Raw genomic sequence first — 70,426 nt, 5'->3', positions numbered from 1 at the left:
AAATCTTTCTCACCCACTCTCTCTCTCTTTCTCAATCCCCAGGGCGGAGAATGAGATGATTGGCCATCCTTGCGTTTTGTCGTACAAGAGGCAGGGCTGTCAGAGAAAGCTGTCCTTTTAGGGACATAATTGAGGCGGGCAGGACGGCATGTGTGGGCGTGATAGGTCGATTGTGTCAGAGAAAGCAAGATTGACAGGAGTGACAGCTCCATTTATTGGCTGCTAGAGTCTAGTCAGCAAAAGGGCATTCAGGGCCACTGGCTGGCTCTGCTGGCGGCCTGTGCAGTCGGCGCCTGGTGAGTAAGCATTTAGACAGCAGCCCTCAACGCTGCAATGCATGGGAGAAATATCTCTGTCAACACTGACTGTGATCTTTGACGCTGCCTCTAAAGAGGAAGGTCATACATATGAATGCAATCTCTGTCGCACTCTTTTTCAACGACACTCTCGCACATAAACACGCACACACAAAACCAAGCCTGACATAAATTGCACATAATGCCATGTTGTCAAACTCTCTTGGCACAAAGATTCAGCAGTAAAAACACCCTGGACTAAAGGTTCAGAGTCCTGACCCTGGAAACATTTCTCAGCAATGCGAATATTGAATGTTATCTTTGTGGGACGATTATAACTTTAACACATTGGCTGAATGCAGTTTCTAGTTCGGTGTTTGACATTCTTGCTGTATGTAAAGATTTAGGTTATCCTTAAAGGTAATGTGGATGTAATATGAGGTTTTTTTTAAGACAAAGGAAACTTCATGAAGACAGATTTTGAATGATGGTTTGATAAAGCGTGGTTGAAGTCTTGTAGTTTGACAGTATTATAGACTGACAAAGAAATCAGTTTAATATATATATAGAAATGCATATATCTGCATAGTATATGTTACTTTTCAACGATTGTGTTAAATGTTTTTTTAAATAGTCTCTTATGCTCACCAGGCTGCATTTTCATTTGATAAAATAGATTACAGTAAATACAGTGATTTTTTATTATTATTATTGCAATTTAGAATAACGGTTGTGTATTTGAATATATTATCAAATGTAATTTATTTCTATAATGACGACACTGAATTTTCAGCATCATTACTCCAATCTTCATTGTCACATGATACTTTAGAAATCATTCTGATAGGATGATTTGCTGCTCAAGAAACATTTCTTATTATCAATGTTGAAAACAGTTGTGCTGCTTCATATTTTTTTTTTTTTGAAAACCATAATACATTTGTCCAGGATAATTTGATGACCAGAATGTTAAAAAGAACAGCATAATCTTTGCTGAAAAAAGTATTAATTTCTTAAAAAAACGGCTTAAACTTTTAAACAGTATATTAAATTTATAGTAATCTATTTGTACACACACACACACACACACACACACACACACATATACAAACAATAATTCAATATAATATAATCTAATACATGTTAATTATTCTTAAATAGAGACATGGATCTGTGAAGTGAAGCACACTCCCTGAAGGCTTTATCTTATGAATCACTTTGAATTAATAGTTCCTATCAATCCAGTTTGACTTCCTGTAGGGTGTGGCCAGCCAATTAAAATTCTGGAGCCAATTGCTCAATTCTACATTGTGCCCAGTTCAATCATATAAATCATCACTTTGTCATCACACAAATCATCATCAAAAAATACAGTACAGAAAGGTGGTTTTCATTTTTATGAGTACAGTGTATTGCCATTACTGACAGCATAAGACTTGATTGAATCTTTTTTGGTTTCTCTTTGTCTATTTCCAGTAATGCATGAAGCCATGGAGTCATGGTAAACAGCATATCCCGTACAGGAATTTTATCCAACATGGAGGATGAAGAGATTTCTCCTGGAGAGTTCTGGGAACTCGGTGTATGTGATTTCTGATAAAATAATCCTGCAGTTGTAACTTTGGTCAAAAGTCCCCTGTAATTGTTGGACTTGGCTAATGAATGTCTATGACAATATTTAACTCACAATTTTGGCTTCTTTGCACACACATAATCATCCACACACAGGCACAGATATACACACATCAAACAAAAAATGTTCTTTTATATATGTTTGCATAACCTTTCCATCAAACAAAGGTGAAAGAAAATAAACACTATCCAGAGGAAATGTCCTCCTAAAGGAAACATGCTCACTTGGTGTTATAGCCTGCTTTGGTGCTAAAATATTTGGGTTTCAGTTTTTTTGGAAATGTTGTTGTCCAGAGGGTTTGCGACCTCAAAATGTTGAATCTAAAGTTGTAGAGATGCTTAGTGAAAACTGAAGAGAGACTGCGCCTAATGGAAAATGATGATAAGCGTTTTATTCCAACTGGCCGTATAGTCAATACTGTATAGGAAAGGTTTCACACCATCACACCAGGATTGAGCAGTGTCCTTCAGACTAATAAAAGCAGGCAATTCATGTACTTAGAAAAAGGCCACAGAAAGTACCACCTAATATCCTAAAGCTGTCATGCTCAGAGAATCACTTAATAAGGCACATAATCGTAAGAGGCGGCCAAGACCTCCGATGACACTAAATCAATTGGCAGACGGCAACTCCTCAGGCGGGCCGTGGTACCTAAGCTCTGAGTTATGACTTTCGGGGTGCCCCAGGGCTCAATACTCGGCCCACTCACACTTCTCTCCGTCCCAACTTTACCCTCTGGACTTAATTCATTTTTCCCTTGCTGGATCTGACAGGTTGCGTGTTACTTGGCGCCTTTCAAGTCGCCGGGCCAGCAGTATGATTAAGGGAGATGGAGGAGGATTAATGGAAAAATACAGGAACCGCAAGGATCGGTGTTGACCTAGAGGGAAGAACCTTACGTTAATTCCAAACATGCCGTTTGTTTCTGGCAGGGAAAGATAAAAGGTTAAATGTCTCAAGAAACCGTAAGTACGTCAGAAGTGTTTATTTGGTTTGTCCAGGCGTATATTGAAACAGTTGTTTGCGAAGGAAATTGAAATTATAGTTCTGCATGACCAAGCTATTTGCTGTGGAGGTCTTGCTTAATGATTTCCATATAGCTCATGTTGTCTTTGGTGTCAAATCCCATCTGCAGATGATACCACTAAAGGATGAATGGCAATCAGATGTTAGTTGTTTTTTGAACAGAGTGGGTTTTCGGTACAGTAATCATGAGAAAATGCTGTGCCCTGAATTGAATTCGCCACAAAGAACGCTCAATCCCTGTCACTTCTCCATCTTAACCAGCGTGCATCTTTTGTTTGCTTTGTGCTCATCCCGACAAGAAGACGTTAAACGACCAGTAGAAGTTTTCCAGGTTAGCTTCCCACATTCTCCTCACTAATCAAGAGCTGCCTCGCAATAACGATAAATCTCTCATTTTGACGTGCGGCATAAATAAAGCAAACAGGCCTTGGTTTGATTACCCAGACTCCCCGTGAACAGACGGGCATTTGAGTGGCTCTGCTATTTATCAACCTGGATCTCCCTTCCTCTCAATCTCTCCAGCACTCAAAAAACGCCGTCACTGATTGCGTTTAATGTCTAACACATGGCCTGGCCAAGCATTCCCACTGCTGCCCGGGGAGGTGTTTGGACTGATTAAGAGTACTGTGTTTGCGGCCAAAGACTTGGGTTGTGAAACCGAAAGGTTCTGGCAACGTGGCAGAATTTCGAGTGTAGCTCCAGGGATTCGAATGTGGTTGCCTCTGTGGTTAGCGGACAGAGTTTCTACTCTTGGAATCTTGCAGAAGCATCCAATTTGGAAAGAAATGGCATAGCAGCAATTACTTATTATCCTGAGGAGTGTTCCTCACTTCAGTGCTTTACCTCTATCTCTCTCTCTCTCACTCTTTCTTCTTCTCCTTCATCCATTCAGCACTTCTCCCTATTTGCCGGCTGCCTGGGGTCACATTTAACCTGGAAGTGCTCTGATTGAGCCGGGGGTCACTTCACGGGCCCCCAAATTGCCTGCACCCATCCGTCACTGTCAGGCCATTATTACTGCTATTATCATCAAAGTCACAGTCTGAATTATAGCGCATGCAAAAGCTGCGCCGCTCGGACTTAACGGCGACCTGAGCCAGGATGACAGCGAAAAGGGTTGAGACCTTGCTGATGACATCACTCTAATCCCTCAAAGGCAGAAATGGCTGATGCTGAACAGAACGGTGTTCTGGGAGAAAGTTTGCTGGTTGCGCAGCTTCATGTCATCTTGAAACTCTCAGATTCATGTTAACAGATGACCGTAGGCCAGATCTGGATCGGCTGGTGGGGAAAAGGTCTTGTTTCTTGAATTAGACGTTAGGTCATGAGAATCAACATTTGACACGTTGGAGTTTACTTATTTATCAGCAGGTGTTTTTATACAAAGAAACTTAAATGTGGGATGCTACAACATATGCGATTATTTCGTTAATGGTTTACATGCTTAACGGGATGAGAATTCTGTCATCGTTTACATTTACTCACCATCATGTCGTTCCAAACCTGTAAGAGTTTCTTTCTTCTGTGGAGCACAAAATACGATATTTTGAAGAATGTTGGTTACCAAAGAGTTTCGGTTTCCATTGACTTCCACTGTAATTTTTGTCCATGCAATAGAAATCAATGGGAACTGAAAAGGTTTGGTTATTTGTCCATTTTTCAAAATATCTTCTTTTATGTTCCACAGAAGAAAGTAAGTCATTTTGAATGACATGAATGTTAGTAAATGATGACAGAAGTTTAAATTTTGGGTTCACAAAATAGTTTTTAATTTGTGTTTTTAGTTTTACCAATTAGTTTGTCATTTTACCATCATGTGAAAGTATAGGTTAGTGATTCTGTAATATATCTGATTTAGGATAAAGAAACTAATTATGAAGAAACTACTCTATGTGCCTTGCATGGGATTGAAATTGACTTGTAAATGCTGGGCTTGAATGCTTGTTTCTTTAAAGGTGAAGTGTATAATTTCTCAACAAAAAAAATACTATTTAGGCATCAAAATGTACAAAAATGTTCACATTTCACCTCAAAAAAGAGAGAGAGAAGTAACCCTTAACCTGTTTTCTCCATCAAAGGCTTGTAAGACCTCTGCCCAGCACTCCTTCACATTCAGTGCTGCCCTGGACACCGAATGGCCTGCATTGTTTTGCACTCATGTGTCAGTCTATGTTGTCTCTCTGCGACAGATCTTAAGGCAGCACTGTTGTCCTTCTAAATTAAGCTTCTCCATATGCATGAGCAGAAATGGGGGAGAGAGCGTTGGCAACGAAGTGCCATGGTGGGGAGTCTAAACAAGTGACAGACTGCTGAGCGGCCTCAAAACACGAGCTGTCCATCAGCGATAGGTGAGTATAAGAAACAACAAGCTTCTACATGCACATACATAGGGAAATGTTAAGAGAAACAGACATTATAGTATTATAGTAGCACTGTATGTGTAATCATTCGTATCATCCTTTTTTGCCTGGGTGTCTGGCCTACTTTTCTCTTCATTAAATCATTTTCGGGCGCTCCCAAGGGTTGATGGGAGTAGGGTCAGAGATCAACTCCAACGCCCCCATATGGTCAATTAAATCCCACTCAGTGCGCAGGCAGGGCCTCTTTCTTTATGGCACTATTTACTCTCTTATATTTTCATTATGTACATAGAAGGAGAAGGCAGGAGAGAAGAAAGGCTTTGTCTTTTACCTGCACAAGCAGGTATTATTCACATTTAGAATCATATAAATTTTAAAAATTGTAGTTCTGTTCCTGATTTCCACTTAAAGGAGTAGTTCACTTTTAAAAAAAAACTTTGCTGATAATTTACTCACCCCCATGTCATCCAAGATATCCATGTCATCCTTTCTTCAGTCGAAAAGAAATTAAGGTTTTTGATGGAAACATTCCTGGATATTTCTCCATATAATGGACTTCATTGGGAACCAAACGGTTCAAGGTCCAAAAGACCGTTTCAGTGCAAATTGTTCAAAGGGCTTTAATGGTCGCCTTGCTCTGTTCTGTGATGCACGTTCCTGACTCTCCTATTCAAATTTATATATATAAACTTTGGTTTTTTTTTTTTAAATGAGCGATCGTAACGCTTGATAAGACCCTTATTCATCGTCTTGAATCGTTTAAAGCCCTTTGAACAGTTTGCAGTTTGCACTGAAACTGTCTTTTCAACCCGATCTCACGACCAAGTCGTACGAATTCGACGAATGATTAAAAAGTGGCTAATTCGTAACAATTCATACGACCTCACTCGTACGAATTAATACGATTTTGCTAAATCGTACATATTTTATGTACGTGGGTTTAGACAAATCGTACGAATTAGTACGAGTGAGGTCGTACGAATTAGTACGAATTAGCCACTTTTTAATCATGCGTCGAATTCGTACGAATTGGTCGTGAGATAGTGTTGGTCTTTTGGACCTTGAACTGTTTGGTTCCCATTATATGGAGAAAAATCCTGGAATGTTTTCATCAAAAACCTTAATTTCTTTTCAACTGTAAGAATGACATGGATATCTTGGATGACATGGGGGTTAGTAAATTATTAGCAAAAGTTGTTTTTTTTTTAAAGTAAACTACTCCTTTAATTGTAGTTCATTGAAATAATATGGGATGCAAGTATGTGCGAATTTGAGTGCACTAAAAATCCTACTGATCCAAAACTTTCAACTAATAATGTTTTTAAAAGAAGTCTCTTCTGCTCACCAAGGCTGCATAAAAAAAAACAGTTATATTGTGAAATATTTTTAAAATTTAAAACAGCTGTTTTGTGAATATATAGTAAAATTTAATTTATTCCTGTGATGTTAAAGCTGAATTTCAGCATCATTACAGTCTACAGTGTCACATGATCCTTCAGAAATCATTCTAATATCAAGAAGCATTTCTATTTATGATCAATATTGAAAACAGTTATTTACATTTTTATTTCAGGATTCAGGAATAGAAAGTTCAAAAGAACAGCATTCATCTGAAATAGAAAACTTAACATTAAAACACTACCGTTCAAACGTTTGGGATCCGTAAGAATCTTTATTTCATTTCTTGGGGGGGAAATAAATAAAAGAAATCAATAGATTTATTTCTTCATTGATGATTTAAATTGATCAAAAGTTACAGAGAGAAAGACATTTATAATGTTACAAAATATTATATTTCAAAGAATTGCTGTTCTTTTGAACTTTCCATTAATCAAAGTATCCTGAAACAAAATTTACACAACTGTTTTCAACATTGATAATAATACTGAATTATTGAGCATCAAATCGTCATATTAGAATGATTTCTGAAGAATAACGTGACACTGAAGACTGGAGTAATGATGCTGAAAATACAGCTTTGATCACAGGAATAAATTGCATTTTAAAATATATTAAAATAGAAAACAGTTATTTTAAAACGTAATAATATTTAACAATATATATTCTTTTTTGTATTTTTTAATCAAATAAATGCAGCCTTGGTGAGATTTCTTTTAAAAACACTAGAAATCTTACCAATCCAAAAGTTTTGACTGGTAGTGTGTGTATATATAATTTTATTTTTATTTATTTTTTTTAAATACTTATTAAGCACACACACATTTTTTTGTGTTCATGGTTAAATGGTTTAACTAGCTTTGTCAGTGAATTAATGCAGGAAACTTTGACAAAATTATTTTATACAATGTCCTGTCAAAATTGGCATCAGGAAAATCATTTCGTTCCATTTATTTTAAATAGCTGATTCCCAACCCCATGTTGCAGTTTTTTACTGACTTTAGATCAGCTCCTTTTGTTCAAATTCTGATGCAGGATAAGTCTGACAGTCACAAGGCAAACTTCAAAGCTGCTTCAGACTAAATGGGGAATGGCAGCTCGCGACCCAGAAAAGCAGCTTCATGCTGTACGCGCAATTGATTTGTTAGGAGAGAGGTGAAAGGCCTTATGGTTAAAGTAAATAAAATAGTGCATATCAATATATCATCAATACTCCTCTGTATGCCGTTCCGGAGCCTCTCAAGAGGCCTAAATGTTGGAAGGAGATCAATAACTCTGTCTGAGCAAGAGATGGTGGCTCTGCTGTCACATCGGACTGTAATAACATCTGCTGTGATGTAAGATGTGCTTTAGTCACAGATCTTTATGTTTGGTCTCTGCAGATTATGAATGTCACGGTGGATCCGGCAGGATGAGTAAGTCATTTTGTTCATGTAAGTTAGAATGAACCTCTCAGGCGGTCTGAACTGAAATGACTGGCCACCAGGATCAATGTAGTGTGGATTTCATGCTTGTCTAATCACTGTTATAAGAGAAGGTGCCAGTCTCTTAGTGTCCATAGAGAAGTAATTCTGTAGTTGATGCCATTTGTGTCTCCTAACAGTGAGTCTTTGTATTTTAAATTAAATAAACAAGCTGATAAAGAAATAGCTATGCATTTAAAATGAGTCAAAACTTACATGGACCTCATTTACTCCTTGTATTAACATCTGCTTGGGGTAATCACAAGTGGACAGCACTAATTGCTGGTGGGGTCCAAAACACACTGAATTGTGAATCTAATGAAATCTTTTTAAAATGCATGTGACCAGACCACATTTGAAGTATAAGCACTAATTGAATGTACCTAGAAAGCAGCAAAGAGCCGCTTTATATATACTCGCCTGTCAATCACTCATAATTTAATACAGGTTAACTGATTATATGCATTTGAGAAGCATTTTACTAACAGGTATTGATATAATCTGTCTCGCCCACGCACTTGATTGTATCAAACGGGGCTTTGTATTAACTGAGCCATATTCACAAACCAGAAGCAAGACAGTACTGGTGCAGATGGCACTATATATTTGATTGACCTTTTGTAATCCACAGACTGCTTTAATGAGTTCCAGGATCCACTTTGTTCCAGCCCAGATCTGCTTTCCTCCTCTCATTCCTGGAGAGACCTCTGTTTTACAACCTCAGGTGCTTCTGGATACACTTAGTGCTCACTGTACGTCACCTGGGACTGCATGGGATCAACCCTTACCTGACCTCTCACTGGTATCTGTGCTCACACAGACAAAGAAAGAAAGAAAAAGAGAATATTGGAAAGTGGCTAAAGTCTCTATAATGTGGAATACATTTCAATTCTTTAGACTTGGATAGATTTAGATACACATTTTGGTTTAAGACAGGTGCATTTATATGTCTTGTTAGGCTTGTAAATATTTTAATAATCAATATATTATTTTTTACACAGCATACAACATATTAAATCTCCTTATCCATTTAATGTTTCCATTTATTTGTATGGATTTAACATTTTCTTAAAATAATTTGATTATAATAGTTTAGCTTGACAAATATAATAAATGCTAAAAATAGCCTATAATAATAATAATTAAAAAAATAAGTATAGGCCTTACTTTTTGTTATGTTTTGGACAATAAAGTGTATTTAGTTAAAATGCTTTTTACTTTTTGTTTTTGACATTTATTATATTTTTAATGTTGATGTCTATGACAGTGATTATGATGATTTAAACTATTAGAGTTTAGCTAATTCATACCATGTACATTTTGTTCGATAATAGTTAATAACATAGGCTATTTAATAGGTGTTAACACAAAAACATGGGATCTGTTATGTTTTAAAAATGTCATGGATACCTTGAAGTGTACTGTATTTTGTGGAATGTGCAGTAAATCAAAGCTGCTATTGCTAAACAACAAGAAAACTACAATAGCAAGAGGTTATTATGATGATCATTACAAGTGGCTATATTAAATGAATACTAAAATAAATCACATGAAGGCTGTAGAATAAATAGCAGTTATGAACTTTACATTTTTTTTTAAATGCCTGATGTTACTTAGCCTGTAGACAACTATATGATGCTTTTTAAATCATACATTCAAGACATGTTTGCCACTGTCAAACTTTTAGAGTGTTTTATTATTATTTTATTTATTTATTACACATTTTACTCTTATTTAAGTGTTTCAAGACGCACTCGTGATGTTGACACGCCAGAGTGTCTACTTTAATGGAAATGCCACGAGCGTGAAAGTCATCAGGCTGTCACGGATCTGCGCGTGGCCATGACCGGCATGATAAAGAACCGGACGCTTTTTCAGCGAGGAAAACGGCTAATGGGCGAAAGATGAGGAGAAAAACAATAGCGAAGCGCATCCTGTACAATGGATACGAAGAGACACCCGAAGACACCGGTGCGAGGGCGAACCACGTCTTCAGTGTATGCAAACATCATCCTTTTGTTGCGTAAGTGTCCTTGTTTTGCAGACCCTTGATATAATGATGTGACTGTCTTTCAGCAAGAACCGGCGAAGAGGAGAAAATGGAGAGGACTAAATGGAGAGGATATCTCATCTTGTAATGCTGACTATATTAAGTTCAAAACAAAGGTCTGTTACTTTTTATTGGTGACTTATTATAATCAGTTGTGTTTTTTTGTTGATAAGGATTGCTAAGTAGACTATAACTGTTGCAGTGGCCATTCTTACCATTTATAATAACTTATATAATTGTAATTAGATATTATACATTATTACACTTACATGAAATTTTAAAATGATTTACTGTATCTAAGGGAGGTTTTAAATTATTTATGCGTTTATTTCATTATTGACTTGCTTATCTGCAGTTTAATGAGGGTTAATAGGATCACTTAGGCTACAGTAAATATGAAGACACTAGAGGCTTAATTTAGATTTCCACAGATTGTCACACTGGCAGAACCCTCTGGAGGACCTTTAGGCACCATTTCAAAAAAGGAAATCAGTTCTCTGAGGAACTTACATGATGAAACCTGCAAAAACTTCAAAGACTGTTCCATGAAATCCCATCATCATGATTCCTCATTAAACTGCAGATAAGCAAGTCAATAATTAAATAAACACATAATTTAAAAGCTCCCTTACACGTGGAAGATACAGTAAATCATTTTAATATTTCATGTATTATTTTATAATATACAAAACAAATCTTATAAGGTATTAGAAATGGTAAAAATGGCCATTATGAGGGAAACGTTTTAAGGCACTTTAAAGAATTACAGTTAGTAACAGGAGTACAGGATATCTGAGGCATCTTAAAATCGAGGATCTTCAGAGGGTTTTGTCAAAGTGATGAACCTCAAATATCTTTTTATTTTTAAATTGTTAGCAAACATCCTTTTTTTAAAGATACAAACCACACCAGAACCACTGTATTATTTCTGATTGCTCTCGAACAGGCCTTTGAGGTTGACAAACCCCTTGGAGATGCAACAAGGAATGCAGATTTCACTATGGAGGTAGTAACTGTATCAAAAATCTAATATTTCCTCACTGCATGAATTAAAGCTTCTTACTTTTAAACATCTAAGTGCTTTTTGGAGGTTTAGAGCCAAAAAAGTGAATTGCGCACTTCCACTCTTTTGGCTCCTAACACTTGCTTTAAACAGTCAAATGCAAAAACAGCATTTTTGGTCTATTGTTTATAGTTTGAACCCATGTGTCCATGTCACTATTAAAACGGGATGTGTATAATCTCCTCTCAGGTGCTTGGAAGCCTCCAGTCATGTTCAAGGGCGGAGCTTATCGCAATGGTGCTCAGTATGCAGAGGGAGATGGACGGCCTTCGAGAGCAAATCAGGAGCCTAACAGGTAAAGTGGTGGACTTCTGAAATGAGGAGGCAAAGTGCCCATGCTGGGTTTGTTTTTGGTTTTTTAGTGTGATGCATTTGCATTGGCAGGGAAAGATGTGCACCGAGCTGAAATCTTGCTAACAACTGACTCATTCACAGCCCATTTCATGTTTCAAGATCATTTCAGTTTGAGGAAAAGTTCAGCAAGTTCATGGGGAAACTTCATGTCGAGGAAAGATTTAGTATTACTGTGGTGTGCCATGTTACACAAGATGTTACCATTTGTGAGACGATTTCAGACTAAATTCATACTTTTTCTTTTACAGCTTGTGGGAAGTTAGCTCAGACACTTGAAGAGTTGATCGAGAGGAGTGATAGATGGCTGTGCGGAAGCCACGAAGCTGCAACTCCCAGCATTCCAAGGGAGGCCGAGAGAAGCAGGCCACCCAGTCACATTTCTCCTCCAACAGTGCTTAGTGGAAGAACAGATGCATGTGCAAGTTCAGAGCAGCAGGGGTGTGGTCAGTATGAGATCACACAAACAATGCAAACGCAAAGGAATGGAACGCTTCTGGAACATGAAGTAAGAGTTACATTTTATATATAATCAGTTTCAGAACTTGTCCAGAACATCAGAGAATCTTCATAGAATCCCATGTGTTTTATTGTTTTGAAACAAAAAGTGTTATCCTCAGTTGCTTTTTTCTTTTACTTTTTCATTGTAGGGCTTTAATTTAATAATAGATTAATCTGCTGGTTTATTTCTTTACGGTAAGGTTCTTTAAGGTTACGGTATTAAATGTTTAGAAAATTGATAGTTCAACGATGTTTATTTAGTGGGAAACATTAATAAACATTTTTTTAATAGAAGATCTTCACATAATCCCATGTCTTCAATTGTTTTTAAAAAAAGTTTTTAGCTTCAGTCATTTTTTTTTTGCTGCTGTTTCATTGTTCACAATTAATGACTATATTAAAGGGATACTTCAGGATTTAGCATTAGCTTTGTAGCAGTATAAAACCAGTAGTATTTTCGAATTACCATATTTTCCTCCCTCATATCCCCCTGAAACGAGATATTTATGTATTTTTTTTATCTGGAAAAAAAATTCTCAGATGACGCAAAAATCATCATTTTGCATCATCGGAGGATTGAGACTAGAGGCTAAAGACTACAGTCAGTAGTAGGGGCATATCCGCATGTTCCCAGCCCGCCCATAGAGGGTGGGATCTCACTCACAGAATGAACACATAGTGCATGGACACCTTCTGTTAATCTAACTGAATTCATTCTGATTGGTGAATCTGAATGTAGTGTTTACATGAACACTAAACAAGTGATCGGTTGATGTGCGTTTTAACATTGCTAAGAACATTTCTGCTGCTCTGGGAGAGATATGAGACCAGCGCGTCTCACGGATGTCGCTCATCGGTAATCACGCTACCGGCCTCACGTCATTCTCCCGCGGCCCCCAGTCTCATCCTGCTCACCACAGTAAACATAACGAATGGCGAATTTAGAATGCAAAAGCCTAATCCTGGACATTTTGGGCGATCACAAAATCCCGGGGCAGACTCATCACAGAGACTCACTAGTATCCTAGACTTGTTGTTTAACCGCTCTCTTACCGGTGGGCGTGGCTTGGGAGCAGTGTTGCCAGATTAGGAATGTCCAAGTGTCATAGCAGAAGCTCAAAATTATCGTAATTAGAAAAAAAATATCGTACATGAGTCAAACATACGGAATACAGCGTGTTGACCACGGACTTTTTGACACGACATGAAAATGACGTTGCTACATTTGTGGCTAAAACATCGACCTTAGTTTGGAAAATACTGACCCAAGCGCCGCGGAAGGAACGTTAACTTTTTATTATTTTTATTTTTTACTTTTCTTCTTGCAAAACATACAGAGATGACATGTGATAAACAACTTTGTATACAATATACAAAAAGAATATTAACTTGTGCTCATGAGAGTTATTCTCCACAGTAATTGGTGGATGGAAGACCCGCGTATCACCCCGTTCACGTTCTTCTCACGGTAGATGTAGAATCAACAGCTAGATCAATGAGTATAAAAGATTACAACGACCACACAGTGTCACACAATGCAGGTAGCTCTAGCCGTTCGCCAGTAAGGTAAACGTTTTTATGGTAACAGCGAGTTGGACGAATCAGCAGACGTTGCTACTACGCTTAGGATTGTGGGTAGTGTAGTTTTTTTTTCCATAAGATCGTGGATAAAGCATGTTTTTCTTAAAACCAGGTTGATTTCATATGAACTTATAGCTTCAGCAGGACCTTCGTTTCACAACCTCATAGCTCGTGGTCAGTCTATCTCGGATGGTTTAGACATTAGGGCTGATAATCGAAATCCTTATCGAGAAATACTGTTGACCCGAAGTTCATCCCCACTCCACGTTCCGGAAGGAGGAAGTGTGACATAGGCCTATATTTGATTAAGTTGCCTGCACAACCTTTGTGAAAGTCTAACAATGGCAAAAATATAATCACTGCATTAGACAGTGGAAATACTTCAATTATAAAATCAGTATCATGACATTAAATGTGTTTTTTAGGTCATTGAAATGCATTTTTTCATGCAAACATCTGACTAATTGATAATGAAATGTACTTCAGATTATCAGTTTGAGTTGCAGCCCTCATTCATTGGTTGGTGACTGCATATTTTGCAACTTTTTTTGTTCCTCAAGGTTATCAGTGCTGATCTTCTGGAGCGCTGCAACACAGGAACCACGGCTCAGAAACTCACCAATGACCTGCTGCGAGGCCTGTACGACAGAGACTGTCTGGCTTCTCACTCAATCTCAGGCATCGTTAACAGCAAGCGAGGGATGCCTAAGCCAGCTCTTCCGGCACATGAGATCCAGGCCATTCTGAGTACGTATAAGGGACAGTTTGTAACAAGTACTGAACTGTGGGCGTCCTTTAGTTAGTTTGAGAATTCATTCAGTTCCATTTCATTAACTGCAATCAGGCCATTGTGAAGTTTTTGATTAATTGTGGTCTCAAGTTTGCAGCTTTGATTACCAGTGAAACATTCTCCACAGGGACAGTGCAGCGGTTCTTCCCCGGAAAGACAGATTCAGAAATAAAGGGCTACGTTCGACAGAAGCTGCAGAATGAGGCCAAGAGACTTCGGAAAAGGCCACACCCTGCTGAGGATCCATTGGTGGGCTCTTTTAAGGAGGCAGGAGCAATGTTCGAGTATTGAGTGTTGACTTCCTTTGGACATCCCCAATACATTTTAAATTGGAATCTAACGACTCAAAATTCTGTTAATAAACTTCTATCATCATTTACTCAGTTTTCCTTTATTGCAGTTCCAAATCAGTGTGCGTACAGGTTTCGTATGACATGAGGGTGAGTAAATTATGACAGAATTTCAATTTTTTGACTAAGGGTGCACAGTTAATCAAAATAAAACCAAAAGCACTAAATGGCTTGGTTATCAAATCTCAAAGACTGCTATTTAATGACATAAATATTTGTGCTGTGTTTCAAAGTGAAGCGCAGCACTGTATTCATTTACACGGGAGCACCTCGTGATCTGGTGTTTTCAGTGTCTCTGAATTTCTCAAAATCATGCACCCCTATTGCTGAGTGAACTATCCCTTTAAGATCGTAATTTGCAAGCTGTAGAGTACATGACAAACTATGTGTGTATGATCTTTATCATGTTGATTACACAAAACTATGACTTTGTATCGAGTTGAAATTGCAAAATGAACCCTGGAGTCACAGTTAGAAGTAGATTGAAAAGAGTATCTTCAGCGAACCTCCAGCATCACTGCCAGACATTATCACACACTGTTTGTCGTGCGCTAAAACTTCGAACGACGTAGACTGAGCTGTGAACACAGCGGCAGATGGTTAAGCATCGCTCTCCTGTAAAATTACATGGTTGTCACTTGGTAGGGGGGTTACATCGTGATTGATGTAGTTCAGACTTGTGGTATTTTAGTTGATCACATGTTGAAAGTGTGCCCTGGCGTGTAATGTGAATATATTTTTCTGTGTGTGTAATGTGAAATACACTCGTGCCTCCTATAGCATATTGGACTCCTTACTGTGGCCTTATCAGTCAGAAAACACAGCAGTACAGTTCTCATTTCGAAAGCACTGTGATTATATCCATTAAAAAAAAACAACTGGTCTGTCTTGAATGTGTGGCGTCTTTTTTTTTTGTGTCTTGATTGCAGATTCTGTTCGCGGAAGCTTATTGAATCGGCTGCTTGTAAACGTACACGTTTATTTTTACCTTTCCAGACAGAAGCACGCAGGCTCCTGAAGGCCAACGGCTGTGTGAGTAAATTAACCCCGCACTCACCAGCTGTATCACCGCACACACCCCTTTCAGGGGGGAAAAAAACACATCACCGAACACATGGCACAAAGGATGGCGTGGGAACTGCATATGGTACATAATCAATAGGCCTTATCATGCACACACAACCTGAACTGCAGACACACCAACATTGGGCTAGACCATTATCAGTGATACATGACCCTAATCCATTTAGGTGTCAATGATACAACAGATTGAGGTTCGGTAAAACAGCGGTGTGGCACTGGGGACGATATCTTCACTGATCCAGCCATCTTACAGACCTTGCCTGTATTTCCACTCACTAGATGCTAACAGCAAATCAATGGGCTTCTTTTGTTTCTGCAGGATCAGACATCCTCATTGTGTTGTTGTGTTATCGGCGCCATGTTGTGTGTGTGTGCGTAAATCGCTTTGAATATGCCACCAGGATAGAGGCCTCTCCCAGAATGTTTTCTTTTTTCTAATGTGAGGATGTAAACGTTGCGAGGAAGCGAATATTTCAAACGGCGTTACAGCGCGGCCATTTGATCTCTTGAAGGCTCCAGTTGATTTACGAATAAGAAAAGTGCTTCAGCTGTATTCGCCAATATTTTCACTGCACAGTCAAAGAAAACTTCAAAGTTGAAGGTTGGGGCGTTAAACAGTCCTCCGGGCTCGCATCCTTCTCTGAAGGGGCCAACACAAACACGCCTCGGCCCTCCGTGGGGCCCTCGCTGAACCTGGGCAAAAGCAGCAGGGAGGACAACCGAAATTAAACGTTTGCAGAACGCAGGAGAAACGCCTCCTCCTGTAGACCCATGCGTTTCCCGCTGAGCTGTAATATGTCATCTGGGCAGCAACTTCGGTGGAGGACATATCCCACAATGCCCTGCAAGGCAGGGTGCCGCGGTACCCGTTGCGGCTCACTAACATGCCTCCACGTGCCATCTTAACTTTTCATTTGTCTTCTACCTGTCAAGCGGAGGAAAAAAATGTTTGGAGGAAATGATCCTCCCCAACGGTTAACATTGCACTTTTATTCAACAATCCACAAGCATCTTAGATGAGCACAAAAAGTCTACTTCAATCGTCTTAATCACAATCATAACATATATGGTACGTTTCAGGGACTATAGACTCATAGGATTACATGAGCATTTTCTTGTGTGTGTGTGTGTGTGTGTGTACTATAACTGCTGTTTAAAGCTTTGTTTATATTTGTTTTGCTTTGGCTTGGTTTTGTTGGACCAAATTTTTTGTTTATTTTCTATTCCTATTGGGTTTGTCTAGATCTTTTGGATGTATGATATAAGGCTAAACCACTGTTTTTTGTTTGTTTGTCTTGTTGCTTCTCTTTGCTTTGATTTTTGTCTTAACCTTTTGTAAAATATAAGTTCAAACCGACATTTTTTCAAGCCCTCACTGAAGGTTTTTTTTTTGTATGTATAATTGCTATATATAATTGCCAATCCTTTTTTGGTCTGTTTTTGACATTTTATCTATAAAGCTCTATATTGTATCTATAAAGCTTAGTTTTGATCTTGCATTTGTGCAATACAAGATCAAACAGTCATGCTTGCGTTTTGTTTTGACCTTAAGTCCACATATAAGTCCAAACAGCAGTTTGGTTTTGTTTTGCATTGCTATACTTTTTTGTTTTGTTTGGATGTTTTGTGTGCATAATTAATGTCTGAAGAGCATTTTATCTTTCTTTTGTGTAATGCAAGATCAAACGGTGCTGTGTTTTGACTTGATCTTTTTTGTTTAATGTAAGACCAAGCAGCTGTTTTGTTGCTTTGCTATACTTTTTGTTTGGTTGTTGCATGTGTAAAAATACAAACCCAGCTGTGTTACATTGTGTTGTTTTTTTGTGACGCATTCTTCAATAAACCTCAGTACTCTTTTAATTAGAGGTCTTTGAGTCATCTTGGGATTCTTGTTGTTCTGTCTGTCGTGGCGGTAGGATAGGGAAAGACCAGCTGTCATGTTTCCAAATCAACAAAGGCTGTTTTTATACGCATTCTCTTGGGCTGAGTGGGATTTTCCACCAGCGAGACTCGGAGAAATCCTTCCTTAAAGACGCAACGATCTGAGCACAGTTGACATTCATAGTCATGCGTGTAGGAAGAACGTGTTTTTGAGGCTGTTTCTTTCTCTGCATGTTCTCCCGCTGAGAAGTGCATGTTCAATTAAAGCACAGGGGGTGACCATTGGTCCAAACCAAACAGAACACGCATACGGCAGCGGCTCAGGATGGTCAGTTGTCAGGGCAACACGGCCCCTGGAGAGGGACCAGGGTGAGGCAAACACCTGCCCTACTCTGATCTGTGGGGAATTACTCTGACTGAGAGCAGATGAGCATCCTTAAAACCGAGAGAGCGAGCGTGAACGAGCGAGGAGGAGGAGGAAAAGCCGGGCGAAAATGCGAGCATCTGTCCAATGAGAAGAGTGGAATTTATTTATTATCAGGAGGAAGAGGTGGTTCCATGGGGTGGTTTGATTAATGTCCAACCCTCCATCTTGTCAGTCCGTTTTTGTCTGCTGAAAGGAAAACAAAGCACGGGGGGTTGAGAGAGCGAGAGAGAGAGAGAGAGAGAGAGGAGAGGGGTGGTGGAGGGGTGTTCGGTTAATGGCTGCCACTGAGGTTTCTTTTCATGTCGCTTGGGCCCGTCAGCTTTGATTGATGGCTCAGACAATGATTGGACAGACCCTTAGCTCCTGCTCACCAACCATGGGCATGATGGGAAAAGGGAGAGAAAATGGGAGCGCAAGAAGGAGAGAGAGAGATCTCGTCCAATGAGAGGGCAGAAAAGCACCAATGCAGCCAATCAGAGGAATGGAGAAAATAGAGCAAGAAACCAAGCGGCTGAGAAAGAGAGAGAGAAAGCGAGAGAAAGGAACAGAGGAAGAGAAAATAGAGACAGACAGAATGAATAAAAGAGGTGGAGATTTAGATGAAGCCTGTCTGATCTCACTCGATTATATATGTGGATATAACAGTCTGTATGTGTAACCACTCCATCCAAACCTGTTCTCTCTCTCTCTCTCTCTCTCTCTCTCTCTCTCTCTCTCTCTCTCTCTCTCTCTCTCTCTCTCTCTCTGTGGTTTTCTGTTGGCTTCTCAAACCGCATTTTTGTTTGCAAACAACCTCGTGGCTGTAAGAATCCGTTAGTAATGAAAGCAGTGTCTCGGTCTATCTGACAGACTGTCTAGCGATCAGAGACTAGTGGTCTGTTAATGCGTTCGCATGGGGTCAGCACGCTAAGTGTACCTCAGTGTTTTGTGTCATCTGGAAGTATAAGAACAATAGCCCAAAAACCTAAAATAGCTTTTAGTGGTAATCACAGTTTGGACCTGCTCAGGGCTAAAAGTTGACGTTTTGAGGCACACCGAAATAGACAGAAACGGGAAGCAGTTTTCTTTCGGGACAACCTCAAATTCAAGAGCTGTCTGTCATCATTTCCCAAGGCCGAAAGAACTAGTGAAGCATGATTCTGTCAGCAAAAAAAAACCCCTTTGAGAATTTTTGACAGAATAAAAGTTTGTCTTTTTGAAGAGCATGTTATTCATACCAGGCCACGATTATTTTGAGTTGCTATATATTTTCAAAATATACTTTTTATTATTTGTTAATTTTATTATTATTATTATTATTTTAGCTTATTATATTATATTTGGTAATACTTAAGTTTAGGGTCCAGTTCTTACTACGAACTGAACAACAACCTTACTAACTATTAATAAGCCGTAATTAAGAGTTTATAGAGGCAAAAGTCATAGTTAATATAGTTATTAGTGAGAATTAGACCCTAATCTAAAGTGTGACCTTATTTATGTTTTGTTATATTAAACATTTTGTGCAGCTCTTTATTTATTCAAACTTGATGTATGATATGTCCATCCTGTTCTAGTATCACTTTAGGTGAGAGAGAAACTGTTGCTGTCACTATTTCTGCCACAGAATGTATATGCACTGCATATTTTATCCATGGAACAGAATTTGATAGCACTGTATCCCACAATAAAATACTGTTTAATAATACAATAATTTTGTGAGCAATGAACCGTAAGTTATATATTTAATATATTTAAAGTTTTAAATAAACGTTTTTACAAAATTGGACTACAAACATGATCTGTTTTATATGTATACGACAAATATAATCAGAAGTAATCATGTATAGATCGAGGTCATGTGACAACATTGAAATATAGAGCATGGTGTTAGCAACACCAAGGTCATGGGTTCGATTTCCAGGGAATGCATGAACTAATAAATTGTTTGCCTTGAATCCAATGTAAGATGCTTTGGATAAAAACATCTGCCAAATTACAAAAATGTAAATGTAGACAGTACTGCAGTATTGTACCAACCAGTCAGAAACAGTTTGGGGGGAAAAAACCTGTATGGTGCAAATAATAGAAATGGTGTATTTTTGTGTAAAACAGAATGGAGATACCTGGCTCTGGTTGGAGTGGGTATTATTAGGTTTGGGAAGAGGAACATATGTAGTGGAGCCGCAGGGGCCTGGGGGGACGCTTGATCCCGTGGCGCCGCTTCTCTCTTCTGCCCCCAAATGGAAGCACAAATTGAGTTGGTAGGGCTGAGTAAATTGAATTTACCGTGGGAGCCCCCCACCATTACCAGCCCCACACTGAGTTTAGGGTCATCTGTTTTAGTTGGCAAATTGATTTTTACATTTTGGCCCTTGTCCTCTGCCATCCTGTCCTGCTCTTCCTCTGTCTCTCTTTCCCACTCGTTCTCCTTCTAGCTGATGTTTATAGTCATGTATGATGGTAATAGTGGAACATAGTGGTTTGCATCAGTCATGTAGCGTGTGTTTGGTCAGTTCATGTGATTTTTGTACTGGAAACACGAGTGCATGACTCGGTTTATGTATCTTGGACGTATCATTTGTCGATGTTCTGTTCATAAATTAGTCTGCAAATGATTCACAGATGTAAGGATCCATGTTTGTAAAGCTTGTCTAATCATCTGTATTGTGAACGAAAGTGTCCCCAACCTTTATGAGGTTATGGCGTATGACTTTGTGTGTGTGTGTGTGTGTGTTCGCCACTTTAGAGCAGTAGAAGTTGTGCTCTTCAGTCTCTGTGATGATAGCAGCATTGTAGCAATTAATTAAACAAAATTAATTACCCTCCTTATCATCCGGGTACACATTCACGCAAAGCACTCTCTCCATCTTTCTTGAACACACACACACTTATATACACAGATTCACCCCCTCTTTCTCTTTCTCAAACACTTTGCAGTAATATATCCAGAGGAAAATGTCATTGCTCAAAAGTTGCTAAATTTTTCTATTGCACTAGTTCATTTTGTGGTTTTTAGGCGTGGTAACACTGACGTAGACACGTTACTATGTGTAAATGATGCATAATTACAAGCAACTAAACCAAACACCAACTGTAACTATAGTAAGGACATGTTAATATTACATGTTATTTAAGTGTGACCTTTTGAGCTATTTTGCTTCAGAATAGTGGAAAACATAAAACATTTTACATAAATATTTTATTGCACTTCATCTAGTTACATATGCAGATTTCAATTACAATACATATCTTTAAAGTTTTCTCAGAACGAGTTTTTCTCTCCTGCACTGAGCCAGAAATCTCCACATCAGCAGCACTTACATACACCAAATTTTTACAATTTTATTATATATAATAAAATTGTAAAATTTGGTGTGTGTAAGTGCTGCTGATGTGGAGATTTCTGACAAACAAAAATTTGGACAAACCTTCAGAATATATATATATATATATATATATATATTCTGAAGGTTTGTCCATCTGGTTTATACAACATAAAAGTATTATTCATAAAAGGATGGTGCAAATCGTTTTCTGGTTGTTGACATTATTTTCTGATCTATGGAGAGATACAAATCAGATAATTTTTCACTTGGCTTTATCAAATGTTAAAAAAAAAAATGTATGTCTTGCCTCAACTTTTTCAGATTTTTCTCCTTAACTGTCGTTTTAAGAGAATTTTATGAGAAATGTATTTTTTTTGCCAGTCTCCATTTGCTCTCCTTTTGATCTCATTGCTTTCTAGAATTGAGATAGTAAAGAGATCCTGTTTGCAGCTTCCCCTTTTGATTCCCAATCATTTTTAATCCTTTAAAACTATTTATTTAAGTAATAGGCTTTATGCCGTGCGTCACGTGACCAAACCGGAAAACGGGTCTCATCGCAATCGCATCCGCTTGTCAGAGAAAGTGTTAACGGCCGTAATAAGAACACTGACTACGATATCTATGGATATTTAAGGTAATCAGCTAACCTAACTAGTTCACTTTGTTATTGGCGTTTTATTCCATTTAAATATCTAAACGTTACTGTGAAGAATAAAAAATATAAAACGTTTAAATATTAATCTGCACATGTGAGGGATATAGTTTATGCTAATCTTTGCTCGCTCCTTTTAAGTTATCTTGACTAAAACCGCAAAAAATGTCATGAAAAACGTACAAAAGACCTGGACCGGAAGCGATTCGACCTGTTTTACAGAGAATGCGGAAGTAAGTTGTGCATAAAGCCTATTAAAAGTAGTAAACGGTTGTGGTGTGTGTCATGTCACACTGAAGACAGATTAGTTTCATTGACAGTAGGTGTGTCAGACGTGGGTGTGATCAAGTGTTCAAGCAGGATCTTATTTTGACATCCCATGACGGTTTCTCTTTCTTTCTTTCTTTTTTTTTTTTTACCTGCCTTAAGTCACTTCTCGTTCTCAAACACGCATATACTCAAGTATTCCCTTTAAAAGAGAACTTAGTTGGCAGTTGGTCGCGTTGAGTGTGTGCGTGTGTGCCATCCTCCCGCTGTGTACAATAGTGGGGTCTTTTCCTCGCCCCCGTGCGTATGGTGAACAGGATGGGGGTTTCTGGCCTGCGGGGTTGGGCCCCTCTGGTGTCTTGAAGCGGGTTCTGAGTGAGATTGATGAGGGTCGAGACCCCCACCTCCCCCCTCCTGCCCCACCATGTCCCCCCCGAGGGCAGATATCGCCTGTACACCCCCGAACACTCTCGCTTGCCAGAACCCTCCGTGTGCACGGGGCAAACCCAGCTGCGCCCCTCCGTTCCCAATCTTTCTCTTAATCATGTCTGTTTCTCCTTTTATTTCTTTTATTGCTTGTTTCTTGCTTTTTACTTTCCCCACTCTGGATTGAGTGTCCTGGCAGAGCAAAGGCTCAGAAATGATGTGAGGCGGCTTGTGCTTTCTCTCTCTCTCTTTACTCTTGAAAGCAACAGAGAGAAAGAAGCAGAAAAAGTGAGAGGGAGAGAAACAAACACACTCACATAGATGCAGGTCCTGATTTATTTCCGGAGATCTGATGCAACCGAACAGCTGAAAGATGCAACCAGATGTTTCCGCAGTGCTGAATCACACGTATAGTGTAAACATGGTGAAAATGACTGATTTACGCCAGAATAATAAGAGACATCCAAAAATCCTCTCAGTAAAAGCGAATGTCAAACAAAATGATATGATTTTGAACATGCAATGTTCAGATTTCTGTTTTGGGAATGTAAACTGCATATTCAATTAGAAAATGTTTCATTTGCATTTTTAAAGACAACTCTTCAGAAAGCTTTTAATACAAAAATATTCTTTCCACTTTCAAGAGTACAAATTTTCATATTTGCAACTTTTTTTTCTTTTGTCAAATGAACTGAGATTCACTAATGTTGTTCAGATAACATAATATTTTGAGTTTCTGTTGATTAAACAGATCTTTCTTTGCATTGACTCAGTTTCAATTAACAATGTTGTCATTTTTGAATTTATAATGTCATTTTTTGTCATTAATGAATTTACTAACATGAACGAGCAATACCTTTGTCACAGTGTCTATTATTCTTTGTTAGTTAAAATACAATTGCTCATTGCTTGCACTGTAAAAAATATTGTTGGTTTAACTTAAAAAAGTAAGTAACCTGGTTGCCTTAAAATTTTAAGTTGATTGAACTAGAAGTGAGTTAATGCAATGAAGGAGATTAATTTAATCATCAGAAACTCAAAATAATAAGTTATCTCAACTAAATAAATTATTTAAGTTGATTTGACAAAAGAAAAAATGTTGTGATAACAAATCTTGAAAATATTTTTTTTACAGTGTTGTTCATGCTAGTGCTTAACAAATCCAACCTTTGATTTTAATGACGTATTAAATGTTGACATTAATGTTAACTAAGATAACATGCTGAAAAAGTATTGTTCATAATTCAGGCTAACTAAGGTAATTAAAGTTGATGTGAAATATTGAGTTCATTTTGAACATCTGAATGCTATACCTATAGTGAATATCAAATGCATAAAAGCAGAGCACATTGAATATGGTTGGAACTTGGAAAGTATAAGTGAACTTTCCACACGGACTATTTTCAGAACTCCTTTGCCAATTCATAAATCTCAGGTTTTGATTATTTAAAGCATTCCACGGCGCACCATTCACACTAAATGGTGTGAGTTACATTCCTACGCTACGAAAAAAAAAAAAAAGAGCCCCCAGAAGGCTTCTTCCATTACTTCTCATTAACTACAGCCCCCGTGGCTGTTGATGTTACATTTCGGTTGATTAAACGTTTGTCATTTACACTTTCATCAAGCATCTCTGTCAGCCTGCGATTCTGTTACAGTGTGAACATGTCAGTTGTCGTCGCTACACGTCCGGTCGTGATGAATGACTGTTATCAAGTGACCAATCCAAACTCTCAGAGCTTGTTTGAGGGGCAGGCTGAAGTCAGCCGTGACCATCTCTGTAAAAGGTTATGAGTTGTTGTGACAGTTATCGCGTTGTGTTTGTGATTTTATTGCACGGAGGCAATAAAAGTCAGTAACTCGAAATCAAAGTGACAAGCTGAGTTTTAACAGATGAAGGGTGTTGAGATAAAATGTCAGTTAAAGGCCTCCAAGTGTCGGACTTACAATTTATTTACTCCTTCTAGAACTGGCTTAGAGATTTATTCTGGATCGTTTTCTGCATTGTTTTTTGAGATTCTTTTTTTATTCATTATTTCATTTATATATATGAAAAAAAGGGAACTGTCAGTCTATTTTATTATCTTGTGACTGTTCAAACAAGAGCCTTTGAACACGGACAGATTCAGTGCCATGAACTTTTCAGGAAATGACCCTGCAACGCCATTGTGTAAAGAACCGCACATCCTCCAAAACCTGGTTTTGCATTTCCAAACAAATCCTGATTAGACCAATCAGAGGCCGTTAATTGCCGGTGGATTAATGTTGTGTCTTGCTGAGGACAGTTTCAAGCTTTTCCTGGTGATTCCGCACTGCTGGAGACGAAGCGGTTGTGCCTCATCCTAATTTTTCACTGTGTGTCAGCGAGGAAATGAAAGAGGTGCTTGTAATAACCCATAAAGAGGCTTTTTATCCGTCCATGACTCTCAAGTGCTCTTTGTCTTTCTTGCACTTTGTCTTTCTGCTCCCCTTTTCTCCTTTTTTTTTCATTTCAGACGGTTTTGCACAGTTTGTCTTTAGATAAAATGAAATTACTGCTGTGAATGCCATCAGGCTCATAAGAACATCTGTCATGATGATGATCCTGATTTCTGACCCCCGCATGGCTCGACACACACACACACGCACACACACACACACACACAGTACTGTACAAACATAGGCATGTTATATTCTGACAAAAAAGAAATAGTTTTAAGCCAGTTATTTGTATATTTTACTGTAGTGTGTCGGTAGGAAATATCGGGTTACATTTCCAGACATTTTTTCTTTTGCCATTCATTTTGAGATTTTTGTATGCACAAAGAGTTTAAGCCGGTATGATCCACAAGAGGATCTAAACTCACCATAGAGTCTGTCTGTGAATACATGAAGAAACTGAAAAAAAAACTGAGACAGACTAAATCCAGAAGAACTGCAGCAACATCTCCTAAGTCACTTGAAGAAACCTTCCTGTAGAGATACAGTTCTGTGAGAAGATTTAGGATCTAGGATAAATGAGGATCCTTTCAAAAAATAATGTCATAAATAGATTTTATTTATCAATTATCTTCAATTAACTAAATCAAATCAATATTTGGTGTGACCACTCTTTGTGTCCAGGTAAACTTGCTCAGTTTTTCAGGAATGTTTCTTCAAGCGTCTTGGAGACGTTGCCGCAGTTCTTCTGGATTTAGTCTGTCTCAGTTTTTTCGGTTTCTTCATGAAATCCCAGACAGACTCAATGATGGTGAGATCAGATTATATAAGATGTTGTCAGACACCTTGTGCATACAAAAATCTCACAGGATTATTCCAATTAATGGCAAAGAAATGTTTGGAAATGTAAACTGATATTTCCTACTGACAAACTTCAGCAAATAAATAACTGTCTTAAAACCGTTTTGTGGGGTCAAAATACTAACGTGCCAAAGACTTTTGGACAGTACTCTGAATAATCTAACAAAAAACTAACATATGGCAGCAATTTATGTAAAAAGTATTTGGTAACACTTTACAATAAGGTTCATTTATTAAACATTAGTTAATGTATTAACTAACATGAACTAACCATGAGCAATACATTTGTTACTGTTTTTGTTCATCTTTGTTAACGTTATACAAATCCAGCTGTTCATTGTTTGTTCATGTTAGTTCAAAGTGCATTAACTAATGTTAACAAGATTTTAATAAAGTATTAGTAAATGTTGAAATTGACATTCACAAAGATTAACAAATGCTATAGAAGTATTGTTCATTCTTAGTTAATGTTAACTAATGTAGTTAACTAATGAACCTTATTGTAAAGTGTTACCGAGTATTTTAATTAACATTTTGGGTAATTGTGCATTTTCTGATATACACACACACACACATATATATATATATATATATATATATATATACTATGACTGTGCTATCATCCTAATATATGCACATATTAGAATGATTTCTGAAGGATCATGTGACACTGAAGACTGGAGTAATGTTGCTGAAAATTCAGCTTTACATCACAGGAATAAATTACATTTTAATATATATTGCAATAGAAACCAGCTATTTTAAATTGTAAAAATATCATATGCAGCCTCGGTGAGCATATAAGAAACTTCTTCAAGAAACATGTTTTAAATCTTCCCAACTCCAAACTTTTGAATGAGTATGTATGTAAGGTTATGGCGTATTTGGAAGATACATTTATCAATATTTTTGGACAGACCTTCTGTTGACCTTCTGTTATGTAAGCCTTCTGTTCCTCTCCAGAAAACTTCACTGAACTTCAACCACGACTAACAATGCCTTAATGAAACTTAAATATTTAACTGAGTAAAATAACATGCAAAATTAGAATGAGACTGCAAAACGTCAATGAACCATCACTAAAAACATCAATGGTGCAAATCTTAATGTGATTAAAAAAACATCATCATGACAAAAACATCAATTTGTCAAAATAAGGCCATCAATACCTTTGGCAAAATATCAATGCCTTAAAAACAGAGACAGATTACAGGTCACCAATCTTGCCATTGTTTTCCAGACAGTTAAAACATCAATTATTTAATATTACATTATATTAAATATAACTACAGGGGAAATGTAGTATTAAAAAAAGAGTATGAATATTTTTTTCTTGTGAAAATGAAGATATCTTCAAATAAATGTAATATCCGAGAAGCAGTTTTCGGATAATATATTACTTTCTTTTCAACGTGTTTGCAGAAGCCACATTAATATCTCTGTTGGATAAATTTAGGATAAACAGTGCTCTCACACAGACACACACAAGAAAATGCATGCACAATCATGGACACACACACACTCACACTAATTCTCTCTTTCTCTCTCTCTCTCTCTCTCTCTGCAGGAGGAGTGCAGTGCTGTGTGCTGTAGAGGGGAGATAATGGCCTCTGGCTCCTCAATCTCTCGGCTGTAATGTGTTTCTGACGCCAGCTAGTGCCTGCAGCCCCCTGGGAGGTTCAGGGACGACATCATGATGGAGTGTCAGGTGCTTCTGTGTGTGTGCGTGAGCATGTCAGTATGCATATCAAACAGCTCCATAATGATATCTGTTTTCCTGCCAGCCGCCCTAGACTACAGGGACCACCTTTGCTTTCTCTATATTCCAATCACATGCAAATGTATATAGGTGCCCTTATGTATACATACAGTCAGTGCAGTTAGAATCTGTTCTGCCATTTTATTGCTTGTTTTTTATTTTTTTTCTCTTTATGTTACAGTTCGTGCACCAATCAAGGTGGCATGGTAATGGTAACCATGGTAACCAACTCCTAGCGCACATGATGAAGCTGACCAGCCCCGCCACCAACTATAATCACCACCACACTTCCTGACATGAGCCGTATTAAAGGGTTAGTGGACCTAGTGATGAGTTTCCTGTGACACGATTCTCAGGCAGACACATCAGTGAATGTTGGGTTGAATCAGGGCTACTTTACAAATTTGATTGTTTTTATTTCTCTTTTTTTTCTGCAACAAATATTATATATAAATATATATATATACTGTATATATATATATATATAGACCATTTCACAAGACAACACTGGTCCAGAAGCACTTCCTGTTTCAGTTTTTTAACACTACATAAGAGCTGGGATAAAATACAACCAACAGAACATATAAAACTGAATCAAAAAGTTAAACAAACATCTTTAAGATGTTTTCTTTACATGTGAAATAAAGAAAACAGTTACAAACTGAAACAGGAAGTGCTTCTGGACCAGTGTTTACATCTTGTGAAATGGTCTATATAATATTGTGATAAATCACATCTAACATAAAAGGTTGTATATACAGTATGCATTCAACTTTTTATGTTAAATGTGATTAATTGCGATTTAGATGCTATTAATTATATATATATATATATATATATATTATGCTGTCAAATCGATTAATCGCATAAAAAACAAATAATTCTCTATTTACTCTAAAATTTTAAATATTTTAATATTTAAACATTAAACGGCATATTTTGGTCACTTTTAGTGGCATTTGTTTTGCTCCATGACCTGGTTATTTCAACGCTATCTCACGACCAATTCGTATGAATTCGTACGAGTGATTATGTGGCTAATTCGTACTAATTCATGCAACCTCACTCATATGAATTTGTACGATTTGTCTAAACCCCCGTGATGGGTAGGTTTAGGGACGGGGTCAGGGCTAGGTCATTCGTTCAAATTCATACGAATTGGCCAAAAATCTACTAATTCGTACGAGTGAGGTCGTACGAATTGTTACGAATTAGCCGAATTCCCGTGAGATCGGGTTGGTTATTTTTGTACCTTTGCCACATGGGCTCAACATTTTAGGATCCACTGCACCATTGCTCAGACTAAAATCTATGGTTTTAGGTTTTTGTGGATGTTGAGAACAGAATGAGATTGGCATGATGGATACATACACAATGTAACATCCCCATGTGTGTGTGTGTGTGTGTGTGTGTGTGTGTGGGGAGAGAGAAAGAGAGTAGTTTACGGCCACGGGGTCAATCTATCTGAATAGTGAGGAGAAAGGGAACCCCTCACATACACTCTCACACACATAATTCACAAAGACAGATCATTCACAGAGAGATATTTCACTCTCCTCCTCGTCTGCAAGGCCTACGGCGTCTCGAGCGAAGCCGTAACTCAGCCGCGTGATTGACGGCTGGGATGGAGAGCTGAAAAGCAGGCTGGACGCGTCAGATCATCTGGCATGTTGGAATGCCAGAGCGTCGGACTATTGTCTGATCTGGACAGGGCAGGCTGTGTGTTAGGGGATGGGAGAACGTGTGTGAGAGTCATTCAAACATTACTGAGACATCGAGAGCCCTCACAGACAGATCAGAGAAGACTACTGTGACGATGTGAACGTGTGTTATCTGATCGGAGCGCGGTTTGGCAAACGCTTAGGTTACAGCAATTACAGGTCGCCGAGTCACGCATAGACCCCTGCACAAATATGCACACTTCACACCCACACGGGCCTGTCAGATATACATCAATGACAACCCCCTTCCTGAATTTACAACATGGACATCAGACCCCCCTCAGACAGCTGTCTGCCACCCTCACCCTACCTGTCACCTGATATCTCACACACACACACACACACACACACATATGTAGACATGAACTATGAACTATGCTGATCAAACACTTCTGAATATTGTCACTGTTGAAAACGGTTGTGCTGCTTTATATTTTGATACATTTTATCCATGTTTTTTTGATGAATAGAAAGTTCAAAAGAACAGCATTTATTTGAAATAGAATCTTTTGTTACATTATAAATGTCTTTACTGTCAATGTATACTTGCTGAGTATTATTTCTTTTTAAATAAATCTTACCCACCCCAACCCTAGCTATATATATAATTGTTTATAATCTCTCTATATAATATCTATTTTTTTCATATCACATTGTCTGTCATGGAGTTCTCAGATGTTTCTCCTTGAATTTCTTTGGATAAATAGAAATAGACACAAATGAGTAATTGTAGATGTGGAGTAACAGTCTAAAGCTGTAAGAGTTACAAACTCGAATCATTTTGTTTTTTTTAAAATTTGAAACTGCAAACTTTGGTTTGTTAATTCTGAGCCATTGTTGAGATCTCTTCTTCTGTTTTTTTTTGTTGTCCTCAAGATAATAATCTAAAAAGAAGATGACTCTCCATTTGCTCTCCATTAAATCTCAGATTTAAAGAAATCGGACTCAAAAGTTCTTTCCTACGGCCTTGTTTGTTATGTTTATGCAAATGAATGTCAGTAAATTAAGATTCGGTTTGACTACCTCATTTTAATCTCAGTAGTTCCACAGTAGTAACAGAAACACTATGGTATTTTGGCCGATACTTTAGTTACCATGGTACATTTATACAAAGAATGTTCAAGTCCTGTCAGTTTCAACAGAGTCTGAAGTAATTTATCATAATTCTCAGCTCATGCGCATGAGAAACATCTCTCAAACTGTGTTTTTACATCGTGACTTTCAGCAGAATGAAACGGGAGACGCCACCCAGAAAGAGATGACCTCTGACCTTGTCGTAATGCCAGCCTCCAGGCGTGCTGACTTCACAGAAGCAGATGCACACAGCTCTTTCTGTTGTGTTCTTCAGCTGCCAGGCTCTGGAGCCATGGGGAGAAAAGCTCAAGGACAGGGAGAGAGAGGAGACGGAGCCCTCGCCTCCGGGCCTGTTCTGGACGCCACTCTCAGCTGTTGCCCAGGTAACAGGACAGGCGGGTTTATGGGATAATGTGGACGGCTGGTGTTCTGGTTTGTGGTTATCAATGCACAACATACCCTATAGCGTATAATTAAGCACATAACCAACAAGATTATAAATATATAATCAAAACAAGCTCGAAGAGGAGTCCACTGCAATAAAAAAAACACAGATTATAAACCTAATGAGCCCAAGCAGGAGCGTGTGTGTGTGTGTGTGCGTGGACAGTTTGACAAGCCGAGGAGATTCCACTTTGCTTCAACTCTCCAGATGCCATCACCATGGCTACACCAGGCTGGGAACCTGACCCTTGACCTCTCAAAGGGTCACTAAGTGACCCCTGCTGTTTGTACAGAGAAACTCCTTAGTGACGATTGAGGGAGAAAGACATCTGGCGATGTGTGTGTGTGTGTGTCTAGTGAATTAGGCATAATAGACGAATCCATAACTCTGAATAAAAGTTTTGGACATTTACAATGATAGAGTGGGGTTTTGAATTTTGATGCTTGTTGTGCAAGTATCTAAAATAAGAAATATTAAAACGTTACTTGTCCCCATTTCTCCAATGTGACAAACTAGCCTATGTGGGGGTGGGGTGGTGGTTTTGGGGGTCTATCAAAGTGCTATTTCTTTTATACTCCCTCACTTTTTACTTTTCCATATTCATTTAACATGACATGCACTTGTTTTGTGCTATCTCTCTCTCTCTCTATCTCTGTATGTCTATGACGCCCACACTCTTAATATATGCATCTCCAACTCTATTATTCTCTCATACTATTGGACATTTCTAATCACGCCCAAATCTCTCTCTCTCTCTCTCTCTCTCTCTCTCTCTCTCTCTCTCTCTCCCTCTCCCTCTCTCTCTGCCTGTGTCTTAGATATTTATATGCTACTGCGGATTTTGAACTTTCTATTCATTAAAGAATCCTGGATAAAATCTATCAAGATTTCAAACAAAAATATTAAGCAGCACAACTGTTCTCAACATTGATAATAATAATACATGTTTCTTGAGCATCAAATCATCATATTAGAACGATTTCCGAAGGACCATGTGACACTGAAGACTGGAGTAATGATGCTGAAAATTCAGCTTTGACATCACAGAAATAAATTATTGAAAATATATTACAATAGAAAATTTGAATTATAATAATATTTCACAATATTACGGTTTAATATCAGCCTTGGTGAGCATAAGAGACTTTTTTCAAAACATTGAAGAAATCTTACTAACCCAAAACTTTTGAACAGTGTTGTACATTGAAGACATGATGCCAAAAGCGCCCATATGGTTACAATTTCTGGTGAATTTTGCAAATGTGTACAAATTAATTAAATGCTGCTATTTGTCAATACGTGTTCAATGTTATATAAATTACTTCTCCAGTTCTATTAGTTATATAGTTCACTTTAATAGTGCCATTTTGATGTTTCTATGCCAGATAAATGCTTTAATTGCTAATTACATAGCTACATTTAATTGGTAATTAGATATTTGCTAATTATAGCTTCAGTGTAAATGAATGAATGCAAAAAAATACTAATACTACTAGAGTCATACTATAAGTGTATTATTTTAGTGCATAACATCAGTATGCAAACTGGAATACATGCATTATCTATTTTTTTAATGGTATTTTATTATTATTGTTATTTCTGTAAAAAATAATAATAATAAAATGTTCTGTACTCCATTGAAATCTGCTATTAAACTCATGGACATTTAGTCTTGATTGAGTGGCAGACTCAGAAGGAGCCTGGGGCCTTACAGGCCACAGGGCAATAGTGCATGATAATATACAGAACAGAAACACGCGGGAGTCAAGCAGAGCCCAAACACACATCCTGTCTCCTGTAGGACTCCAGGTGCTGCGGCGTATCACATTTCCATGTTCAGTCCCCAGAACGCTGCCAGTCAACGTGCCGAGAACTCGGAGCGAAAGACCGTCTGTGTGTTTGAGGGTGATACAGCACATATGGCCCAAATGATCTGGCAACTCTATTTATTACACACAAGAAGTTAAATTGAGCCTTATGAAGAGTGTGTGAACATACAGCCCTGGCAGCGGCCAAGCAGCGTGATGTTGCGCAGGCCTGAACGAGTGTGTACGTGTGCCTGGAATTTCTAGTTGAGGCCATTTCTCTCTCCCAAGCGCGCTGAATCGAGCTCTGTCAACTGGTTTAAAAAAGTTTTCCACGTCTTGATTACTGCCATCTTCAATCACATCTCATTGGACAGCCATAAGGGAAGCCGCATTTTAATTAGTCATATTAATTAATACAGCTGTTGAGAGTCTCGGTCCAGTTCCCATTACCGTCAAATCATTTCACATGCCCAAACTAGAGTTCATGCAACATTGAGTTGTACTTCAGATTTTGTTGTTGCTGTTGTTGCTTTTATCTCACTTTCCAGGTGTAATTGATTCAAATTAGTTCCAAACTCACATGAGAATTGACTTGAATCGTATTAATGTTTGTAGCCAGATGAGTTTCATTAATATAGAAGCATCTCTCTGAAGTTTTGGTCCCAGGAGCTCTAATGCAATAAAGCATCTTTAACTACCATCTGCCCTGAATTATGGTCTAATTACCTAATAACCTCCAACATAAATGAACAGAATATAACGTTGTAATGTTTTAATGTAGCACCTGCGTAATAATGTCATCTAAACTTGCTCTCTGACAGTTGTAAACATCTGAATGTCTGCTGTTGCTTTAGTCGATGACTCCGGGTTTTCTTTCGTATGAGTGATGCTGTGTTTTCATAACCGAGGCAGATCTTCAGCACTTACTGTAGATAATTCAGAGCGTACGTTCACCCCGTCACTTTATTACACACTTTATTAAAGCACTCTGACCAGAGATGAGAGGCTGCAATATCCACACCATTATTTTTCTTAATGCCTGCGATCTATCTCTGTGCACTAATGCATCCACAGAGGATTTCACCGAGTCGTGTGTGCGTGTACAGTCATTGTGAGCTTTTTACATTTAAAAAACAATAAATAAATGAAAATATAATGAAATGCTTTGTTTCACTAGGAAATCGAATTTTTATGCAAACATGTCACGTCTTTGACGTTCTATTGAGATTCTTCACGTTTTTCATGTTATTGATACACATCTGAATTACCAACTGTGCAGATCTGGATTCACTGATGAGTGTGTGATTCATACACCCCATGTTATGGGAACATGTTTTGGTCCCCATGAGGAAAACAGCTTATAAATCACATTACGTGATGTTTTTGGAATATGTAAATGGGTGTGATGGGTACGTTTAGGGTTAGGGGATAGAATATACAGTTTCTACATTTTTAAAATCATTATGCTTATGGAAAGTCCCCATAAAACATGAAAACCCAACATGTGTGTGCACGTGTGCTAGCAGCTGAGCGAGGTGAGGTATGTAAATCGTGTTTGCTGATGTATGTGTTTGGCATTCTTATGGTAATGGTGTCAGATAGCATGTAATGAATTCATTATACTGCCTTATTGCACCCTCATCTGCCAACAGAGAGCCACCCAGGGACATACTGTATGGGGGTGTGTGTGTGAGAGAGAGAGGTTAGTTGAAAAATATTATGTGGCATAATGCATTATCATTCCTAATAAGATCATAAGGATCCTGCTTTTGTTTAACTATAGGGAGTGTTTCTTTTTTATTTAACAACATTTAAATGCTTGAATGTATTCACATTCATTTTTAATCAATTTATTCAGTTATATTTTCTTAATGTCTCTCTGTTATGGTGTAGCAGTCATTTGTAGTGTGTAGTTGGGTTGAGTATTTGGCATCCTTGCTAATCTGCTGCAGCTCGACCTCATTTCTTTAGTTATGAAAACTAAGTTGGTTGAAACATGAAAACAATGGCTATGGAAATGTTTAAATAAGCATTTGATTGCAAAATGGAGAAGATCAGTCTCAGGCTCTAAATTTATTAATTAATTTTTGTACCGACTAGTAACATCCCAAACTGCACTGCGTATTGCTAATTATTACGTATTATATATACCCTAGTTATTCATTACTGATAATGATGATGGTGAGGGCAACGGATGAAAAATAATTTTCCAGTGGAAATTAAGGTTGATTGAGTATTAGTTATGTTTGGAATGGAATACCGGCACACTGCACAATATGCACTGTATACTGCATGGAAATAACTATCATAGACAAGGACAGGAACAAACCCTATCACATATTTACATTAGTGGTCAGTCTGGATGAGTTTTTATTATTTTATTACATTTGTTCCACCCGGATATGTGGTTACATACTAGCTATCAAGCCTACTATATTTTAAATAGCACACAAAATGCAACAATACTTTCAAACAGCAGAATCCTACATTGACCTCAATAGCATGCTGGATTCAGCGAGAAGCTAGTGTCATCTGGTTATCATCTTGAAAAATTAAAATATTTATTTAGCATTTTTAAACCAATTGAGTGTAAAAACAACTTAACTTTTAGCAATCTGATCAAAAAAATACATTCAAATGATTACAAAATCATTTCAGATATTAGTTCTGGTTTATTCATATTTTGACAAACTTAGTAGGTCATCTGGATATTCAATAACCTACAGCAAATGTGCATGTGGTGCACTGCGCAATGCATTATAGCCTACATAGGCTAAGTTACCACACAGCAGTAATACACCACTGCAGTACTATTTGAACGAAGCCACTGAGTTAAGTGTCAGATCAGACTGGGAGTAAAAAAGTCAAGCACTTCATGTTTGAGTAGGCCTCTACACACAAACTCTTTACCTCACAAACACTCACTCACGAACTCGAACACACAAAATCTCCTTCCCTCTAGCTCTGCTTGGCTTCATATTTCTCCATTACGCAGGTTTTTAAACACCTCCTGTACTCCTATTAGAGAAAAAAGAAGCAGAAGAAGAAGAAGTTCTGCACTATTTATCCCGTCAGACTATCAATCAATGTCGCTCTCGCTGCCCCGTCTTGGGCGCAAAGACAGCGCTACGCGGCCAGCCATTTGTCAAAGCGGCCCCGGAGGCTACGCATGGCTGTGTCCGGGGAGGACGGCCTGTCGTCGGGCCGACGTGGATGAACGAAAGCGCTATGCAAATTAGCGGCTAATCTGTGGCGGAACACAGGCGCGCCCGGCTCGCAGGTTCCATTACTCCTCTTTAGCTCGGTTGATTATGATTAAACTGATGCCTGCCGATCGGTTTTAACCCTTTTGCCCGCCAAAAAAGCAGCCCGGTGAGGATGCTTCCATTTGGCTGGAGGCGTGTGGAAGATGAACTGTCTGTTTGTATAAATAAACACGCTAAGTTTAAGTCACGATGGTTCCCCACAGAATCAGCAGTTTAAAGAGAAACTCACCTCTTTGAGATGATGTTTATGAAAGAACCTTATCAAAATGAGAGAAAAAGAGTGGCTCAGGTTGCGTTGACACACTTCACAGCATCTCTAGTTGAATTGAGTTTTTGCCACCTTGCTGGAAAAAAGCCTAAAAGATGAAATTTAGTCAGCTTGAAACAGTTAACAATGTCCCAATGTGTAGTGAGCAGGCAGCGTCCTTTACTGTCCTGTATGAATTTATGAACACAACGTACTGATTCATGAGGGTGGGGTGGGGGTGTTCCCTGCACTATGTACAGTAGGCTACACCTGGCACTATTTTTTACACCCTACCACCTTGGTTGGGGTTCCTAGCGAGCTGATACTAAAATATGGCGTGTAAACACTGCAGATCACTGATGGTCAGAGAATATCGTCACTATAGCTTCATTGGATTTGTGACAGGAGACACCAAACCCGCAATATTTAAATAGTCAGCAACAACCTCAGTATCATTTGTTCCATTCATGAACTTTTTTAAATGACTTGCTTTGAACGACCGTTTCACACACACAACTTGAAAAAAGAAATACGGTATCGTGGTCAGAAACCGAGGTGGCGGCACAACTATAATCCCACCTACTTTAAAGCAGTACTAAACTGTAGTGGAAAAGCAAACCGAGCCAAAGTAAAGCGAGCGGTCATAGGCCTACCACGCAGTGGAAAAGCGCTATGAGTGAACGGCTTCTCGAACAAGAAAAAATGTGGGGCAGGTCTTGATTTTGTACCTGGGGAATTGATTGGACCAGTGGTTTGCTGTGATGTCATATGAGTGACAGTTTGCCCTGCCCTCGCACCAGTTAACACATCATCAGAGAAGAGTAGAGATGTGAAGTTACTTTGATTATAGATTATGAGGACATGAATTTTGATTAAATAATGATGTGGACGAATAAATCATTTACATTCCATAAAAAAGTGGTCAGTTTTGATTTCATGACTTTAAAGGTTCTACAAATTCTGAACTCAGAATCAAATGTTAGACTAACAACAGAACAACAACCTCTGATTATTTCATTAGGATTTTTCATTTATTTCCAGCAATTTCTATTTCAGTTAGGCTATGTAGTGCACTCATTTTGTTTGCGGTTTTGGTATGTTTTTTCCAACCTGCATAATAATCCTGTTCAGGGTCCATTGTTCCTACAATTTAACTGTTATTCCTGAACAATACAATCTTATTGTATTGCACGCGAATACAGCACGCAGACCAGTTTGCTGTTTTCTTTCCCTGATCCATCCATTATATAATGCGCAAGGGAAAATAAGGAACAAGGGAATTGGAGATGTGAAAGAGAGAGGGAGGATTCTATTCAGTAGAATAAAACAAAGAAACAACAGAATAAATGTGTCATCCTTTTTTCCCCTCCTCCTTTAAAACCACTCTATCGGCACCAGTTGCCCATCTGTCTATTTCCTTCCCTCTATGGACTATGATATGACATAACTTCATTCTCTCAATAGATTGACAGTAATTTCATTTTCAATTTGTTGTGGTTCGAGGGAGTAATGATGACTGACGGGAGCTACTGCCACCCGGTGGTCAAATAGAAGACTGCAGCGCATTAACCTGTTGTTCAAGAATCTCGCCACAAGGAGGAGCACTAATACAACATATACCACGATTTCAATAGGTAAATAAAAATGTAATTCATGTTGACTGTTCTGTGCATTCCAAAGACATGTGAATATAGTGTCAAATTGGAATAGTAGCAAAATCATTTGCAGTTTTTTATGCTATGCATAATTCAATCGAGATTAATGAAATTCATGATTTCAATGTGAATAATAATGCAAAATAATTATTGGATTTATAAAGAAAACTTACTTTTTCAGAATAACGCATAAAGACTTTTTCATAGACAATGCTATTTCCAAAAACACAGAGGCCTATATTATAACCAAAAGATATGGCATTAATAGAAATTTGCATTTAATTAAGATGGCATCCCCCCAAAAAAGAACAAAAAATAAATAGATTTAATAAATTATTTTATATGAACCATGGTGGAACTGGAAGACCATGTTTCCATAATGTTTACAAAATAGAAACATGCCTATTTTGCTACGCTGAAGAGTTTTCTGTGTTGTGCGTTTGCATTGAATATCTTACAAATGCAATTCAGTAAATTCATCTTCCTGTCATTCCAATTCTACATCCTGATATTTTATTCAAATTCCAACACAGCAATTAAAGGAGGTCAGTTCATTAATTCTGATTCTTTACTGTCAAATGTTCGAAAGTCAGATAGCCTATAGACTATCAGAAATAGGCCAGACTTTTTAGATGCCCAAAATTTTCCCTTTAAAATGAAAAAATGACTCTTGTCGGGGCAAATGAAGTTTCCCATCAGAAGCTATAAGATAATGATTAATGGACTGTGTGTTCTGCAGACTGTGGCGAGGCAGATCTTGGCTGCCACGAGCAAACTAGCAACGCCAGAGCCCAGCTGGTGCTGAACAGCCTTTGAGTGGGCCATCAAATGTGGCTTGTTCTTATTTAATCCTTGTGTGAGTGAACCCCACATACCCTGTCCTATACCACCAGCGCAACACATGAACCAAGCAGCCCCCAGACAGAGGGCAAGTCCTCCTTAAAACACCCTGCTAGGGCAACGGTCAGCCATTAGTCTCCCTCAAACAACCTAATCGCACCAGTGGGCATCCTGGCATCAGGCACTTCTCTGGCCAGTGGTCCTGTTCAGACTAATGCCAGAACCAGGACTGATGACTATTATTTCTGAAATAGACAGGACTGTGAGTCTGCTCTCTACTGGTTGGATGTGGAATTTTGCTTTCTCAATCACATATATAATTGGCCATATTTTAGTTAAACCAAAAATTAATCAGACACCAGATATAATTGTAATGTAATGCAAGGATAGCAAAATAAAAAAAACTGTGACATATTATACACACAAATTATTCATACCAGTAAAATGTATACAAATTTGGGACCAAAAATTATTCGGACACTTTGACTTGACCTTTTTTTTGTTTTTTTGTTTTTGCTAATGCAACCTTTTTACACCACAGACTGAACAAAATTAAGCATTGCTTGGTAACTGGTTGACCTAAGTTGGTATTATCTCATTGTGTACTTAAATGTAACAGCTGACAGCTATTCAACCTAATTCATTTATGAGACATGCAGTCTAACAGAAGGATGGCCAAACCCAGTGAAATATCAACTGATTTGATGACTCTGAGTTCTTGTCATATTTTATTACCATTTTCTAAACTATAGCGAATAAACTTTGAAAATATGAAAAATGTTGAGGGATGAATAAATTCTGGTTTGAATGCATGTATGTATGTGTGTGTGTGTGTGTGTGTATATATATATATATATACCAGTCAGTTTGAACAAAACTGTTTAAATGTAAAGTATGCAAATATACAAATATGTATTGTTTTCGCCGCTAGGTGTCGCTAACTTCTTACAATAACAAAAGCGTTGGTTGATGATGCAAAACTCCAGTTGAATTATGGAACTTGTTGTAAAGCTTATTAATCTAATAATGCTTATGGATGAGTGAATACATTGATGTTTTTATCATGACTGTCACTGTGGTATGAGGTCGCGAATCGATTGCTAATGACAGACAGATATCGGTATCTCACGCGAGTGCCCCCGGATATAAAGGAATAAGGACATGCCAAACTACACGCAAGTGCTGAATTACTCACACATGTCAGTTTATTAGACGAGTGAAGGCTTGTGAGGAAACTTGGTCTACACTGTAACACTGCATTTGAGTGTGTTAAAAGTTTTAATGTTAGTTTTATGTGTTTAACACATATAGGATAACATACATCTCATATTCTAACATTTCATCATAACATTTACACGACAAGAGTGTTTTGGGTTTTTTGCAAACGATACTGTCATTATCCCCTATCTACAAAAATGTGAATTTGTGAAAACCATGACAACATGCGCATTAGTATTACATGTTCATTTAATAGGTGCTTGTGTTTCTTTACAAAGTCACTTTGCCAACTAAACTGGACTGACACGAACAATACAGCGTTTTTAGACGTTTTCACAGATCCGTGGGAACAGGGATCGTTTTGACAATGGTGTTGTCTGTACTTGAAAAATGCAAAGGAACAACTTTGTTTTTAGCAGTAGCCTACATTATGCTAACGAACCCTAAGTCTTGAACTAAAATAACCTTGCAACGCCTGCAGTTTTTTCCCAATTTCTCACAGGCAGGACAGCTGTCAGCCAATAAATGAGAAAACAAAGTAACTCAGATATTTTGTTGTAAACTTAAAAGTGTTGCTTTAGTTACTTGAAAAAAGTAATCTGATTACTTATGCATTACCCCCAACACTGATAGTAGTATAGATGTGTCTGGACATTTGACTGATATGTATGTTTAGCTATTGTTCTATGATGTGACCTGTTTACCAGGCTGAGGGAGGAGGAGCCTGATGCGGGTGTCTGTGGGAGGAGACATGCACCTGTGAATCTACACCTGTTTGCCAGAGAGAGCGAGAGGGACAGCCAAGCAGAGGAGGCAGAAGAGAAGAGACAGAAACTATAATTAAAAGCTGGATCCATATAGGGCGATGACCTCACCTGCTGGACTCGACCGAACCAAAGGATAGTGACCCCTCTAAAGCAGATAACAAGTATCTCAACGGACGTACATTGAGCTGTGCAGGTGAGAGAGGTTTATTAGCCAGAATTCACTGAGGGGAAAAACTCTTTAATCTCCATGGAATATCATCCATTTGCAATTAGGTTCATATAGATAAGTTACTGTGTTACTTGTTTGCTAAAGGTAAAATCAAATGGAAATTAATACTGAGTTCTAGAAAAAAAGCTGATCAATTGAGAATTGATATTAAGTTCTAGAGAAAAAAGGGAATGACAGCTGTGAATTTTAATAACCTTTGGACAGACACATGATTACACATTCATAGCAAACAGTGAACCTTTATCACTGACTAACCGTGCATAATGAGGAGCCTGAGATGAGTGTGTGTTTGTGTGTTGGGGGTTATTATTGCAATCAAGTGAACTTTGAAATGCAAAATATTTCTTTCAGTTGTGTCAATTGCACAAGTGGAAGGAATCCAGCCAAGAAAGTTCTGACCTCCTGAACGAATTGAATTGAAACTAAAACAATCCGCAAACATTGATTTTTGACATTGAATCAAAGTGAGGCTGTGAGTAATAGACAAGCATCTCTTCAAAAAAAACAAAAACAAAAAAAAAAAACAATATAAGCTGTGTAAAGTGATCTAGGAGCTTTATAGCCTAGAGATTTGTAAAGCGGATGCCATTGAAAACACGGTAAGTCTATCCCTCACAGCCTCGCTTTTAAAACCTGTCATGAGTCTCTCTATAATTAGTGGTATTCATAGAAGAAGGGTTTAATTCAAGTGGACAAGGGGGGATACAAATGACTTTATGAAGTCACAAGCAAATGCTATGGAGTTTAGTGCCTCTGCTGCATGCTTTATATGTGCTTGGGTATTTGCATTCGCACACAAAAACTCCCCTCTCCCCATTGGAAGGAAAATTAAAAACTTTCAGTTTTGTTTGAGATATTTTTCTCCTCAGAAAAAGCCCAAATGATCTCACACGTCTCCTCTACACTTTCAGAAGAGATCTCATGTTCAACTATGTCTCAATATGTCAGAGTTGCTATGTTCAAAGCATTCAAAAGCCAGAGATCTCAATATGAGCTCTTATATGGTCAAAATTGTCTTATTTGAGTGGGTTTTTATTTTTATTTTCTCTGTGGAAACTTGGGACCAATTTCCTTTTCCTCCTTTTTAGCTACTCTCTTTAGAAAAATCCAAAAGGGTTTTTCCCAGACATTGCCATATGAACCATTTGGGTTCCCCAGAGAACCTTTCAGTGAATAGTTCTAAAGAAAACCATTTTTTCCTTAGTGTAGAAACATAAAAAAAAACATTTTTTTTTTAACATTATATTGAACAATGGATATTTTCCATGGATGTTAACCATTGATGCCAGTAAAGCATCTTTACTTTTCTCACACACCCTTTAAAAATGGGGACTCATTTCTAAAAGGTGTGAGAGTAAATTGAGTCAAATGACAAAATATATTTTGTATATAAAATAAAAATATACCTTTTGCACATTTTGGGCCTGTAAGATTGGTCAAGCACAAGAATATTTCCTGCAGTTCTTCTACACCTCAGTCCCTGTCATTTGCACTATACTTTTTACTCACTTTAACTCCCAGAGTGTGACTGTTCCCAGAGCGAAGCTCTCCAAAGACTTCCAGTTAACACCTGATGTTTTTTCCAACCACCGACAGGAATAATTAATTAATCAAGATGACTACAGAGACAGCTATTTCTCATGGGAGCTTCTATTGAAACTAAATGTACTTTGTGTCGTTATTATTGCTGGCTGATTTAAAAAAAAAATACTTTAGAAATTAACAAGTTTGTGTAACAGGACAAATCAGAAGTTAGATTTTGCCACACCAAAGCCATTGGTTTTCTACATTATCTTGATATGTAAATCTTATCAAATCTTATCAGAAATGTTCCCGGAAAGCCCTCTGAATAATGATTTCCTTGAACCTTATCATTACTTTCATTTTCATATGAAAACCAAATGCTAACAACATGGAGTGTGCATGTGCTTTGCGTAGAAATTCTCTTTGCGTGCAAATACAAACTTTCATTATCCAAATCTTGACTAAACCATATAACTTCCAATAGTAAAACTGATTAGTGCATTGGGGTGCATTGATACAGAACATTTCGAAATCCATGTTTGTATTATAAATTGTGCTTTAAACTTATTCAACATAATTGCAAGTGATAAATGTGCAGTATAATTCAAGGCATTGTGTTTATTAAGAGGTGGCATCACTCTTTGAACAACCAAAAAAATAAAAATTGTAGCTTTTCAAATATAATGCAATATGGCTTATTGTTAAAACCATCTGGATTAAGTGGCCCTCTTTTAACGTTTTATAAGGTTAAAAGCGTCAGAAAAACAAGGCTGTAAGGTTGAAAGGGAGCTGGCCGGCACCACCTGATCTCTGTTTGCTCTCGTAAACATAAAAGCAGGAGCAAGAGTCAAAGCCCTGAGAGAGCGAACAGAAATTAGCATACTGTATGAAAATGACCACTTTGTTGCTAAGCAACAGAGCCAAGCCTTGCCCGAGAATGGGTATTGTCATATGCTACAGCAGTTTTGTGTGAATTTGAGTGTGGTTGGGTTCATTTTTACATTTCACAGAAGGCTGATTCAGTTCGAGATATGACCACGGACAGTAAAGCAATAAACTTTTCCAGGATATGCAGCTAAAAGTGTTTGTTTATCGTTGTCTTTGTGTGAATAAGTGTACGGTAAACCTCACAATATCATACGAAGTTTCATTTGGACAGTGTTTCACCGTGTATGTCAAAGGCGTGCTTGCTTTTATTGTATTGGTTTACTTCAAAGAAGCCATTCTGGCATGCATGTGCATGAACCATAAACTGTCTCTGGACGTGAGCTCTTAACACGACAATAGACTGTGTAAAATCACGTAAATTAATGAATTAATCACGTCAAATCTACAACACACTGAAAATTTTGGCTTAAATGAAACCAGCTGCATCAGTCAGACCTAAGACGTGAAGTCTCATGAGGTCAGATGATAATGAGTGTGCTCACGTATGGCCTGAATGGAGACAGTTACATTATAAACAATTAGCATCCCCTTGTTTATTAAATATTATTAGGTCCATTTAACAAAAAATGTTTAGTCGAGTTAAGATAACAGTGTTAATGATTTCAAAGTTCGCCACAATCAACCTTTACAGTTTTATTGAAGTACAAATGTACCATTTAAAAGTTTGGGGTCAGAAAGATTTTTCTCTCTCTTTTAAAGAAATATATCTTTATTCAGCAAGGACCCAATAAATTGAACAGATGTGACAGTAAAAACAATTATGATGTCACAAAAGAGTTCTGCTTCAAATAAATGCTGTTCTTAATAGTCATCAAAACTTCAGCACTAAATCAGCATCTTACAATAATTACTGAAGGATCATGAGACCCTAATAGAGAAATCAGTTATTTTAAATTGTCATATATTTCACAATATTACAATTTTTACTGTATTTTTGAGTGAACATTAAAAAAAAAACTGTATAGGCCACAAACGTACAATGTAGCAAATTCGTATTTACGATTTGAACACACATGGATGGACGCCACCACAATGTCATATGAGTTTACCAGTTTTGGGGCGTCTCAGTGAGAAACATGGCGCAATACCACAATACTTGTAGATATTTAGCAGTGACATTGTCAGGCTTGTTTACAACAAAATAAGCTGACTGCCAGCACAAAATTTGGTAAAATAACAATATAATATGTAACAATAAAGTTCACAGTGGCTTCATATATTAAATATAAAAAAGCAAAACACACCTGATGGACATTCTTTGATCTTCACTTTAGAAGAAGAGTTTAAAAACCTTGCTGTATTTTTGTGTAGTAAATTAAGAGAAGGCACACAAACATCTTTCTCCGACGAAAGTCTGGTTACGGGCCTTATATTTCACTCAATCTTCACTTCATCTGTATGCTAGGAGGATAGAAATGCTATAGACCATGCTAATGCTAAATGACAGATGGTGTCCTCTATGGTGTCATTCAAGTCCACACTTTCGTCGGAGAAAGATGTCGGTGTGCCTTCTCTTAATTAGCCCAACTACACTAATCCTACACTAACTAAATTAACCCTAACCCTAACCTGAAATCGTAAACACGACTGGAACCATAAGCATGTGCTCTGTCATTTAGCATTAGCATGGTCTATAGCATTTCCATCCTCCTAGCATATAGCTAAAGTGCAGAGTGAGTGAAATTTGAGGCCTGTAACCAGAACTCCTCAGGTTAAAACCCTATCATACCTCTGCCATATGGTGCTTATTGAATTACACTAAAAAATTCATTTGCGGCTGCCCCTTCTAATGCAAGACACAGATCTTACATTAGTATTAGCTCACACCCTCACACCTTAGCTTACACATTATGACTATTCGTACAGTTTTGTGTTTAAACAAACTGGTTATAGTTCATTTGCTTGTTTAGGCACACTCTTTGGTCTTAATCATAAAAATAACACTTTAATGCATTTAAATCTCTCTTTCTGTCCTCCTTGCAGTTTTCATCTTGATGGCGACCGCAGAACCTGCACCGGCATGGTGGAAACTGACCTTCTTGCGTAAGAAGAAATCAGAGCCGAAAGTGCTGTACGAAATCCCTGGAGACCACAGCAGCAACGCCGGGGAGACACCCGACGCAGCTGCGGACAGCCAGTTTAACGCCCGCTTGGAGCGCATTGTGGACAAAACGGCGACCAAAGGACGCCATGTGAAGGTCTCACATTCGGGCCGCTTTAAAGAGAAGAAGAGAATCCGCTCTACGCTAGCAGAAAACCCTGACCTGTTCCCTGAGGGTGAAACTAGCGAGAATAATACAACTGGAAAATAGAGTCACTGAGTAAACACACTAGCATGTGTGTGTGTGTGTGTGTGTGTATGTATAAAACAGCTCAGGAGGGCCTTGGTCTATGCAGCACTCTTCCATTGATGTCCTCTGCTGTTCACAATCACCTGAGGCTGAGCCTGAAGCAAGAAAAGGATCTCTGAATGAATAGTTACTGATCTATACTAATGTTTGAGAACAAAGACAGGCATAAACCCAAAGATCAGGTTTCTTCACAGATACACAAGGCATGGACTCCATTGTGGTTGTCTGATGAAAGGCTGACACTTTGCAAATGTTTAGAAAAGAGAAGCAGCCTGCACTGAGATGGAATCAAATAATTCATATATCAGCACAAGATATCAGCAATGATAGTGGTTTTGTTGGCTTATTATATTTTATGTGCTGAAAACTACAGCATTTGATTTAAATGAATATTATCAGAAACAATACGCTACTGTTTTAACGGATTATATGACTTTTATTTAACCTACAAATTTAAATTGTAGCTAATTATATAAAATAGAGTGTTATTATTAATTTCAAAAAGATTTCAACATATTATGGCCTCTGAACCACCAAATAGACCAAAATATATTTTTTGAGTACATGTGCCCATTGCAATAATACGCTATTTTATGTCTGTGTTGATGTGTCAGGGTTATTTATGATATTTGATTTTTTTAATTCAATTTGAATAAGGTGGGGTTTGAGATTTTAGCTTAAAAGCTGTGTTTTTATGTGAAAATATTTATATAAAAGATTTATATATTTGCACAATGCCTAGTTTGCTTAGCTGGGATTTTGTAAAATCAATAAATAATAATAATAATAATTAAGTGTTGTTTAATTAACCTCTGTAAATAATAAATAATGCACTCAAGATGTGAGTATTTTATTGTGTACATTTCTGTTTCAACACTCGAGAATAATGTGTTTGAAATAGAACCAATAAACAAATTACAACTTGCCCTTGCCCAAATTACAACACCCTATTTCGACTCTTTATTTAGTTTTGCCATCAGCAAGAGCAACGGCCTTTTCTTCCCATTGTCTTTTTTTTTCCATGACAAAAATTGCCGTAAAAACAGCCGAGGTAAGACTCGCCCCGTTGTTTAGTTTTCCTCCAGCAGAGGGCGACAGATCATCAACATTTATGATGAGACTGTAATCTTCCCTGAAATGTTTGTTTTGGTTGACTTCGTGTCACTGTCAATGACACATTTGTTTCTCAATCTATCGGCAGACAGACAAATGTAATGTTGATATCATCAGTCGGACTTTGATTATTCTTTACAACGATGTGCCTTAGCCCAGTACCATACGTTTCACATTTTGATATTAACAAACATTGGCGATCTTAAAATATTTAGGTGTAAATACTATAAATAAAATAACTAGGTGATCTAAAAATATTTTTGAATTTAATTATTTTTCCTACGCATGTGATACAAATAGACTAAAGATCTATATGTTGTCTACGCCCAGTAACACAAAACAAAACTCTCTGGCGGAAGGATATTTCTGAGCGGCACTGCGGCACTACATAAACATCAACTCGACGTCATCACCTGCAGTTCTATTCTTCTCCCAGTTTATTATCATTGATATCCGAGCGATTCTGCTCTCCGTCGAAATGGCCGTGTGACCTGCTGCCTGTAGACAGCGCGCAAACTCCTCAGTGCATCAACATTGTGCACTGGCTCCATACATTTATATAAAAATGGCGTAAGTATACTTTTAATAGTTTTGTCTTTGAATGTCACGATCGTGCCCCCCCCCCCCCCCCCGTTTGGGCTGGTGTGTAACTTTAAATAGATATAGTCTTATGACCATTGTTGTTTTTAGGTTATTTCGTAACTGTTATTCGACTTAAATATATATTGTGGCTTTGATGTATTCATTTTAATAGATTATGGAAATTGTTTTCGGATATTGTCATGACCTGCGTCTCGCGCTCAAAGCACCATATGTCTAACGTTACTCGACAGTGACAACATCGGTCGATGATTTTGTAGTCATTTCTGTTTTAAAACTTACTATAATGTTTTTATTCTGTATAGTGAATTTATCTCCAACACTCCTGAATGTGTTTAATTCAAAATACACAGGAGCGAGAGAGTTTAATTCACGTTTCTTTGTCACCGCGTGTTCTTTATAAAATGGCGTACGTTCCTGTAAAGGGAGCGGCAGGTCCCTGAAATGGCGGAGTCTTATTCCACCTTGATAAAACAATATAACATCGACGCACCTTTTACCTCAGACATTTTCCGTTAATATTAAGGTGTTATAAAAAGCTATGAGATTTGGCCTTTGTTAAATTAGTGTAGAGATTTTAAAAATGGAATCCAGTCTACTGACAGTAAGGGATAAAGAACGTCACGTGGTAATGTCCATATATGGGTAGGTTGTGGGCAGATGATGTCATTGCTAGTCAGGAATAATGGAGGCTTTATTTTTTTTTCTTGCAAAGTGCCTTTTGTATTTATTTACATTTATAAAATTGTTATACAAGCGAATAACTACTTTTAATAATTGTTTGCAGGTCCTTCGTGGCAACTCTGACTTCTGCTGCTCCTGACAGCACAAGACTATTCGAATTCTCAGTAGAAGACTCGTTGATTCAACTTGAAATAGATAGCCATGTCTTTGATGAGCTCACGGTTTGGCCAGGACGATATGGAGGTCCTTTTTTGGGACCCATCATCACCGATGGCTGACCCTTTGGGGTCTTTCCTAGATAAAGATGAGGAGGTTCTTCCTCTCGGAGGCGCTGAATCGCCCCTCTCATCTTTCTCTTCCTCTCCACTTCCCTCTCTCTCCCCACCCTGCACTCCTCCCTCCATTCAGAGGGGGGAGAAGGCTGGGCTCAATCAGCTGTCTCTGGCCTGGTTACCCTCAGATGAGCTGTGCCTAGATAATCATTGCAATGGTGAGGTGTAGCGAATTATTTCAAATATTCCTACAAGTGCCCTAGCATACTAATATATTAAACATTCAATCATAATATTTAACATGATTTTTTTCCCCCATTTCAGATCATTCATTCAGTGAAATGGATTGGATGACAGAGCGAATTGATTTGAGTGAGTTTGATCTGGAGTCTTTGATTGGCTCCTATGATTCTGAGGATCCACCCAGTTCTCCTGAGGAGCTCATCACTTCTCTTGAGTCACAGATAGACCAGGAGTCCCAGCCTGTAGCTTCTGACAGTGTACCTTCACCCTCTCCAGCAGCATCTCTTCCTGAAATCGATCAACTTTCCAACTTTTCCTTCACTTTGAATACTCCAGTTGCTACTCCTTTCATTCCATCACCCTGTGAAATTTCAGATTCCTCCTCTGTGGTCCCTGAGCCCCAGGCTGAGTTTGAGATAAAGTCTGAACCGGCCTCCCCGGTCCCATCACCTTCCATCCTTCCACCCGAATCTCCTACTGATACTCTTGAGCTTGGTTGCGAGGTAGACATAGCTGAAGTTCAGAGTCCCCCCTCCGTCCAGATGCAGGTGCCCAAAATAGTCCTATCACTCACCCCAACCCGCATTGTTCTTGTACTTTCTCCCAAAGAGGAGGTTAATGCGATGATTACCCTTCCAGGTGAGATGGTTGTGGAAAATTCCCAGAGTCCAACTTCCCCCGACTCACAAACCCCAACGTCTCCCCAGTCTCGCTCTTCTAGGGTGAAGCCCTACTCCATGCCTGATTCTAAGCCCACCCAAAATCAGCAGTCAGAGTTCCCCACCCTTTCAGGAAGAGTGAAGTCAGCCAGTGGCGCAAAGGTTGTGGTTGAAAAGAAAAAGCTGAAGAAAATGGAGCAGAATAAGACCGCGGCAACCCGCTATCGACAGAAAAAGCGTGCAGAGCAAGATTCTCTCCAGTCAGAGTGTGCAGTCCTAGAGGAGAGGAATCAAGAGCTGACAGAAAAGGCAGAGTCCATTGCTAAAGAGATCCAGTATTTGAAAGAGCTAATGGAAGAAGTCAAGAGGGCAAGAGAGAGCAGAAGTGTGAGGTCATAGAAAGAAATGGACACAGAGGCTTGAAGCTGATAGAAATTGACGGTTTCAGCATAGCCTGAAGTGCAGAACATTAGGGATGTTGGTCATAAAAAGTATTTTATGAAGGGTTGAATAAATTCCTTTTTTTTTCTTTGCCATCGTCTGAGTAGAAACGTTTCCTGTAAACATGTCAGCAAAGCCTGGCATTCTTTTACCAGTGCATTTTTTTTTTTAGTCTTGTGTATCTATTGCATGCACAGTTTTATGTGCATTCTCTGTTGTTGATCTTTGTTTTGAATTTTCCCAATTGAAATTATTCTGTACAAATGCTTACTATTTCTACTTTTGTTTTTCATAGAGATGGTATGTGTGCTTATATTAATTTGTGTAGAGCTCAACATTTTGTGGTTGTATGGTCCTTTAACTACATATCAATTAGCTTGAATGTTATTTGTGTAATAAACATTTTAAAACGTTGCTTGTGTGTTTAATCTTTTTATTATGAAATGGACAAAGAAATGAGTTAGAGTATTTTATAAAATTATTTATTTGTTTTTGGTCAATGTATAAAAATATATTTAGCCTGTTTAGTCAAAAACAATTTCCACAAACAGCATAACCTCACTGTTAATGACCAAGGAGAACTGTATGGGTGGTAGAAAAATAAATGTGGTTCTTGCCTTTATGTTCGCTAGGATTTCACGGATCAAGGAAATTCAACCTGGAAGCTGAATTTGTTATGTTCTCATTTTGCGCTGAATATTTTTGAGGACAAGGTAATTATTACTATGCAATAGTAACAGACAGCCATTCCCTGAATGCTTAAAACACATGGGTAAACATTTTTTAGGTTAAGGTAGTGCTGCCATCAAAGTCCTAAGTTGCTAAATATCAAATTTTAATAAAAACCCACAAGGTCCTTAAGGTGCTCGATGGGACAGATGTACGGTATGTAGAACAATTGTATATTCAAGAATCCAGGTGTACTTAATCCCTTTATGAAAATATAGTGAGTGCATTCAAACTAAATGTGAACAATATTCCAATTTTGTGAAATGCAGTTTTACCAAATATATGACTTTGAATGCATGAAAAACGATGAGGTTGTGTAAATATTGTACAGTATTGCTACAATACAATGAGTCCTGCTTTACACTGTGGAAATGAATGGTCATGTTGTTTGTTTCCACCATGCATTTTACATATACTTGAAAAATGTTCTTATTTTAAAACTATGAAAATATGACTGAATCTTAACATTGCTCAAGAAGCCAGAAATGTAGGTTGCATGTCTAATTCTATCAACATGACATACAAACAGTGTGAATGGCCTTATAGTTGCATAAATACCGCTTGTTTTGGGATCAAAAAGGTCAATAACCTCTACATTCTTCTGAGATTTACCAGAGTTGCACTTTATGTTGTCATATATTTCACTGTAGAATGCATCTTCCACTTGTTTCCTCCTCGTCCAGTTCTTGATTTACTGTAGACCAAGGATGCGATGATCAGATTTTACATATATATGAGAAATATTAATATGAACAAATTATATCATAACCTTATGTCAAAACCAGCAATAATAATAATATAATAAAATGCAAACTACTTACATTTGACAGGTAAGAAAGGTTTCTCTCCATTCTCTGCTACCATTTCCTCTATTTTCTGCAAGAGTTCAGTCACCTGTGTCCTGTCATTGTTGGCTTTGGTACAATCCAGCACATGATAACAGTTCCAGCAATGCTGCATCAGTTTCAGCAGCTCCCCATCCCGCTGGATGTGATCCTCGATGGATGTGCCATACAGCCAATCGCCACATGAAAACAGCACCAGTGTGTGAAGACACGCCTCCTCACCAAAGATTTCCAAATGGCTCTTGAGGGCCTGCCTCTTTTTGGAAGTGAGGGTCGAGACTACAGGGATTACCAGTAAGAGTGCATGTGGACCAGGATGGAGAAGCCCTGCCCCTTGTTTAATTTCTTTTCGAATGTTGCTTGGTGTGCGCTGGGCGGAGAACCAATCCCAACCTGGTGTGTCAACAATTGTGAGGCGCCGACCAGCAACCAATGCTTGATGACGGACAGACACCTCAGTGGGGCGTCCTGATTCAAACACACGACTACCCAGTAGAAGATTACCTGCAGAGCTCTTACCTGCTCCACGCCAGCCTACTAGCAGAACCCGTAACTCTGTTAAAAAGAAAGTGTGAGATTGCAACCAAAAGGAAATTCACATGATGAAAATGCACTTTGTATGTTCTAAGGAGACATTCTGAAAAGGTACCACTACCAACAAAACAAAGGTACAGGAGAATGAATCAGATGCGAAACTCACCTCTTGGCGGAGATCTAAACATTGCTGCTGTCCTCTCCACTTCTGGGACTCCATTCTCTTCTCTTTCTTCATCGAATCCAAGACTTGGCCTCACCATTTCAAAGAACCAGCCTTGATTCTCCCGAACCATTTCCTCAACTTTTTGTAAAAGCTCTGCAACTTGAGCACTTTTGTCTGAGCAGGTGTTATCCAAGGCATGATACCTGGAGCCACACCTCTCCACCAACCTCTGCAGCGCTGCCCCGCCATCCACAATAAATTCCTCAACACCCGTGTCCAGCAACCGGTCTGCACAGGTGAACAAAACCATGGTGTGCCTCCATATTCCTGCGCCCAGTTCTCTAACTCGGGACCAAAGGCCTTGCCAGTGGTTTTCGGTGAATGGAACTCCGATGGGAACCACCAGCAGCAGGGCATGGGGACCAGGAGAACATTGATCAATGAAGGACTGCTGGTTCTCTGAGTCCGTCTCATTTGTTGTGTCTTTGGTTTCCAGATTCCATCCTGGCGTGTCAATGATCAACAGTCGCCAAGTGAGTATGTCTACCCAATGTTGTTGGTCTGTTTGGGAATTGTCAGATGGGTTTTTCTCCTGGCTCAAGATGGTATTCAGTGTTGAGGTCTTTCCGGAGCCCTGGAACCCCAGCAACAGTAGGCGCCACATGGTTGGAGAGGATCCCTCTGCTTTTGAGAGACAGATGAAAGTGAAGAGATGAAAAATTATATTGCAATCAAAATAACAGGTATTTTAGTCCATGCAGACTACATCCACAACTCCCATTTGTTTACACTGACATACCCTTGGGAGAGCACCCCCACATAATAAATCCCTATTTAACCCCTGATATATTTTCTGCAAGAGTTCAGTCACATGTGTTTTGGTACAGTCCAGCACATGATACCAGGTCCAGCAATCCTGCATCAGTTTCAACAGCTCTCCTCCATCCCTCTACTAAGTAACACAAACCGTTAGATCTCATTCTAATGCTGAACCAAGATCAGATTCAGTGACATTTGTGGGCATCTGCTTTTATATGATGACAAACTGATGGGGATTAGAAATCCCCAGAGAGAAAAGAAGCGCACGTCATGCAGAGGGGAAGTGAGTCAGCTTCCTGTGTAGGTGGTATTTGAAAAGTGGAAAATTGTTTAATAGACGAATGAAGTTAAAGTTTATTGTCACTTACCAGCATTTAAATCCGAAGAGACCGTAGCCATCTTGTGTCTAGGTGGTACGTTGTCTCCTGCTCTCTCTCTCTCTCTCTCTCTCTCTCTCTCTCTCTCTCTCTCTCTCTTGCTGTTTTGTCTCAGCAGCCAGTTGCCTGTGCTCAAAACATTGTTTTCCCCTCTTATCTTCCTCCTACTCAATTTCCCTATAGCTCTCTCTGTGATTTTCTGATTACACAACACCCTCGCAACCTTTCTCTCTGCCTCTTTTTTACTTTCTTTCCCCCATGAAATGTTACAAGTAGGAGGAGCTGGGAGAAAGAGACTAATAGAGAGCAGAGGGATGTAAGGAGGGAGAGAGAAAAATGTCTGGATTGTGATTCATTTTAGTAGAATTAGTGGGCTGAGTTTGACTTTTATAATACGGTAAGTAACCTCCTAAAAGTCTTAATAAATAATAAGAGTGGAGTGGTTTGCTATTCTTTTATTGTGTAGTGCTGGGTTTGGGGGTGGAGCAAAGGCTGTCATTAGACCAATGAAAAGATCGAAGTGACCAGTTTAGCACCACCCACCTGATTCTGCAGTATGACCTAAACCCAGCAGCATTGACATACTATAGCGAGTAAAGCAAACACTGGACAAACAAAAGTTTTTGTTCCTTATAAAGTGTCATACATCAAAAACTACTGTAGGCCTAGTGTGAGTATAAAATATTTAATATTTATATGATCAAATAAATTGTAAAAATCAAAGCAAATAAATAAACAAACTAATGTATTAACGGCACCTCCACATGCTCCTCATACTTCATAATAAGAGTCCTTCCTTTGGGTTCCTGCTCATGAAGGGGTGGGAGGAAATGAAGTTGTAGATATGCTAGCAGAAATCTCTATAAAGCATGAAACAGTAGATGTGCACATACCAATAAGTAGAGAAGAGGTTAAAACCATTATAAAACAACACTCTTCCACAAATATGGCAGGAATATTGGAACACAGTGGATACAGGACGTCATCTATTGCCTACAGTACACTCTAAAAAATGCTGGGTTGTTTTAACCCAACTTTGGGTCAAATATGGACTAACCCAGCCGTTGGGTTAAATTTTTACATTACATTTTTAACCCAACATTTCAGGTTTGTCCATATTTGACCCAAAATTGGGTTAAAACAACCCAGCATTTTTTAGAGTGTAGGCTATTCAAAATCAAGTAGTCACAAGGATGAGGAAGGGCAGAAGCCCAAGGGAGTTTCATGTCTTAGAATGGGTCACACTGGTTTAAATGCAACAATGTATACAATAGGAAAACACCCCACTGGATTATGCACTTATTGTGATGTACAAGAGACAGTGAAACATTGTTAGACTGAAGAAAATAGAATAGAATTAAACGCACAAATGGATGAACAAAGTTTTACACTTGAGTGTTTATTGGGGAAAACATCTGGGAAAATACACAGGCTGTTAATTTTGCTTTTAAAAAACACTGAGCTATAAGCGCAAGAATTTAATAGGAGTTCCTCTATCTCTTTTTGATGCCGTTTTAATGCTCACACTCCAGTGACAGTCTATAGTGGCAGTAATGCACCTTTGAGAACCGCCATTATATCCTGAAAGAAGAAGAAGACATTCTTTATGAAAACACCTAATTAAATATCTGAAAAATACAGGGTTAATGGAAAGGATAAATGTTATTTTTTTTCTTCTTAAAATTATCTGTTCCACACTCCAGTCCGGTAGGTGGCGGTAATGCTCCTAAATGCTGGTTGCCAACCGCCAATCAAATCAAATCAAAGAAGAAGACATTGTTTGGTCGCTTGCTTGGCATAGACAGTAAAAGGGTCGCTTGGTCGCTTTTCTTTTCTGGGCGCTTCACTGATCTGCTGCTGCCATGGAGGGATCCGGGGACGAGTACATGAAATACCGCTCACCGCTGGTGTCGCGGTACGCCAGCAAAGAAATGGCCTATAACTTCAGCGACAGGAAGAAATTCACCACGTGGAGAAAACTGTGGATTTATCTCGCTAAGGCAGAGAAGGTCTGGATATTTCTCTTACGTGTATTTTTACAGACTGTTAACTTGATTGATGCTAATTTTGTTGTTATTGTGATCCTCTGAATGTGCGGTACTGTCTTGAGTTTTGACCTTGAGTCAGTGAGTGAGTGGAGGTCTCAAGTTGCCAACTCTCTTAGTCTAAAAATAGTTTGAAAGTTTGGACATGAGCTGTGCTGTAATATTTAATTTTTTAAAAAGTGGACCAGGCTGACAAACTTGCCTATACAAAGAAGTAATTTGGTGAAAGTAATTTTTGTATGCACTATGCAGTACATAAAACTTATACCACTGTTTTTATAACTGTCATGTCTAGCTCCTTATATGTCAGGTTAAAGGTCACTGAATCTCTCAAAACATAAGCTCACTGCAACTCAGCAGTTTAGATGATAGTGTAGGAACCAGCATTAGAAGAGGACTCTCAAATTCAGATAACAGATATTCAGTCTGCTGAGCTTAACAATAGTTGATATGATAAGAAATCTAATTATTGACTGTTGACTGGTGGACTTTGCTGTGTTAGGTGACATGGGAAGGCTTGCATATTGATTTTTTGTTTGAAGTGTGTATAAATCAAGAACCAAGATTTTACAATCAGCCACCCGGTTACCCATATCTCTCCAATTAAATGCCGCAGTCTGTTCAATTAGCACTGGTCACATGGTGGTCATTCTCTGACCCGATGATGAGACAGACGGGTTTCTGTTCTCTGGAAGTAAAGTCACGTTGCAGAACTTTACTAATATAGTCCTTGGGACGCACAGTACTAGACGAACCCCTGGGAAAGATTGTACGAGTGTGTGCTTCCAAAATAACTAATGTAAATGCCAAGGTTGACAGGAGAGTGGCTTATGACTTATGAGTGACTCTCTGTGTATTGCTAATGATGAAAGAAGTTACGCACAGCAAAATGATATGAGGATGCAACAATATTGCATTTCTGGCCGATGTAATTAGCAAATAATTTATACTTTATTATATTCATCATAATTTTATAATAAATCAACTAAAGCATTAAATAAATAGATCTGACAACATTTAAAATGAGCCATATGAAAATGGATAGTCATTGTGAGATTTGCAAAAAATATGATAAATAATAAAGATAATAGAAATGGGAATGCAATGCAATGCATTAATAATTAATATTAATAAATTATAATATAATTTAACAAAATCTCTGAAATTTGCTGGTAACCAATATGTTATTTGGTATATTGTGCTGCTTTGACATTGTAAGCACAATAAGCTTTATTGTGAATGGAGCTGTTCAGGTTGTTGTCCTCCAACACAGAATAAAAAAAAAAAAGTTCAAGCCCTGTAAAAGTTCTAATCGGTTTTGTGACTTTCATGATACTTGTTTTGTCTACAACATAAATTACAGTCATACCTCAAATGTAAGCTACTAACAAGCTTCTACATATTGCAACTTGGTGCTTGAATTACAATGGGAATGTTTAATGCATGAAAATGCCATCTATTTTTAATACATTTCTTTATCGCTCTAATATTCTGTCTGCAGGCGTTGGGTCTCCCCATAACCGATGCCCAGGTGAGCGAGATGGAGTCTCACGCGGACGACATTGATTTCGTCATGGCTGCAGAGGAAGAGAGGAAGTTGAGGCATGATGTCATGGCTCATGTGCACACATTCGCTCATTGCTGCCCCACTGCTGCTCCCATCATCCACTTGGGAGCCACTTCCTGTTATGTGGGAGACAACACGGTGAGCCAAAAATATTCACACCACTATCTGTTCCTAATTGGACTCAGTGGAAGAAAAGTATGTTCTAAAGTCAGTATATTATTTTAAAATGGTCTTATTGAAATGTGTGTATGCTTTATCTGTAGGATCTGATAATGCTGCGTGATGGATTTGATATTCTGCTACCCAAGGTTTGACTTTCTGATATTTTCCAGCGTATGACGACTGATGCTTATTAAGGTTCTTAGTTCCATTTAAATATAAAATTAAGAAATCAATTATCAATGTACTGTATTAAATTATTTTGACAAATTAATATTGTAAAATGGTCTAATTAATTTAAGAAATGTAGTTAAGTGTAACATTACATAATAAATGACTTGTCAAATTGGAAAATAAATGTATATTTAAAACAGTTTATAGTTTGAATGTGAAAAAAAAAATTGCTTTGACCACAAATTTGGCACACCTATTCCTCCATAATTTCCATCCACTGCAGTAAAGTGTTTATTGTTTTCAAACATTCTCTCTTCTATAGTTGGCTCGTGTTATAGACAGGCTGGCTAACTTTGCAGAGAAATACGCCGACCAGCCGACTTTAGGCTTCACCCACTATCAGTGAGTAATTTCAGGGTTCGGTGCATGTATTAAACCTCTAAAATAAGAATTTAGATGTTAGAGCATGTTTAAAGTGTGCATGTAAACTTAATTGTTTCTACCGTTTTCTTTTCTTCCTCCCCATCGTCTATGCATTTATGATCTGTCCATCGAATCTTTGACATCTATTCAGCATTCACTCGTTTTGTAACCCATACAGCATTATTCATTTTCTTCAAATCTCTTATTTTTCATATTCCTTCCTTTCATCCTTTCAGTTTCTTCATTTAATACAACAATACTAGGCTGGTTTTGGGTTTATTTCCCCTCTCCTCGTCCCCATCTTTTTCTCAGACCAGCTCAGCTGACTACTGTCGGGAAGCGTGCGTGTCTGTGGCTGCAGGATCTGGTCATGGACATGCGCAATCTTCAGCGTGCAAGAGAGGACCTGCGCTTCCGGGGCGTCAAAGGAACCACAGGCACTCAGGCCAGCTTCCTGCAGCTCTTCCAGGGGGATCATGAGAAGGTGAATGCAGCTGCATGAAAATCAACAGCTCAATCGGATTTGTATACTTCAAGGCTTACTTTATACCTAGTAGTGTGGACTTTGTCTCCAGCATACGTACTATAGACACTACCTTTCAAAAGTTTGTAGTCAGTACGATTTTTATAATTATTATCATTTTTTTTTCAAATAAATGAATACTAAGGATACATAAGGATCCATGAAATTAATTAAAAGTGACAGTAAAGACTTAAATAAAAAAAATAATAAATGTTATTTTAACTCATGAATAAAATGTAGGAAGGTTTTCACAAAAAAAATTAAGTACTATTTAAGAGTGAAGCTGTTTTCAACATTAACATAGAAAAGAGTTTTTTGTAAATTGCAATAATATTTCCTAATGACTTTTTTTCCACTGTATTTGTAACAAAAACTTGCAACTTTTCATAAATACGTAAAAAATCTTACTGACCTTACATTTGACCCAAAAATGTACATTTTTGTGCTTTATCAGTGTTGCAATGAATACATTTAGGGTACGTTTACACGACAAAGATGTACTAAAGACGGAAAGGTTTTTCTTTGCGCTTTTCGCATACAGATGACAACGTTGTCAAAACGCTCCCTGTTCACACAGGTCCGCGAAAAGAACTGAAACGCTCTATTACTTATGCCAGGCCAGTTGTTGGCAAAGTCACTTTATAAAGAAACACTAAGCACCCAAAGACTGAACATGTAATACGCATGCATATGACAATAGCATTTTCACAAATTCACATTTTTGTAGTTTATTTGGAGACGGTAAGGGTATCGTTTTCAAAAACGTGTAAATGAATGGCCAAAATCGTGATATTATCAAATCGGATGGGTGTATCGTCCCATCTCTAGTATGTTCTATGGTTGAACTGACATTTGACTTTTCTCTCTTAGGTGGAGGAGTTGGATAGGAAGGTTACTGAGATGGCTGGATTTAAAAAGTATGTTCAGGCTATTTAATTCCTGCTTTCGTTGTTTTATAAATGCTTCAAATTGCTTAACTTGTATGCTAGAGACTTACAGTTGGCATGTTTTTGTGTGCACATGGTTATTGAGTTCTCTATTTCTCTAGATCATACTTGGTGACGGGTCAGACGTACAGTCGTAAGGTGGATGTCGACTCGCTCTGTGTGCTGGCCAGTCTCGGAGCCTCAGTACACAAGGTCAGACATGAATATCAGATCAGCTTTATGAACTTATAAATGAGCCGCCATACCAATCCACACTAGTCAGCCCACAAAAGCAACAGACAATATTTGTTTGATTAAAACAACCTGTTTTTGCTGTAGATTTGCACTGATATTCGTCTGTTGGCTAATCTGAAAGAGATCGAGGAGCCCTTTGAGAAAGAGCAGATTGGTGAGTTTGTATGTGAGACAGGATTTTGATCACATTTTAAATCAACTTCTGATCTGTCATGGTTTCCTTTGTTTGTAGGTTCCAGTGCCATGCCGTACAAGAGAAACCCCATGCGTGCTGAGCGCTGCTGTAGTCTTGCTCGCCACCTGATGGCGCTGGTGTCAGATCCTCTGCAGACCGCATCAGTGCAGTGGCTGGAAAGAACCCTGGACGACAGCGCTAACAGGCACTGTTATGACATCTGTTGTCTGACCATATGATGTGGCATTGCACCGTCTTGGCTTTGTAAAAATGAAACTTTAGGCTCTTTCTTTCACCAACAACTTGTCTCAATATTTTATTTTATGCTTATTTAGGAGGATCTCATTGCCCGAGTCCTTCCTCACAGCTGACATCATCCTCAGCACTCTGCAGAACATCACTGAGGGGCTGGTGGTGTATCCTAAGGTGTGTGTGTGCAACTCTCAATGCATTTTGACTTCTGGGTCGTCTCTTTTCAACACCCATTTTTTAAAAGTTTTCATCAGGGCTGGCAATTATCAGTATCAAGTTTTATCACAAAACTAAATGAGACGCTAATTACTTAGAGCAAATAATTGCATATACACTACTGTGCAAAAAGACATTTTTCTTTTGTTTTTCAAAGTAGTTCTTTATGTTCACTAAAGCAAATCTAAAATATAGTTACATTCTGAAATATTTTTACAATTTAAAATAACTTTTAATATTTAAAAATGTAATTTATTCCTGTGATGCCAAATCTGTATTTTAGAATCATTACTCCTGTCTTCTTCAGTCACATGATCTTTCAGAAATCATTGTTATATGCAGGTTTTCTGCTCAAGAAACATTCTATCAATGCATTTATTAATGATATTTAAACCATATAACAATATTTGATGAGTAAAGCCCCAAATGAATATAATTAAAAACCTTTACATTAGACAGTCTATTATAGATAATGATCACATTAAATCAACAGCTGTACTGTTTAAAGAGGTCATGAATTGTGAGATAAAATATTCTTGATCTTTTGATTTATAAGAGGTCATTGTACTATAAAAAACATCCTGTTTCAGAATCCAAAGCCTGCTTGTTAGTCCAAAAACAGATTTTATTAAAACCAAGCTGCCCACTACTGTACCTCACAAATGCATAAGGAATAAAAAAAAAAGGGGGGATTAATTGGCAAGCTGTCTTTGAGGTGTAGACTCTGGCAAAGCTGAGCATGTTTGGCTGAATTTTACTTGTTGCCATTTTTCAATATCGGAAGTTTTCAAAACAGGCACGCATGTTATGATGGGGACATTGAAAAAAATATTTTAATATGTAAAATTTAATATACAAAAATGTTAATCAATAATAGTGGGTGTTTACTTCCAAGTCTTGAATGTGGCACCATATTTCAAAGAGAGGGTCAAAAACAGGAAAGAAAATAGCCTATTACTTCTAAATTATGATGTTTTTTTTTTAAATCTAAAAATCTTGATGAGGGGATCTCAGAGATGATTATACATAAAAAAAAAAAAAAAAAAAAAAGACAATGCAGTTCATAACCCCTTTAATCATTTTCTCTTTTATAGGTGATCGAGAGGCATATCCGTCATGAGCTGCCCTTCATGGCTACTGAAAACATCATCATGGCCATGGTGAAGGCCGGAGGAAACAGACAGGTCAGAACAATCATCAGTAAATGAATAAGAAAATTCTTGTCTTGTAAATAAATTTGCTTTGGCAAATCAACCCCAACCTATTTTGAATAAATGATTTGCTGTAAATATTGTTTCTGTGTACACAGCAGATGTGTATAGTGTCAGAGTCAGAGTATCTTTATTTGTCTCCCACCGGAGAAATTAGTCTTTGGATCAAGAGAGATTGCTGCATGAAGATTACGACAAGACAAAAACACAGTGTCAAAAAACATAGTTATGCTAGTGCCTAGCATAACTAACATGCCTGAACTGAAAACACACTCAGGACTGCCATGAGAAGATCCGTGTGCTGTCCCAGCAAGCTGCGGCCGTGGTAAAACAGGAAGGGGGAGATAATGACCTACTGGCTCGGGTTCAGGCTGATCCATATTTCACCCCCATACTCGGACAGCTGGACAGCGTTCTGGATCCCAAAACCTTCATCGGCCGAGCCCCAGAACAGGTACACGCATGAAGCCTAGACACACCTGTTCATCTACTGCTGTCCTATTAATATTTATCGTAATGCTTTAATCATGCTTTTCTCAGGTTACAAGATTTTTGTCTGAGGAGGTCAGAACTGTTCTAGAGCCATACAAAAGTAAAATGGACGTGAAGATTGAACTAGAACTTTAAGACACACACATGCGATCCTGTGACTGATGCATCAGAACTGTATGACAATGAATAAATGGCAAACTGTTTAACTTTTTGTGTGCTCTTTTATGTGACATTCTGACATTTAGTTCTCAAACTCCAGTGTAGGGTCGGTTTTACCAGCCATTCGTACGTTCTTTCTTAAAGTGGAACGTTAAGTCCACTCTAGAGGCTTAGTAACTACTATCTAGTTTGTAACTAACTCTGCACTTGACTCGGTCGCACCATTTGTTCTTAAGGCAGAACGTAACTAGTTGGTTGTAAGCTCTCCGTAAAGTAATATGACGTTTACTCTCAATATTCTAATAGCAGCATTTAAATATGTGAGCAATAGTTGTTTAAATGCCATGAATTTCAGTTTATTCTTCATTTTTTTCCACTTTTGCCTCGCGTAACTAATGGTAAAATAAGTTTAGAAATTCATTAAGTGTGATGTACTTAATCGTGAATAACAATGTGTGTTTTATATAAATAACATTCAGAAACTTTATACTGATACAAAAAAAAACAAAAAAACATTAGAAATGACTTATTGATTATGACTGATTTTATTTGACATGCACAACAGGAAGCGATGGGACCGTGCACACAGTGGCTCGATGTTTAGGAAAGGGTATGTGTTTAAGAGCCATTAACTAAGTAGCCTAATCTTTTCACATAATGTTCTCTCTTTTAAAATGTAAGTGTGACGAGTGTAAGTGTCAGCATTGTCATATGTCTAAAGACTTAAAGTCTGTCGGGTAAAACAAGCTTATTGATGCAGTTCAGTCCTTATGCTATTTTATTCCATAAATATTTATACATAGTTATGCTTCAACTAACCTTTGCATTTATATTGTGATGAGTGAAATATCAGGGGTTTCATTTTCCCAAATAGTTTAAATGAGTTGTGAATGGGAACATTGAGTTTTTTTGATCAAAATAACAGCTTTCATGGTATTACCAAGTATATATATATTTTTTATTGGTGTATATATTAAATAAACAATATATCAATATATCAGGAAATATAGACTGAAAAATTTAAATGAAAATAAAACAATTGTAAATTTATGGTTTCACTTTAGATTGGGGTCCAACTATTGATTATGACTTTTGAGTTTCAAGTTAAGGTATTGATAGGATTAGGGATGTAGAATATGGTCATGCAGAAAAAGGCATTAATATGTGCTTTATACTTAGTAATAAACAGCCAATATTCTAGTGATATGCATGCTAATAAGCAGCTAGTTAATAGTGAGAATTGGACCCTAAATAATAAGTATTGGAAAAAAAGTTTAGGTTTACGAACTAGTTAATCATACACGTGGTGTTAAGTAGTAATGAAACTATTTAGATGTTTATAGGTTTCCTTTAACAATTACTTAACTGGCTGTATAATAAAACTAATGAGGGAGGACACCAACAGATTATTCACTTGTGTGTAAGTGATACTGTGTCTCTTGCTATTATAACCGTTGGTGTAACAACATGTACAGCACAAACACACTTTGCTCTGTCTTGTACCAGTTTAAGCACGCACACCTCTAAATGACTGGCAATAGTCGTGCAGCTATAAATCAATTATCCTTGTGCAAAGTCCATAGTTACAGGGTTTGAAACGTTTACATTTACTATAACGTCAGCTTGAACCAGTCTGGCGTTTCTCCTCTTATTCCACAGATTAGCAGGGATTCATTTGCCTGTGGATACTCAGTCAAATCATCCCATGGTAAGAATCACTTCTTATGTCATATTTTGTTCTCATTTTGTAGTTTGGTTTAAACACTTGGCCGTTTGCATACAGGAAGTGGCTGTCTCTTGATTGGCTGCTTACTTGATGAATAAAAAATACTGACCCCAAATTTTATAATGGTAGTGTATGTGTACAAAGGCTTCTTCTATAAAATGTTCAACTTCTTTTGCTGACTTCAATGCCTGCTCTTTTCTTGTAGTTAAGATTTCTCACATTTTATCTTAAATTGAAGATGTTGTCAACAGGTTTTCAAATGAATTCTAGGCAAGTTGTGGTTGTGTTGTCTTTTCTGTTGTCAAAAATAGTTAAATGGATCTGACATACAGTAGGGGTTGTGTGTTTGACATCTTAATGGATGTTACGGGTATAAGAAATCATTTCTATTTTTTGTCTGAGTCTAATGCTTTGCATTTGTACTCTGAATTCAGATTATTCTAAAAATTGCCACAAAAACAGTTTTACAAGATTTTGAACATCTGACATTATAGTGGTTGGGAACAATTTCCACAAAAGCAAAGACGAAACCCTGAGAGCAAAGCTTTAAAGGGGAATGTCATTGTACTCTGGCCTGAGAAAACATGAGAAATAGACTGTAAAATTAATTCCCACTGAAGCTGTAAACTATTGTCTCAAAATATGCATACCAGACTTTGCCATTTAAAGAAAAACTGGCAGATGTACAGCTTGTAAAAAAGTGCTGAAAGAGAATTTGGTTGTGAGGTTTTAACAGTCAGTAAAGACAATTTTCATTTCTTTATATGGTTGTTCAGAATAAAATACCTGTTGAGCTTCAACACTACTGTAACCAAGACTGGTATGTGGAGTAAAACGTGAATCTCCGTTAAACTCTCTGCTACTGTGATAACTTATACTGCTGGGGTTGTAAAAATCAAAGCAGATATTTGCTAAATCTGTTTATCTAGAGCTGCTTTCTGATTCACAGATTCCCTTTGCAGGCTTTTGTTATTCAAAATACATGATGTACTATATTGTTTCACATGTTAAATTATTATATTTGTATTCATTTAAAAATGTATGAAATATTTATTAATATAACATGCGATGTTTAACATAAAAATATATGTGTCTTGATAATGCCGTTGTAACAGTCACATCTTTATTTCCTCAAACAACAATACCTGAGATGAATTAACCTGAATACAAACGCTAGGCACTTGATTCTTTTGAACTGCATTTAGTTCAGTTTAGTGCAGTACCAAGGTTGCGCAAAATCACGATTGATTGCTAAATTTCCATGTGCACTTCCTGTGATGTGATATTGTATGCTTACACTTCTCAATGCCGTTGTTCTTGTTGCATTTTAAACTGGGTGGTTCGGAATTTTGGACATCGGGCCTCATTTCCAAGTGAGCCTTAGTGTTATTTATCAGTGGAGACAGTTTTAAAATTCCATCCAATTGTCCCAGTTGCATAGTTCGCCTGTGCTAGGCTAGCGCGAGTCAACAGTAACTTTTAGCCATTAAAATTAAAAACAGTTTTACCCACTCCACAGTACACCGAAAGCAAATCAATTATAACGCCAGACTATCAATGTAAGTGTCTGTTGAGAGAATAATGTTAGAAATCAAACTAACTTACCCTTTTATTTTATAGAGACTGCTGCGCTTGACTGGACGAGCAGACTAGAAAGAGAGAAAGCGCGCGTGCACTTTCACGTCTTCTCACAACATGCGTCAACTCTCGGTTGCCTAGGTAACTTCATATCGCTCCGCCGCTACTGTAACGTTAGAATGCGAATATAAATATAGGTAAAACATTATTTATAACTATTGTAATGCAATAAAAGGGAGTTTGATTTCAAACATTATTCTCTCAACAGACACTTACATCGATAGTCTGTCGTTATAATTGATTTGCTTTTGGTGTACTGTGGAGTGGGTAAAACTGTCTTTAATTGCATGTTAAAAGTTACCGTTGACTCGCAGTAGCCTAGCACCAGCGACTATGCAACTGGGACGACTTGATGAATTTTTTTTTCAAAACTGTCTCCACTGATAAATAACACTTCGGTTCACTTGGAAATGAGGCCCGATGTCCAAAATTCCGAACCACCCCTTTAAGATGGTCGAATATATTCTGTAAAGGATTCGTAGGGAACAGTTCGGTTATTGGAATGTTTGTTTGGTCACACAGTGATGAAAGGGACTTTATGCTAATAAATGTGATCTCATAAGGTAAAGAGACACATGATCTATCTACAGGTGATCTGATTGGTCCGTCATGTGGGCGTGGGCGTTACTCCCTGTCATTCTGGCAGTGTTTGGAACAATTGGGCTTTGGGTTGTGTGAGTTTCTTTCAGTTTCACTCACTCTTTACAAAATCATCTTTGTGTTGTTGTTGTTGTTTTTGACTCTTTCTGTTCCTGTTTGTGTGCAGGTATGCCATTGCAGTGTCCAATAACACTGTTAATATAACTGCAGAATTCCCTTACATCAGGTTTGTAATCTGAGTTCAGACATCAGAGTTTCTTGAGTAGATGTACTTGACAAAGATTAAGTATTATTTTTTTTAGGAATTTGTACTTTAGTTGAGTATTGAAACTGAATACTTGGTACTCTTACATGATTACATTTACAAAGCACAACATATACTGCTTATTGCAATCTCATTTAGACCTCCAAGTACAAAGTGCTAAGTCATCATGACTTAAATCTTTCATCACTATGTTCAATTTACTGATCTTCCAATACAATCTGGTGTAAAAACAGTTTTCTGGGTGTTAATTGTAGTATTGTTGATTCTCGTGAATCATTTCTGAGTTTGCAAAAGTCATTCCTGATTCTAATCGATATGCTGTCTACCCAAAGATTCACACCCTTACATACTACACTGCCCAATAGAGCACAGCATACAAGATGATACTAGCTAAGATTCCTTGATTAAAAGAAAAAAATAATATATGAATATTGTTTCCTTCAGCACATGTGGTTCATACTTCCCCCAGAGCTGCCTGTTTTCTCAGATCTGCAATATTTGCTGTGTGTTGGGTGAGTCTGTCATCATCTCCTTTTGAAAAAAAGGCCTTCTGTACTGTACCTTCTGTGTGACATCTTTTTCTTTCTTTAATGTAGCTCTATGGATTGTCACTATCAGATTTCAACAGATCCGGGACTTGAGTTGTGCGTCTCGTTTAAATACAGCCGGTCTGGTGCTTGGCTTCATCTCTAGCATTGGCATTTCCATTCTAGGAAACTTCCAGGTACAGTTTATGTGTGTGTGAAGAACGACTGGACGTTACTTGATTACTTGAAAATTGTGCTTATTTGTGTTTGCTCTTGCATTAAAAGCCTGATTTACTCCAAGCAAAATTGAAGAACAGACTGGTGTCATTTCGCCTTTGTCTCTGTCCCAAATGGCACACTTCATATGCTCTTATGGTCTTGTTGACCTACAATAGCTGCGGCGTGCACGTGTCTGTTAAGTCCATGAGACTGTAGGGTGTCCCATTTGTAATTTTAGGTGTCATAAGGGTGCTCGAGCAGTGGTTGATTCGTGCCCTCGATGCGCACTTTTGCCAAATGGGGTGATGATAGCACGGTGGATAAGACACATGCCTTTGGTGTGAGAGACCCGGGTTTGAATCCACTGTGAGACACCAATGTGTCCCTGAGCAAGACACTTAACCCCTAGTTGCTCCAGAGGCGTGTAACCTCTGACATATATAGCAATTGTAAGTCAGCTAAATTAATAAATGTAAATGTAAATACCGCACTGGTGCGAGCACGGTAGCAGACTTCTTCCCAACAGTCGAAGTGGTGTTGCGTCATGAAAGTGCAGACTCGTAGGATGACCGCGAATGCTTTTTTGGGACAGGGCCCTTCAGACTGGACTCCATCGCAGCTTTCATTGGCCTAGGGCCACCCAAGAGGATATTTGACTGACATGTAACACAACCAATCACAGTTCGTTTTGTTCTGCGTCAAGTTTAGGGGTGTGAAAATGTAAAGTTGATGTCCCTACGATAAAAGACCGGCTAAATTATTCATTCAAGAACGTGCAAATTTAATGCAACAATGGAGCCTTGAACTTCACATACTTTTGAAAATCCAGTCTTTTGTTGATCCCGGTAATTGCTCATTGTCACAGTTGTAAACATGACAGCTTTCTTCTTCCATGAGTCGGTTTGGCGTCACGACGGCTTTGTTTCCAGGCAGACCGTTAAAGAATGTGACGCACACGTTTCCTTGACATCCTGTAGAATTTAGATTACAACTTCGAAACTCCTGAAGTGATTTCAATACTGACCAAAATAATCCTGATTTATGATTTTTTTTCCATAATCGAGCAGCCCCCGCCAATTGTCCATGGGCGTGACTACAGTATCTACAGTATTCAGTATTTACATAAATGTTCTGCAAACAGTATACCAGTGAAAAGGTGTTTTGAACTTCTTTTTACCACTAAACATGGAATGAAAAAGAGTGTTGATGTATATCAGGGTCTTTATTTGCTATACAGGAATGATTATGTCCATGTGTGTGTCCATTTAGCAATCTGTAGTGAAGGTGGTTCATCTGCTTGGGGCGCTCCTGGCCTTCTTCCTGGGGTTGGCTTACTTCTGGGTCCAGACGTGGCTTTCATACAACAGCCCGCCGTCACATGACCGCTGGTGGGTGGTGCCTGTGCGTGTCATCCTTTGCAGCCTGTGTACTAGTCTTGTCATCTGCAGTATCCTTCAGATCTTACAGAAAGAAAAAAAAATAACTGAAATGATTTCTGAAATGAGTGCATTTTCATTACATTTGATCATGTGTTCATTTTGTTGTCCTTAACCCTGTGTCTTCTCAGTGTTTGCTCTCCATAGCGCAGGGTTTCCCTCTGAAGCGGCCATGTGTGAGTGGGCTCTGGTCATGTGCTTCTTTGCGCTGTTTGGGATTTTTGCAGCAGAGTTCAGACACATTGACTTTCACAAGCTCACCGTACAGAAGAACGGGATGAAAACCGCCAGTGATGCTAATGGTGTGTGGACATTACAGGAGATTCACTGAGGTAGAGCTGGCAAGTTGTGGCTGTGGTAATGTGGAACAAACTCACCATATCATATGGACACAACATTGGACTAAAACCTGCACAACTTTGCTCAATGCACAAATAAACACATAATATAAAACACACATTTTACAGTAGAAACGTTTCATGAGTGAATTCATGAGCAACATTGTTTACATGATATGTATATACCTTAAAATTATTATAGTGTATAATGTGAAAGGATGGTATCAATGTAATATTATTCCACTTGTTAATGTTATGGCAGTACAACCAAACTGTATTTATATTCAATAACAGCTTTCTTTGATAATGGTCAGATACAATTAAATATTAATAACAGAATATATTTAATAACATTATACAAATAAAGTCATAAAGGCTACAATAAAGACCAAAGAGATCTGTTTTGAGGTATTACCAATTTGACAATATTAACCATTGCTGAGTTAGTCTACAAAGTGAACATTTAAAGCAAACAAATATGATGGTATTGTACTCTTTAACTGTTCAGTAATTCACTTGTTGTAGTACTAGTATAAAGTCGGCATAAACGGAAGTTGCGATAGATTTTTCCAAATAGTAACGGATGTCCAAGTGAAACAGCTTCTCGATGTTGGGGAATTGGGAAGTGATTGGATAGTTGTGGTTTGCTATAGTGTGTAACAGTTCTTGAAGTAAAAAATATATTCCTTTTCTCCATAGGGGAATTGATTATTAGCCCTACTGTGAGCTCCGAGGTCGTTAATCGATTGTATTTGCTTCTGATGAAGCCTTCAGCCCATATTTTAGCCCCAGGTTTAAAATTGGAATTTATGGTGAAAAACCGCATTACCCATGATGATTCTGTATACTGTAGATAAATACTACCAATCAGAGAGTCCAAGCAAGAAGCAAAACATGGCAAGAGATGTCTTTAGCTCCGCCCACTACCATACAGCACAGCAAATAATGTAAACGAGTCTTCCTATGCTCTCAATAGATATATAATCAACATTTTTTTCTTTCATTTTTAATTTGATTATACAATGCTCCATGGGATTGCAGTTTTGTCCCTCACTAAAAAGTCCAAAAGTACTCCAAAAGTACTTTTTTTTTGCTTCTGATTAAAGTTTTTAATGCTTAGATACACCTCGTTGGTTGGCATGGTTCATGGCTTATAACGCTTTAACAAAGACTTGGAACCAATGCCACTGAAAAAGTTGGTGGACGCTGTTGCACTGTGATGTCATGTGACTGACAGGTTGTCCCGCACTTACACCAGAAAGCACTTATTCAGAGAAGAGAAGGGAAGATATATATATATATATATATGATCTGATGGGTAAATCATTTATAATAGATATCAAAAAAAACAAAACAAAATTGTGAATGTTGATTTTTGTCATGTTGACTTTTTTTTTTTTTTTTAAAGTCTATGCTTTAAAAAGTAATGAAGGAGCATGTACACAAAGTCGACACCAGAGAGTGCTCTAGGCCTGATGTTGGTTGTCTCACATTTGTCTTTCTTGTTTGCATGTGTTCAGCTCACAGTTTTAGAATGCTACCTCCAAATAGTGTTATTTTATTATACTTTATTATAATTAT

General features: G+C 38.0%; 6 protein-coding genes and 1 long non-coding RNA gene across 13 annotated transcripts in view; 6 read left to right on the top strand and 1 right to left on the bottom strand.

Annotated features, from left to right (window-relative positions):
- The window catches only part of LOC148981995 (uncharacterized), a 3,952-nt gene extending 3,011 nt beyond the window's left edge, over nucleotides 1-941 (top strand). Inside the window, exon 3 of the long non-coding RNA XR_016155090.1 lies at nucleotides 43-941. This is a non-coding gene — a long non-coding RNA (uncharacterized LOC148981995). The remainder of the gene's footprint in view (nucleotides 1-42) is intronic.
- Nucleotides 942-4,607: 3,666 nt separating this feature from the next.
- LOC120490010 (BEN domain-containing protein 6) lies at nucleotides 4,608-14,891 on the top strand. 3 transcript variants are annotated; one of them, XM_089128392.1, is made up of 9 exons: nucleotides 4,608-5,303; nucleotides 8,096-8,978; nucleotides 9,916-10,173; nucleotides 10,253-10,342; nucleotides 11,173-11,235; nucleotides 11,479-11,584; nucleotides 11,892-12,148; nucleotides 14,283-14,469; nucleotides 14,640-14,891. In XM_089128392.1, exons 3-9 carry the CDS (start codon nucleotides 10,081-10,083, stop codon nucleotides 14,801-14,803), a joined length of 960 nt encoding a protein of 319 aa, XP_088984518.1. In that variant the 5' UTR covers nucleotides 4,608-5,303; nucleotides 8,096-8,978; nucleotides 9,916-10,080; the 3' UTR covers nucleotides 14,804-14,891. The 3 variants fall into 3 exon arrangements, with proteins under 3 accessions (XP_088984518.1, XP_039543251.1, XP_039543252.1); XM_039687317.2 differs by lacking the exons at nucleotides 4,608-5,303; nucleotides 8,096-8,978 and having other exon boundaries at nucleotides 9,429-10,173; XM_039687318.2 differs by lacking the exons at nucleotides 4,608-5,303; nucleotides 8,096-8,978 and having other exon boundaries at nucleotides 9,433-10,173; nucleotides 11,173-11,232.
- A 26,035-nt stretch (nucleotides 14,892-40,926) lies between these two features.
- On the top strand, nucleotides 40,927-46,875 carry prr15la (proline rich 15 like a). Its single transcript, XM_039687320.2, has 2 exons — nucleotides 40,927-41,178; nucleotides 45,670-46,875. The coding sequence occupies exon 2, from the start codon at nucleotides 45,681-45,683 to the stop codon at nucleotides 45,996-45,998; it is 318 nt and encodes a 105-aa protein (XP_039543254.2). The 5' UTR covers nucleotides 40,927-41,178; nucleotides 45,670-45,680; the 3' UTR covers nucleotides 45,999-46,875.
- Nucleotides 46,876-47,559: 684 nt separating this feature from the next.
- On the top strand, nucleotides 47,560-50,463 carry atf4b (activating transcription factor 4b). Its single transcript, XM_039687293.2, has 3 exons — nucleotides 47,560-47,720; nucleotides 48,538-48,924; nucleotides 49,031-50,463. Exons 2-3 carry the CDS (start codon nucleotides 48,636-48,638, stop codon nucleotides 50,005-50,007), a joined length of 1,266 nt encoding a protein of 421 aa, XP_039543227.2. The 5' UTR covers nucleotides 47,560-47,720; nucleotides 48,538-48,635; the 3' UTR covers nucleotides 50,008-50,463.
- Nucleotides 48,695-53,899, bottom strand: LOC120489994 (GTPase IMAP family member 8). 3 transcript variants are annotated; one of them, XM_089128391.1, is made up of 4 exons: nucleotides 53,511-53,899; nucleotides 52,324-53,004; nucleotides 51,600-52,178; nucleotides 48,695-51,472 (listed from the first exon to the last, which is right to left on the bottom strand). In XM_089128391.1, the coding sequence occupies exons 1-4, from the start codon at nucleotides 53,539-53,541 to the stop codon at nucleotides 51,420-51,422; spliced, it is 1,344 nt and encodes a 447-aa protein (XP_088984517.1). In that variant the 5' UTR covers nucleotides 53,542-53,899; the 3' UTR covers nucleotides 48,695-51,419. The 3 variants fall into 3 exon arrangements, with proteins under 3 accessions (XP_088984517.1, XP_039543224.2, XP_039543225.2); XM_039687290.2 differs by having other exon boundaries at nucleotides 52,324-53,007; nucleotides 53,511-53,896; XM_039687291.2 differs by lacking the exon at nucleotides 53,511-53,899 and adding an exon at nucleotides 53,123-53,368 and having other exon boundaries at nucleotides 52,324-53,007.
- Nucleotides 53,900-55,292: 1,393 nt separating this feature from the next.
- adsl (adenylosuccinate lyase) lies at nucleotides 55,293-62,143 on the top strand. Of its 2 annotated transcripts, XM_039687288.2 has the most exons (13): nucleotides 55,293-55,528; nucleotides 57,066-57,269; nucleotides 57,395-57,439; nucleotides 57,787-57,866; nucleotides 58,200-58,371; nucleotides 59,281-59,327; nucleotides 59,459-59,549; nucleotides 59,676-59,745; nucleotides 59,824-59,971; nucleotides 60,102-60,192; nucleotides 61,329-61,418; nucleotides 61,723-61,899; nucleotides 61,986-62,143. In XM_039687288.2, the coding sequence occupies exons 1-13, from the start codon at nucleotides 55,382-55,384 to the stop codon at nucleotides 62,070-62,072; spliced, it is 1,449 nt and encodes a 482-aa protein (XP_039543222.1). In that variant the 5' UTR covers nucleotides 55,293-55,381; the 3' UTR covers nucleotides 62,073-62,143. The 2 variants fall into 2 exon arrangements, with proteins under 2 accessions (XP_039543222.1, XP_039543223.2); XM_039687289.2 differs by lacking the exon at nucleotides 61,986-62,143 and having other exon boundaries at nucleotides 61,547-61,762.
- Nucleotides 62,144-62,294: 151 nt separating this feature from the next.
- tmem150b (transmembrane protein 150B) lies at nucleotides 62,295-70,001 on the top strand. 2 transcript variants are annotated; one of them, XM_089128390.1, is made up of 8 exons: nucleotides 62,295-62,706; nucleotides 63,756-63,804; nucleotides 66,024-66,134; nucleotides 66,227-66,286; nucleotides 66,770-66,837; nucleotides 66,922-67,049; nucleotides 68,341-68,518; nucleotides 68,639-70,001. In XM_089128390.1, exons 3-8 carry the CDS (start codon nucleotides 66,070-66,072, stop codon nucleotides 68,836-68,838), a joined length of 699 nt encoding a protein of 232 aa, XP_088984516.1. In that variant the 5' UTR covers nucleotides 62,295-62,706; nucleotides 63,756-63,804; nucleotides 66,024-66,069; the 3' UTR covers nucleotides 68,839-70,001. The 2 variants fall into 2 exon arrangements, with proteins under 2 accessions (XP_088984516.1, XP_039543242.2); XM_039687308.2 differs by having other exon boundaries at nucleotides 66,051-66,134; nucleotides 68,639-69,999.
- The last annotated feature ends 425 nt before the right edge of the window (nucleotides 70,002-70,426 follow it).

The sequence above is a fragment of the Pimephales promelas genome, chromosome 3, assembly GCF_988280905.1.
Source record: "Pimephales promelas chromosome 3, fPimPro1.hap1.1, whole genome shotgun sequence".
Classification (NCBI taxonomy): Eukaryota; Metazoa; Chordata; class Actinopteri; order Cypriniformes; family Leuciscidae; genus Pimephales; species Pimephales promelas.
This window is presented reverse-complemented; position numbering and strand designations above follow the sequence as displayed.

Bases quoted from the DNA above. Each gene is read 5' to 3' on its own strand.
- LOC120490010 (XM_089128392.1), top strand. From the start codon at position 10,081: ATGAGGAGAAAAACAATAGCGAAGCGCATCCTGTACAATGGATACGAA. The intron at 11,585-11,891 runs GTAAAGTGGTGG...TTTCTTTTACAG, and splicing joins GCAAATCAGGAGCCTAACAG to CTTGTGGGAAGTTAGCTCAG. The intron at 14,470-14,639 runs GTACGTATAAGG...CATTCTCCACAG, and splicing joins TGAGATCCAGGCCATTCTGA to GGACAGTGCAGCGGTTCTTC.
- prr15la (XM_039687320.2), top strand. From the start codon at position 45,681: ATGGCGACCGCAGAACCTGCACCGGCATGGTGGAAACTGACCTTCTTG.
- atf4b (XM_039687293.2), top strand. From the start codon at position 48,636: ATGTCTTTGATGAGCTCACGGTTTGGCCAGGACGATATGGAGGTCCTT. The intron at 48,925-49,030 runs GTGAGGTGTAGC...CCCCCATTTCAG, and splicing joins CCTAGATAATCATTGCAATG to ATCATTCATTCAGTGAAATG.
- LOC120489994 (XM_039687290.2), bottom strand. From the start codon at position 53,541: ATGGCTACGGTCTCTTCGGATTTAAATGCTG. The intron at 53,008-53,510 runs GTAAGTGACAAT...GTCTCTCAAAAG, and splicing joins CTCTTCGGATTTAAATGCTG to CAGAGGGATCCTCTCCAACC. The intron at 52,179-52,323 runs GTGAGTTTCGCA...TCTTTTTAACAG, and splicing joins GTTTAGATCTCCGCCAAGAG to AGTTACGGGTTCTGCTAGTA.
- adsl (XM_039687288.2), top strand. From the start codon at position 55,382: ATGGAGGGATCCGGGGACGAGTACATGAAATACCGCTCACCGCTGGTG. The intron at 57,440-57,786 runs GTTTGACTTTCT...TCTCTTCTATAG, and splicing joins TTGATATTCTGCTACCCAAG to TTGGCTCGTGTTATAGACAG. The intron at 61,900-61,985 runs GTACACGCATGA...TGCTTTTCTCAG, and splicing joins TCGGCCGAGCCCCAGAACAG to GTTACAAGATTTTTGTCTGA.
- tmem150b (XM_089128390.1), top strand. From the start codon at position 66,070: ATGTGGGCGTGGGCGTTACTCCCTGTCATTCTGGCAGTGTTTGGAACA. The intron at 66,135-66,226 runs GTGAGTTTCTTT...GTTTGTGTGCAG, and splicing joins ACAATTGGGCTTTGGGTTGT to GTATGCCATTGCAGTGTCCA. The intron at 66,287-66,769 runs GTTTGTAATCTG...TGTTTCCTTCAG, and splicing joins GCAGAATTCCCTTACATCAG to CACATGTGGTTCATACTTCC.